We start from the raw sequence: 69,736 nt of genomic DNA on the forward strand, positions 1-69,736 counted from the left end.
CACATGCAGGAGAGAACCGTCATTCATAGATATGCAGTGAGTGGTTTAAGTGGGGTGCGTTTAAGTGGGATTTAACTTAATCACCTACACACGAGCCTAATCAACGGAGGAAGCCATCTTCTACTCTGCATAGGGATCCTCCACAACAGAGGAGGTGTCTAATCAACTGAGATGAACACACACACACACACCATTTTTTCCCCCATAATGTGTGTATTGTGATTTATGCATGCGTGTGTGTGTGTGTGTGTGTGTGTGTGAGTGTGTATATGCGTGTGTTTGTATGTGTGTGTGTGTTGAAGTGACAGAAAAACAAGAAACAGCCTCACAATCATTAGTGAGTAGCCTTCATGATGTGAGTGTGTGTCCATGCAAAACCGTGTGAGCGTGTGTGTGTGTGTAGGCCTAAATATGTGTGTATGAAAGATGTGGGTTGACAAATATGAAAACAAATAAAAAGCCTGGTGTTATTGTTGTTCTCATTAGCTGTAGGATTAGGAAGGACAGGGCCGGACATCTATTTGACGTTAAGTCTTTCTCTAACAAGACGGATGCTCGAGAAATCTTCTTTGAATTTTCCTACCTTGCTCGTACCCCTCCTCCCTTCCCTCCCTCCTTCTTGATCTCTCTCCCTCTCTCCCGTTCTGTCTTTATTTCTGCTCTGTCTCTCTCTCTCCCCTCCTCTCTTTCTTTTTCTCCTGCACACCTCCCTGAGTGACAGCTCAATACCCGGCTCTCCCAGGCTTATCTAGCCTCAGCAGATGGTTGACTTGGATCACTGTTCATACGCCACGATCTGGGCCGGTGATAAAGACTGTTACAGAGGGAATATACGCTATCTCTCCATTGCTCGCTCTTTCTTCCTTTTTACTTCCCGTCCTCTCATCTTTCATTGATCTCCCCTGTCGTTTTCTCCCCCTCCATTCGTGTCTTTTCAACTCTTTTCAGTCTCGTCATCTCTACCTGGACCTCGCCGCTCGTCTCCTTGTCACGTCCTCCACCTTTCTCAGCAGTGCTCTTTGTCCCATACCACCCACTCCCCCCCTCAAACCTCCCGTCCGTTTCTCCTCATCTCCCTCCATCCCTCTATCCTCTGTGCATTGAATCTGGTGCTGCGTGATTGTCTCTGCATCCCTGCTGGGCTGGCGCCTGTCTAAAGGGCCCCAGGACCCTCGCGCACTGAGGGAGCTCCAGCCATGCCAGAGATGCCCCTCTCTCCTCTCCTCTCCTCTCCTCTCCTCTCCTCTCCTCTCCTCTCCTCTCCTCTCCCATCCCCTCCTCTCCTCTCATCTAATCTACCTCTCCTCTCACCATTTATCTGATCTCTCTTCATCTCCACAGGATAGAAGAAAAGGTCAAATCGGGTCTTTTCGGCTCCTTTTCTGCTTTTCTGGAATCAAAGCTTCACATTAGACAGTTACACATGTTGCCTGCATTTAATATTTTACATACAGCTATAAAAGACGTCACTTACATATGTATAAAAACTGTAATTAACAATAAGTAAACAGACAAACTTCAAAGTGCCGCAGCCCAAAGCTTTCCTCAACTCACATCTACTGTTTTCATGCGTTTCATTTACACGATCACTGCATTTAAACAACTGATGTACCCTTGACAGACTTGAAATGCCCATTTTATGTTCGCTTCACTTGTGCAGAGTGGTCATTTGATGTCGTCCGCCAAACAACAATGCCAAGAGAGAGGGTATAGCTGCCCCTCGTAGATGAAGAAAGGGGGGAACTGGGTGCTGCGGGAGCGATATGAATGAGAACATACAACACAGCACCTTGTGAGGCAGCAGGGAAAAACACTGCACACACACACACCATACATTAGATTAGCTCTGTTTAATGTGTGCTATTGTTTTATGGGAGGGGATGGTGAATATAACTTGTGGAAAAATATGACCAAAAAAAACATATATAATCTGATTCTACAAACGTAATTCTGTCTGTTTGTGGAATGTATATCTTGCAAACTTTTCATCTTATCAACTTCACACTTGGCATGTGTATTGTTGATGTTCCAGGGAAGTGCAGTGTTGAGTTTGGTGTGATTTGGAAATGCGATATGTTCAATATTAATAGAAATTGAATACACAGGCGACCAGCTCTCTGTTGCAGTCTGTGGGGACTGTGCAGTGTACCTTCAGTCTGCGAGCCGAGTTGAACATGATTTTTTCTACGTCTTTGGACAAACTACAGCAGTGATCGGCAACTAGGTCAAATCACGGGTCAAAATCGCATTTTTAAAAAATGTCATGATATCAGACTGACACAGAGATTCACTGGTACTGCTCTGCGTCATGCAACCACATTCATAGAATAACTTTCTTTTCAGCAATTTCTCTACAAAGTAAAAACACATGTCCATTGTGTTGCTGCATATCGAGCTGAATTTTAGCTTTTATTTTGAAATGTTGTGATCTTGTGTCTAAAGATTGTGTATACACACACCTCTGAAATAGCCTGCATGCAATGTATGAAAAGCATGACAACAGATAAGTAAAATAATCAAACTTCTCAATGAGCCCCACACGTGAATAGTATTAAAGCCAATTCAGATTTTATGAAAAATATTGACTTTAAAATCTTCACTGTAGATAAACCAGGTAGGATGAACACATATTATTCTAACTTCAATCAACGTCACAACTACCAGCACACAAACAATAATAAGTGAAGTATATTGTAGAACTGGAGGACTCACTAATGACAAGAAATAGTTCTGAAGTAGCTCTGGAGCATAAACACAGGACAAGAGAACAGTTCATTCCAAACCGGCCGGTTTAGAAACGGACTCTACACAAGTAAGAACAATGATGCCAGCACGGGTGTATAAGGAGCCGCCATGTGGTGGAAACCTCCTCCGTTCTCTCTCTCTCTCTCTCTCTCTCTCTCTCTCTCTCTCTCTCTCTCTCTCTCTCTCTCTCCAGTCTCCAGACAATTTGCAGCCGTCTTAATCTGAACGGTGGAATCTGGCAACCACTCTGGAGCACCTGCATCCGTCCAGCCTGACCCGCTTTTGTTCTGGTCCGACCCCCTAACTTTAGCCCCTAATTAACCCAACAGAAACTAATTAAATGCAGCTCTAGTGGACCAGACGCCAGACTAAAAAGAAGGAGAAGAGGAGGGACACAGAGAAGTGAGCAGAGTGATGGGGAGCAATCTAATGTGACAGGCAGGAAGAAGGGGGTACAAAAAAAAAAGATGGCGATCCAAAGCTTGGCCTGCAGCCCCTGAGACAGAGATTCACACGAGGAGGGTTTTTGGATCTCAGTGTCCGACTACATCCATACTACGTTTATGTTTAACACCGCATCAGCTCTGCTACGGATAGGCATGCCGTCCACACTACTCATAATGGAGAAGTTTGGATACACTGCTTGACCGTTTTAAGTTTTGAAAATCCGGGGCCACATTTAAGTCTGGATTGGCAGAAACTAAGAAACTACCATGTAGACATTAGCCTTGACTACAAGTGTAGAACGCGGCATGAAGAAGCACTTACAAATAAAATTCTGGATTTTATAATGATACAATTGCATGCATATGTCTAAGACGATCTTTAATTAGAGCAATTCCTGTTTACACTGGCCAGGGGTATGTGAGTGGTCACGTGATCTGCGTTTTCAGGCTTGTTGGTGTAGACATGAATCAAAACTGATGCTGACCCAAAACTCTTGTGGACGTCGATTGTTTTTGTTAAAAAATGCCATTTTTAAATCAAAATATGAATGTAGCCTCAGCCTGGGTTGTCCCGAGCATTGCTGTCACTCTCCATACTGACCTTATGCTTCTCTGCCATTCTCTTTATCAAGGTATTTCTGGGGTTGTTCCTCAGAAACGAGTATGGCTGCCAACTGCTGTAATCACAAGCACACCAGGTCACATGACGCAACTGACACCCTGGAGATATTTGGAAAAGGGTACATAGAGACAGGATGGAAAGAGCCACGGAGAGAGACGAGAGGCAGTGTCGAATGAAAGGAAAAGGAGGAGGGGAGAAATAAAAGGATGATGAGATGGCGGGCGGGTGGGGGGGGTATAGAGAAAAGGTACAGGACGGGATTGTGCGAAAGAAGATATGTGAATATGGGTTCAACCCAGCCAAGTGTCTCTGGCAAGACACTGCTGCTCCTCGTCCCAGGCAGGCACGGCTCGCTAAGTGATAGAGGAAAGTAATTAAGAGAAGGCTGCTCAAGTAGATAGGCCTGTAAAGGAGATTTGAAGAGGGGGAACTGATTGTGCATGTCTGATTCCCGCTCTTCAGAGAGTTCTCAGCCCCAAGGCTTAGCTTTCAAAGAGCTGTCTTTCTCCTCCGTCTATCTCTGCGTCTCCCGCGCTGTGACACGGGCTATATTTACAAACAACATATACATATATACGTCTATAGGAAACTGGCATGTGATCATTGTAGCTGAAGGTAGGATAGAAAAGAGAAAACAGGAGGTATCAACATTTCACTTACTTATACTATCTATCTATCTATCCATCTATCTATCTGACCTTGTATACCATGTGAACCATGAGTTCCCCAAACAGTGTTCCATCTCTGAGTGCATGGAGCTCCCTGAGGACGTGATAGATCAACACTGCCACCTAGGATGAACTACACCACCCTGCAGATAAACGAAATGAAGTGTAACTTTAGATTTAGACATCACGTCCCACTAATAAGTTTATTGTCTTGATTTTTGCAAACATCAATTGTTCACCGGCATTATCGCTGATGATATGATCAGTTCTCAGAGGGCACAGGTTTCCCATGTCTCTTTGTTTCCTCTATGTTGATGAAAAATCCACACTTCTTTTTGAAGCATCAGCAGAGGAAACCCATCTGTAGTTGGAAACAGTACATGAAGAATAATGTGACTCTGGAAAGTAGTGCTAAGTCTGTGGTGTGGATATTATTTAATGTAAACCTGCACTTACTTTGCAGGATGAAGCAGTGAACTGATAAGAAAAGGAAACTAATCTACTGGCGACATCTACTGGAGAAACTGAAGTAAAGAGGAAAAATGTTATCTTTCCATATAAAAAACTGGCGCCCTCTGTTGGTAAAAAAAACTCACAGGTCTTGAGTTAGAGTAAAGTTCAAAATTTAAAGCAGCACAAACGCTAAATTCATAATCAATATGCAGCTATAAATTGTTTAAAATTATAATTAAAATGATGTCAAGTATGGTGGCATCTAAAGTCATCTTTCGACAGAGCTGTAATTCATCATGTGTCTCTCTTTGCCAGAATTAAATGATTTTAGCGAGATGAAATCGTGAAACATTGTAAAACAACAAACAAACAAACAAACACGTTTATTTCAAATACAAGAACAAGGTGAGCATAAATAAACGAGAGGTCACACGTCATTGTAAAAATGTATTTCCATTTATTTTGTTCATATTCTTGATTTATAAATCCTGTAAACATGTTATAAGGAAAGTACAGATAATAAAAAATAAAAAATAAACGAATAAAGAGGAATGAGTTCATTTAAAAAACCATCATCTGTCATACGTTACACCACTGTCGTAAAACGTCTCGCGCTGCTGTTGCAATGGCGTTTGCTGCGACAGCGCTTTGCGGCAGCAGGGAAACCGAGGAGAAAGCAGCGACTGCCGTCGCCAGCGGAAACGTTGTCTCCTCCAAACCCCTCGGATTTATGCAATATTCGGCGAACTAACTTGTACGTGTTTGGTTTATCCCTTCGCCCTGTGGATGAGATCGTGTTCGACGTTTTCCAAGCGCGAATCCCCACCTTAATGCGGTGGGATGGCCACAGTGCCGACTGGGCCTAGTAACGCACTGCCTGCATCCCCGGCTGAAATTCCTCCTTTCCCCGGGGCTGGGAGCGCGGAGCCGGCGGGGGGAGACGGAGAACCGGCCTGCCACGGGGAGGGCTGTTTACCCGCTGGTACAGGGAAGACGTCAGGGCCGGTAAGCGAAGGGAAAGGGTCGGTGAAGGCGAAGCAGAAAAACATGCTAGCGCGAGCTAGCCCGGCGCCGCTGCACCTTAAAATGCAAGCCCGAGAGCAGCAGCAGCTAAACGGCTTGGCGAGCCCCTCCGAGGACGCTAACAGCCACCAACACCCAGGAAACCGACCTGACAATCCGAGACCGTCCATGGACAACTGTGACAGCAGCAGCAGCAGCGGCAGCAGTGAGGAGGCTCCGGCCGCTAGAAACAATAGTGAGCATTGCCAACACGAAGGCCACAGCCCCTTCTCCAAAAACGGCAGTCTCTCTCCCCTGGTTAACAATAGCGTGAACGGGATACCGGGTTTCTCAAGAGCCGACGAGTCCCACAGTCACCTCGGGGACGAAGGGAAAGAGGAGTTCGACCACACGGAGCCGCCGAGACCGCCGAGCGACGAGCCGCCGGACGCTGCGGGGCCCGGCGGGGACGAGGACACCGCTGACCCGGAGCAGCAGCAGCCGCCGGCCGCAGAGCTGGCCCGGCTCGACCTGAACAGGTCTCCAGGCCGAGTGGAGGAGGATAGTCACGGCATCCGATACGTCCGCTACGAGTCTGAGCTGCAGATGCCGTGGATCATGAGATTGATCACGAAGGACTTGTCTGAGCCTTATTCTATTTACACGTACAGGTACTTCATCCACAACTGGCCGCAGCTCTGCTTTCTGGTGAGTGACGCTGGAATCTGAAGATCATGTCTCTGTTCACTGTCTCTCTTCGTTCACCGAGTCACAAACCAGGGCGATCCCCTCCTGTTCCACGACCTGAAGCGACATGGCTCTCCTGGAGCTGGGTGTGACCACATGCTAGTAGCTTCCCATCACCTGTCACCTCTCAGTGTGTATAAAACAAACACCTCCTATTCAAACACACGTGTAAATGTCCCACTGACAGCACATTGCTTTGTGTAGCCGTACTATGTGTTGACAAGGTACTAACACCACATTTCTGCCACAGATCCTTCATAGACTTGTGGTTTTCAGTCTGACTGAATATTATCAGTGTTCATCACTGATGTTAGGGTCTTCTGTCCAGTCATCTTTGAACAGGAAAATAAGCACAGACAGTGTTTTATAATCCTTATGTTTCACTTTTGTTAGTTTTGCTGTAGGAGGCATTTCCTCTTGTACCTGCAGGGTCCACTCACTAAGGGCTTTCTACTTTTTACAAACACTGTCGACACTTTCCTTGTTTATCCTCTGAGCCTCAAGGTCGTAAACTTCCCAGTTCCAGTTTGTCTAGTACACAGCATGTGACACAAGAGGAAGTGCTATGAAATAAAGGTCAGAGTTCAGCTCAGAGAGCCGGCAGAACAGGCAAGTTGACGAGAACTGTAGAGGAATCGTCGTTAGGCTTTCAGCAACCTCAACTGTAGACATTCTGGAGACTAGTGTTGTCATGATACCAATCATCAACTGATAACAGTGTCTCAATTCCAATGTCGGAACGATTCCTCAGTAGAAACCTAAAAGAACCGGGAGAACGTAATGGAAGACAAGACATGGAAAAGAGAGAACCTCATATTAAAGTCTACTTTGACTAAATAGAAAACTAGAAAGTCTATTAACTAGAGCACAGACCTCTGTCAAGGAGTCACCTGTGTCCAGTCTACTTTAAATGTGCAGGCTAATAATCCTGGTTTGAGCTCTATCAACATAAAGTTCCAGTCTTTCAGTCAATTTCATTTATGTTCAGTATTTTAACTTTTGTGTTGTATTTTTTTATGTTATATTATTTCATTTCTCATACATATTGTTTTAGCAATAAATTACCACATAAAAAATCATACATTTTAGTTTTAAAAGTATGGTTTGCAGTAATCTAATCTATCCCCTATACTTGAGTTTATGTGATTTCTCTGACAGCACTTTCTAAAAAGAATAATTGACAAAACTAGTTAACAGTACCAGCACTATGAGGAAATGGATCAATTACAAACTCCTGACCACCGGATCTTTAGCAGCTCAAGATGAAATTAAATCACTTATATGACTCACAGTATATTTCAGGACATGAGTATGATGTCATTCTGTTACCTCACATTCCCTGACCTGTCTCTGTGTCTGTAGACGAGATGTTTTTGCCAAGTTGGTTCCTTTGTTCTGCGTAGGTTTTCTTTTACAGGACGGACCTTCGTAGTGTCCACGGCACTTGCACTGTCAGCTCTCTAATCAAAATAATTCCACATTTCACTTCTTGCTTCCGTTTTTGGTATTAGCATCCATGCCTCTCCTCTTAACGATAGCATAAAGCTAAGAATGGTTGGCACGCCCACTATGTCTGCAGTGAGAGGAAGCACAGAGCTAAACACCCCCGTCACACATTGAAGCAATTCATAGGAAATACAGCTGTTATTAAAACAAGGCATTCTTAAAGTAATGGAATAGAGCTTTGTACCATGTTTAACCAGGATATTGCAATACTGTTCTGTGTCGGTATACTGAGTAACACCACAGAAGACCTGAGTGCCGTGTGTGTGCATGTGTTTGTCTCGCAGGCCATGGTGGAACAGGAGTGTGTCGGAGCCATCGTATGTAAGCTTGACATGCACAAGAAGATGTTCCGCCGTGGCTACATCGCCATGCCTGGCTGTGGATTCAAAAACACAGAAGGAAAAGCATTGGTGAGTCGGTGTGCTCATAATACAGAGTACGACTGTGTCATATGATATACAGTACAAAGGATGGGTGGCATAATATCAAACATCTATTGTTTGTTTCATTATGTTGCAAATCACAATCTTTCTGGTTATTTTTTCCCATTTGATGATGCTTTGTGTTCGTCCACACGGCACATGTGCAGCCAGAAAGTTTTGGATAAAGGCAACAACAAGCACAACATGAAAGTAAATTGAAAAGCACCACAGGGTAACTTGAACAGGAGCGGGACCCTCTTTTGGGGCACATACTCAAAATAAGGGCTGTATTTGTAAATTCTGTGACAGACCGCTGTCCACTATAGACTAAAACACTACTAGCCTCTTTTTTACCATCTACGCAAGAATCGAGACAAACAGTAGAGGCAGTCTGCAGTTTAGAGCAACAAAAGTTAAGTTGAGTGTTCAACACAAACCTCAGACTCAGATGTTGCATGAGGCTTTTGCCTGCAGCACAACATACGGCAAATAATCACAAAGATGGAAGCGGATAACAGCTGCTGTTTCAACTTAAATCTGCACTGACATGGCCCCAAATTAACATAGTCGTGAAATGAGGGTTTCATGAGTTGGTGCTAAGACTTGACCAAAGATGCCCAATGTCATGTAGAAAACACTTGAAGTTGAGTTGCAAAGAATATATCAAGAGAGACGGGCCAAAGCAGAAGAAGAATTTTAATGTGTCATGTCGATATGAGGTTGTACAAGGATATGACAATTTGGTCATGTCACGCTTTTCTAATGCAGAACAAGTTGTGCGAAAGAATCGTTCATTTTTTAGTTGACAACCAAATCTCTTTATACAAATGTGCCATTTAAATAATATATACACCGTGGGAGGATGTCTAACACTTTACTTTAAACTTAAGTGCCATTTCTTTGCCCTTGATCTTAGACGATCAGACGTCAGGTTTGAAAAAGTGCTATTCATGCTTAAGTCTGTGTTTTGTTGAATTGAATGCTGTCAATGACTCAGATTCCTCTGTTTCAGGCACTAATCTGGTGAAGAAGGCCATCTATGCCATGGTGGAGGGTGACTGTGACGAGGTAATCTACATAGACTTATTCTGACTGAAGGAAAGCTCATATAATTCACATGCCATACATTTTCAATACATATTTGAATGGGAAATGGTCTGCATTTATATAGCTCTTGTCTGATGGACCACTCAAGTCACATTCACCCATTCCCACACACACACTCATACAGTGCTATTAAATGCAGCACTCCCATACACTGCTGGCACAGCCGTCAGGGGCAATTTGGGGTTCATTATCTTGCCCAAGGACACTTTGGAATGCAGACTGGAGCTGGGGAATCGAACCACATCTGCATCTGTGCGGACAACCTCCTGCTGCGTTGTTCATGTGTGAAAGGCAAACTGCGGGTAAACCCTGTAGCCAATTCTCTGGCTTTTACCCGCAGCTCATCTGGGAAAATGGTTCTACAAACCAAATATTTCTCAAATACTGAAAATCCATAAAATAACACATTGGGAAATTATTAGAATATAACCATACTTTTGGCATTTGGTGCTTTAAGGTGAAGGTAACTTTATTTGTACCCCGTAGGTAGATTTGTTTTGCAGCAATAAAAAGAGAAGGCATCCATCTTTGTTGTTATTTTAGGTTTGTGTTGGCCCAACTCCAGTGATACAAAATATATTTTCCTCACAGTCCACCTCCAACTCGAATCATTGAGCCCCAGGTCATGGTTTATAGCATCGTTAGTTCTCCATAGTACTTCAGGTTTTCTACTGAGTTTGATTTTCCAACTGCTTTGCATGCAAATGTCTTTTAACTGATAATCAAGCTTTCCTGAGTACAGCAACAAAGAAAGCCTGTTAAACTTTATCTTCTGGTTACTGCATTCCTAAGTAATAACATTTCTTAGACTGGAGTTCACTGTTAACCTATCTCAAGCATTTTATCATGTTCTTTTATTTTACACATAGTCACAGGCGCTGTGTTTAGATTTAATTGTGGCATTTGTTAGTCCTCATTAATTTTGACTTGAGGATTTACTTGAACACTGGTATATGAATGCAATATTGCTTAGCCTAGCATAAACAACAGCTGTCATTGTACTGAGATGAAATTGGTGTATATTGATCATATGACATATTTACAGCAATATTGACATTTTACAGACTAAAACATGTTAACCAGGGTTCTGTGGAGACTTAAACAGTCTAAAAACAAAAAGCCTTAAATATAATAAAATATCATCTTCATGGTCTTCAATACGTTTAAGTAGGTCTTAATTATGTTAATGTTAAATAAATGCGTCAATACAGACGAGACCAAAATGGAACTTATGACTGGTCTACAAACACCCTGGTCAGAATTTTTCTCAGTACACACAGCTTGGCTTTGTGAAAAGACTGTGGATACCTACTGTCTCTGCCTGTAGTTTACCTCCCCATTTCCTTTTTATTCTAAACCATAGGGATGTCATTCTGACTCTGATATTCCTTCATATCTGTCTGACTTGTCATAGGTCTTAAATTTCATTAATTAGTCTGAAAAAGTCTTAAATTTAACTTGTTGAAACCTGCAAAAACCTTGTAAACTCGTGTTAAGGTGCGAAACCAACCTCTTCTGTGTGTCCCCAGGTTGTATTGGAGACTGAGATCACCAACAAATCAGCCCTGAAGCTGTACGAGAACTTGGGTTTTGTCAGAGACAAGCGGCTGTTCAGATACTACCTGAATGGAGTGGATGCGCTGCGGCTCAAACTGTGGCTTCGCTAAAGGAAAGATGAGGGGACGGGGATGGAGGGACGGGACAGCAGGTGCTGTTCACCTCCTACATGATCAGCTTGACAGCCTCAGCTCTTCCCTGGTCATTTCACTCTTTATATACACAGACACACACAGTTCATACGCACACATACACACATACACCTGTGCACAACCCTGAGGAGTATGCACATAGGTATGCATAGACGTGCAGACACATCCTCTTTTTGTCCTTGACTTCTGAACAACTGTTGTTTAGGCAGAAACAGACTGAAATCCCACCTGATGTTTTCATGAAGGGGCCCCTGATACTTTCTATGACGAGGAAGGGGCAAGTGAGGGCGGTCTCTGGGATGACCTTGAGTAGGGGGACTTCATGACCTTTTGACCTTCAAGCTCGAATGCCGCAGCGCTCAGAACAGGGAGGGGGTTGTGAGGCAGCTCAGGTGAGGATGTGTGTCCGACGCAAAGGGGGACGCAGCGCCGCACCAACCACTTCTGCAGAACACAGGACAAGACTTAAAGGAAACATCACCACGTGAAACAAGGACGCAGGGCGCTACAACAGACTGGGAAGAAAATAATTGTTGAGTTTATTTTTGTGTTTCTTTTTTAACCTTGTAAGTTTGACGGGGGATGGAAAAAGCTATAGTATGACTGCGTGTTTGTATTTTGTCATGTTTTTGGGGGGGGTGGGGCAGGGGGATTGGGAGCAGGTTATTGGCTTTTTGTGTGTATGTGTTTGTGTGTTTGTGTGCATGTGTACGTGGCGTGGTTGGTTTTTCGCTGTGAGCAAAAGAACACGTTTGTGTGACTGTGTGAGCGCATGTTTGGTTGGAGATGTGCATACCATTGTGTGTTCTTGTTTCCCATCCTGTCTCCATCACCCGCCTCCAGGACTGAACGCCTGTAAAGATATGCATGCATTTATTTTAACGTGAGCGCGGGACTAAGTGTGGAGAGTGTGTGTTGATTAAACCCTGTCTGAGGCCCACCCCCCCCCCTCCGACCCCTTCCTCTGTTTGGTGTAAGCATGTCGGTGCAGAGCAGTTGATCGAAAAACAATCACTCCGTTAGCACCTCAAACTTTGCCCAGCCGGTGGATCAGCCGCCTCTTTCGCTTCATCGTCCTTCCAAAGTCTCTCCTCTTCATACCGTGACGGAGTGTGTGGGTGACGAGCCTATTTTTTAATCCTCCTATTTTTGCAGATCAGAACTTGTTTTCCCTAAATGCACTGCCAGCTGCTGCAAAATTCCCAAAAAGGAGAAAAGTTTGTCTTTTCAAAGACGTTTCTTGCCAACAATGGTGCAGTCAAACTTTCCTAGCCGTCTCAGTTTACTCCTTTATAATAATCGTCTGTTTCTCCTCATTGCAAGTGCCACTCGATCCATCAGAACTCTCAGCCACGACTGCGGTCGTCAGCCCGCTAAGAGGCGACACGCACAGCGGCGTCGGCCCCCGCTTCTCGTCTGCCCTCAGCACCAGACGGGAGGCAAAGTGTTACATTATGCTGGATTGCTGTTTGAGTATGCTGTGTGTGCGTGTGTGTTATCTCTTGATTTAAAGAAAAAAGGAAACTAGACAAGTATTCTTAGCAGATTATATTTTATTCTTTTGTTCGCTTTCAGTTTATTTAGATATACTTCTATACACCTGTATAACCTCACGCTGCTGTAAGCGGCTGAGACCACAGTGCACTTCCCAGGTGCCCTAACTCGATGCACAACCAACCTCGCTAACATTTTGAAGATCTCCCGCCCGGAACCTGTCGTAGATGCACCCGGACGTTTCAATCAACACCAATTATGACAAAGAAACGTTGCTTCTGCCGCTTCTCGTTATTTCTTATTTTATCTTTCCTTCAAATTAAAATGAACAAAGGTCAGATGCACTTCTTTGGAAATTGCTGCAGTGTGTGTTTGTGTGTCTGTATGAATGTGTCCTGTTATTTTAACAACGGTGTGGATCTGTTCTGATAGACTTTTATTTCTCAACTTTCAGAGGCACAGGAAAATCAGAGCCTTTATGGTGCTGTGTTTTGTTCCACCCTAATGAGGACACTTGTTAGTAACAGGAAGGAACAAAAGCACTTGTTTTCTTCCTTTCCAGGATTTGAGTTTTCATTCAAGGAAAGCAGGAGACAGCGTGGTTCATAGTTAAGGGGAGAATAAACCTAAAATCATCTTTGTTTTGCTTTGCCTTGTTTTTTTCTTTTTCAAATTTAAATTGTAAAACAACTTGCATCACAGGTTGGTATTGCAATTTCAATTTACAATCAGCATTTCAAAATTATGCAATTGGACATCTGTGTGCTTTTATCCCTGCCTGCTTTATTCAGAGTAGAAAGCACTCAAAGACACTGCCATGTAACACAACAGAAACAAATCAGGAATACTATCAGCTACAAATATTGAACAAACAAATCTCCAGCTTTAGATGCTTTAATGATTTAAAGACAGATTAGCTTGTCTTTATTAATGACACTACAAGACCATGTTCGTGTTTCGGGTTTATTTCCCCCTTTCAGATGAGAGATTTAATCCCAGGAGCCCAGGACTGGAAGGGAGAGTAGATGGTTACAGAGTTGCCACCCACGTAACAGCCTGTGTATCCAAGTTTGTGTGTGTGTGCATTTGGAACAATGGATCAGATGACCTATTTTCTTTTCTTTTTTTCCAGATTTGTATATGAGTGTTGTTCTATTCATCGTATTGAGAGCATGGTTTTTTTTTTTTTTGTGAATCACCTGTTTGGGAAAAGGGGACAATTTGGTTCGATTTATCAGATTTTCAGAGTTTTATTTTTAATTTCTGTGCTACTTAGCCCATCCAGAGACGTAACCAGAACGATGAGCGTACGAGAATGACACTTATCACCTTTGCTGCTCATCTTACTCCCATTTTAGTGATCTCCCTGTTTAAACTCCTCCTGATTTAATTCTGGAGGTTTAAATATTATCGTCCCTGTCAACAGTTGTGTCCCCATTCTTCTCTGTTCTTTTACTGTTCGGGCCTTGTCTTCTATTACTCTGACTACTCATGGAGGAACAGGCTGGATGACACGTGCATCCATCTTGTTCTTTCAAAACCAGCTGTCAGCATGAAGAGGTGTTTTAGATATTGAAGGAAAGGGTCTTTTTTTTATCCTGTGAAACTCTGGCAGTTCCATTAGGTATATGGGCATTACAGCCTGCTACAATGAGCCAAAGGGCTCTGTCTCAGTCAACGCAGGGCTTCGTCACCAAGTTTTACCCAACTCTCTCTGACAATGACTCGTCTGCATTTGGAATCAGTTTTGACTTGACATGCCAGTTAGGTGTTCACAAATGTCAGAGGTTCTTTCTCCCCCCCCTCCCCCCTATTCCAGACTGCATCTGGTATCTGCTGTTCTATCCAGGTTGCTTATTCAAACAATGCCAACCCCACCTCTGTCCTCACCCAAGGCAACATCTGCCGTTTCTACATTTATTAGATAAAATTCCCCCAGAAACCAGGTTGTTAGTCAGATAATAACATTTGTATTGGAAGTAGTCCTGCACCACAGAACGCTACGGTCCCCACAACCAACCAACCGACCACAGGGGCTTCCTGCAGTGTTTTCAGGGCGGCCAGCACCGCCTACACCGCCACCCACCACCAAGTGTGCAAAAGGGGAGAGCAAAAGGTTTTTTTGCATGTCAGATTTCTGTTTCCCCCTGTTCCTCTTCCCTGTCCCCTCTCTTGATTTTGACCTGGAAATGTCCAATAGCTTTTATTTAATGTGGAAAAAGAACACAGAAATAAATTATTTGATTTTTTTAAATGCTGTAAACTGGGTTATCTCGTCTGCACTTTTTTTCCCCCCAGTTCAGATCCTGTGAGGTTACAAGATGTATCATAAGACGGATTCTGAATCAGACATCTAAAACATTGGTTTTATTTGATCACATGTTTCATATCTACATAGACAAAAATGTGTCACTGTTTTACATCACACTTAACCTAAAACAGTATTATTGCATATACACAGGCAGTTAAACATTAAGCATAGCACATGGCTCATGAAGTTACAGAAAATATACTTTCTTTGAACAAAAGACAAGAAGTGGTGTTGATGCCATTGGTGTTGAAATACAGAATGTTTTGGATTATTTCTAAAGTCAACTATTCCTCAGATTTTCTCCAGAAAGTAAGAACTCAAAGCTTGCTCTGAAAAGATCCCATCTCAGCAACGTGACAGTAAATCAAATTGTCAGTTATCTGCTCTTGTCTTGATCAAATAAAAAAATAAAAAACACTTAACTAGTTTAACAAAAAAATGTCAACTTCGGCCTCAGTGTCTCCAATATTTGTGCTTTTCCAGACAACAGAAATGGATGTTGTGCACATAGAAGAAATAAGATAACGCACACACAAGAATGAGTTATCAGTTTCATTATTCATAAAAATCTGTTCTTTGCTACATACTTTTCGGATGATGGTATTTTGTGTGCGTGCCTCTCAATGTAACTTTTTTGAACCAATGACAATGAACATTCTCATTTCCACAAAATTCACATTAATACAATGCGCTAATGCAAATGAATTGTATGTGAAGATTTCTAAAATCCTAATCTAAGAAAGAGTTCTTCATTTTCAGATACACACTTATTTGTTTTCTTGCAAAAAAGTTAAATTAAAAGACTGATACCACTGTCGTATGGAAATATGATGCTAATGGTGGCAGCCAGGAGACTCTTGGCATTGCTAAGTTTAGCTTATCTTATCATAAAATCTCTAAACTGGGAAAACAGCTAGCCTGGCTCTATCCTGTTGAGAACAGTTGACCTGGGTCGTTTTATTTGCAAAAAATAAAACAAATAAAATAATTCTGCACCAACACTGTTTTTGATCATGTTTGATTAGCATTGAGCAGTTGAGGTAACCACAGAAAACCTCAGAAAGTCACTGCTCCCAGCTACGAGATAGTAAGCACATAATCTCAATAAAGTGCCTAATTTTCATTTTTACACTTTATTTTTTGTTCACGTTAAATGAATAAGACATACGTGTGTTGGTGAGCTGTGGAGGTGCCCATTTGGACAGAGCCTGGCTAGCTAGCTTTATGCTAAATTAGCTAGCCGTGTCCGTCCTCTAATCCAACTATTTTCTTTTCCCAAAAATGCTAACGTGTATCTAAAAATGAACCTTTATTTACACCAACATGACAAATATTTACAATGTGTAATGTCACCCTTCTACAGCCCTTTTATTACTTGACAGAAAACCTGCTGGTTCTCCACTCCACGAAACCTCGGTCAAACCAGCAACACTTTAATCCCACCGATACCCTGCGAATACATTTTGTTTTCACATCAGTATTATTATTTCTTTTTTTTTAAGTCAAAGTGCACCACACCAGCCCTGCCAAGCCATTAGAGTCAACGTCACCTGACAACTTTCAAAAAAGTGCTCACATTGGTACTTTTAGGACGGGTGGGGGGTTTACAAAGCCGACCATTGTGCAGCCCGTGCAAATTGTGCCCTGTACTCAGTCACACTCTGTGGATCAGATGAGTCATAGCCGAACGGCCCGGGGTGATTAGAGATGCAGTAGTCATAGCGATGGTGATGTTCGCCGAGCCTCCGTTACAGGAGTGTCGGGCAGTGGTCGCCGACAAAAAGGAGCCCCCCCCCCAAATAAAGTCCGATCAGAATTCATCTTCGGAGCTGTCGGCCAGCAGCATGGCCTGGTCCTGACGACTAGTGCCGGGCTCTCTGGGTTGCTGGGGAGGAAAAATAAACGTAATGCTTAATCGAAAGCATCTTAGGAACACAATAATTCACAAAGGAGCTGTTTGTTGTAATTCTGACCAAAAAAACTGGCAGGTGGAACATAAAAACGTATTTGTGTTTAATACAAGTAGGGTATTGACCTCTGGCTGCCTGACCTTCCTCCTCTGGTGTTTGAAGCTGTTCCTCCTCTTGCGGTGAATCATCCTGATGCTGTAGAGGGCGCCGACGATTAGCAGGGCCCCTGTGATGCCGATGCCCACAGGGGCCAACATCCCGGACACATAACCCGCCTGCCAACAAAGACGATACAGGTCAAGCACAGGTCAAAAATGGAGCAGAGATGTAAACATAGGCTATCTAATCCAGATAAATCAATTAAATTCCCTTTATACATATTGGTGATCAATTTGCTGGAGGAAGAAAAACGACTTATGATGCCTTCATTGGTTAAGATTGACAGAATTCTATATTTTTGTAATTGTTGACAAATCCCATGGAAATTATGAGTTACTATGCCTCTCAATACCTAACAACCTCCCAAACCTGCTAATGTCCTCAGACTGTTTGTAACCACCAAGAAGTGCATCTCCAAATATGGCACATGTAAATTTTTCAAATTTGAAAAAGATTGGGATTTCTTAAAACAGCCGGCCACTATTTTTACCCAAACAAGACTAAATGGTTCTTTTGATATGGACCATTTTCAGCCACAGAGTAACACACATTTTGTTCCTCATGCAGTGAGTATAGCAGCGGGATGGTTTATGTGGGATTGATTCAAAAATAAAGACGGAATATGTCACTTATTTCAACAGTGCGGCTTAATACAACAGAAGAATATTGTATATCAGTTAAATGTTGCTTTTGGACTTATCGTCTGATAAATTGACAGGAAGTGAAATATAGAATATTGCCACCTTTATTCTAAATGTCTTAATGAGGGAAACTCACATTTTTAATCGGCAAGTCCTTTTTAAGGACAGGAGGGGGCAGTCTTACCTTTTCTCTGATCAGCTCTACCCAGCTTCGCACTGGGAGAAAAGAAAAGCCACAGATTTAGCAGGACAACATAAGCAAATAATATTTTCTCCTCATTTGCAGGTGAAATTTCTGGTAATGTGTAGTCTGGTAGTTTAGTAACAAGCAACTCTATAAGATAAGGTTTACAAATCATGTTGTCATACTCAGCCCCTGGTTGCGTTGAACCCAGACAGGAGGCGGAGGGATGAGACTGTAGGGAGGCTGCGTTGAGAATGTTTTTGGCTTATCTGTCAGGTCCTCATCGCTCTCCTCCTCCACCGATTCCTCAGAGTTCTCGTCCTCCTCGTCCTCATCTGTCTCCTCTGTGGGGGAACAAATTCATCTACTCAGCAGCCAAGAACAAAGGGTCACATTTGGGGGCTGGAAATAAAAATACATTTAAAAAAATGGGAATTTTTGTATTAAATGGTTTCTCACCCTCAGACTCCATCTCCTCTAACCCTGATCTAGATTTGTGCACAGGCTGATGGGCTGCCATGGTAACCGTTGTCATAGCGTGCGGGAAGGATGAAAGGGAGGGGCCAGTGGTGGGCAAATACCCTTCAAGGTTTGGCGTCCTCACAGAAACTGCATGTCCCACATCACACAGAGAGACGACAATAATACTGGATGCTTGTAGACATTTCTAGACATTTCACAATGTGTAAAGGGTTGAATCTAAGTGCAGGGTGCGATTCTTAGACTTTTGACAAATGTAGAAATTGATTTGTTATATTTCAGCGATTCAGACATGCCTTCACAAATGCATCTACAAGTGTGCATCTACATCCTAGACAGTGTATCTTTAATTTATACAAACAATGCTTAAGATATTTTTTGGGATGAAAGCATGTGTCTGTAAAAATAAATGTCAATGGAATAAATTAAAATTATGAACTGTACATAAAGATGGAAGACGTGACAGCTCCGCAAACGTGAAGCCAAAGCATTGCAATCGTGGATGGCTAAAGAAAAAAGTCATAAATCCCGCCTCCTCCATGTTACCGGATGGAGTATGTGCAAAACTAAAAAGTCAAAGCACACCTCACATGCATTTTTCTCAAAGATGGTTGCTGTCATTTTAGTAGCTCTTATCACATTGACTTATGTCTAAAATTAAATTTTTCGGGCCAGCATTCTTATCCAGGATATTTTGGCTTCATTTCTGGATAATGGGGTGAAGTGGAGATGTGTCCTCCATCTTAATATAAAGTCTATGGATAGAATTGGTAACATCCCACCTCTTTGAATACTGGATTTTAAATGTGTATTTTAGTATACAGTACTTTATTAGGCTCTGACTCCTACTTCATTTTGCTTTGGAGTAATGTTCGAGTATACTGGATCTATATGAAAAAGACATTTATTTCTTCATTCTTATCAACAATATCCCCTCTCTCACCTCTCTCAGATCCATCCTCCGGCTCACTTGCAGCTCGCTGCTGTGAAACAGACGGAACCGAGGAGCCGATTGGTTCCTGGAGCTCGGCGCCGGATGTCTGCCACGCTGACGTCCAGTCTGGCATCAGCAGGGGTGGGGCATGCGAGGGGCCGTCCATGTCTGCCTCCACTGTGACCAGCTGGTCCAGGTCCACCTCTGACAAAGGCATTCCTCTGGTCGCCATGGCAGTGGGAGGCTGAGCGCTGCCAGGCACTGGTGTGGCCACTGCTGCTGCCGCTGCCCCCTCTGGTGTAACATCTTCAAACGGCTCAAAGATGAGAGGGAGAGCCTCTGATGACATGGTGCCCTCCGTGGCTTCATCCTGAGTCAGTGGCACCTCAGTGTCCGCTGCAATTAGAGGCAGAATGAAGGTCATGATATACAGCAGGACAATTTAATTTTGAAAGGGCAGGATTGTTCAGACCTTCTGGTAAACATCAGTGAAATCCTGCCGCCGGTTCACATGTAACTCAGCGAGCAAACTAGGGCATATGAATAATGACAGGTTGTGGGTCTTGCAGTTTGTGTACACCGTGCTGTGCCGACAGCTTGAATGAAAAATGTATCGCAGAGCAGCTACTATATTCAGCCCCATTAGTAATTATGACAGAATGCAGCTTTTTGAAACAGCTACCTCTTTAGACATGCTGTTTCCTCATTAAAGGCACTTGTACCCTCTGAGAGCTGAGTTCACAGTGCAGCTACGACACAATGAATGGTGGATTTGAAAATGGTTCTCTTTCGATAAGAGGCTACACCACACGGGGGGCTGTCACAGGAGAAGTGGTACGGCATATCTTTCAGGCATTTCCTCCAAACCCGAGACATTTCTTAAGTCGGCTGAAAATTGCTTTTAAAGACTGAAATCCTTTTACATAATGCTGTTTGGGAATTTAGTTTTTTTTTTTGCGCAGCTTCTTTTTGGAAGGAAGATTCATCAAACGCACAATCCCCATACGGACGGCAGGAACACATATTGGCTCAGACAGACTCCTTTAATCCATTTCCCTCTCCTGCCTCACTGAATAAAAACACTCCTGCTCCTTTACAATAGGCTGCTGGGAGAATGAAGGGTGGGAAGGAAAGAGAGAAGGTTTGAATGGGTGATATGTATATATACATATGCATATATATAGATAGAGAGAGGTTGAATCCTCTGAGGACTTGCATAACACTGCCACCAACGTTTGATGCCACTTGTGTGTGTGTGTCCTTTTCTTTCCGTTTTTCAGACTGAAGTCAGGAATAGAAAGTAATTAGACTGCCACAGGTCCCAGCTGGGGTTCAAAGTGGAGCGTGGAAAAGCGGGCGCCTTCCTCGCCAGTCATCAAAAGCAATCTCCGCCACTAGACATGTCGTTTTCATTTCCACTGCACTTTTTTTAATGAAGCCTCCTGAAACCCTGCAAAACCCCACAGGCCCGGAAAAAAACGGCTTGTTGTGGAGGGAATTCTTACAGGGTGACACTGCCTGCAGAGCATTCATCTTAGCGACACAACTTTAAAGGCCCTCTGTGGCAACTCATGTGGAATTAATGACCAATAAGGGATTAGAGAAAGTTGTACCCCAATGCATAGGTCCATGTCCTACTTTTATCAAATATGCATTTCTAACTTGAAAGGTCCAGTGTGTAAGATTTAGGTGAAAGGGATCTTTTGGCAGAAATAAAATATAAAATAATCCTAGTGATGTTTTCACCAGTGTGGTTCATCTAAATTGTACAAATTATTGTTTGTTTTTTTACCCTAAATTTGGCCCTTTATATTTATATACTTTATATTTACATCTGGAGAGGGTCCTCTCTGCGGAGGCCGCCATGTTTTTTACAGTAGTCCAAACTGGACAAACTAAACACCTTTTGAGTTTTTATAACTGAAGGCTACCACAGGTTCTCTTTCATGATTGGAAGGAGAGGGTGAGTTGAGGGATGTTCAGCTGCAACATCCAAATTCACCACTGAATTCTACACAATGAACCTTTAATGACTTACCTCCGCCAGGTCTCGCTGCCTCGGTCCACAGGCTTTCCGGTCCGTCCTCTCTGGGCATCAGGTTTGGTCCAATCTCAGGTAACAAGGGGTCTGGGAGTGAGGATGTCGTGGCTCCATCATGGCCCCAATCCGTCAAAGCTGTGGAGACAAGGACCGAAGGAGGGATGGGACTGTGGGAGGTCAGCTTCTGGACCCGTGTTGAAGGGTATGGAGGTTCTGTAAAGGAGGGCGAGCTCGTCTCTGGGTCTTTTTCCTGGCGAGAGTCATCTCCATCAGGGAGTCCTGTTCTGTCCACCCCACCTTGGCTATTTTGTTGGCTGTATGAAGACTCCAGCTGAGGTGGCGCTGTAGAGGAAGCCAGAAATCCACCTGGACTTAATCTTGAAGAACTCATGTCTTCTAAAAGCTGCTGTTTCCCACTTGTAGAAGGTGATGTCTTCTCATCAATGACAGACATGTTGTCCTCAGTGCTCTCTGACTCCCCTGGCAGAACTGACGCTGCCTGTCTCTCACCGTCCTCCATTTCAGATGAGCTCACATCCTTTTTTACCTTGCTCTTTTGGCTCCATGCCTCTCCACCAGCCTTCCTCGGCCCAGATCTTCCATCGAGGCTGTCCCCGTTTTCTGTCTGCGTCACCGGCGCTATCCCCTCAGGTCGTCCATTCGGGTCAGCCCCTCCTCCTGCACCTACATTCAGTACCAGGCCAGTCACATACTCTCTGTCCAAGGGTTTAGCCTTTACACCCACACCCAGCACGGGTGTTGACCTGACAGTTCTTACTGACTTACACTCCCCATCACAGTGGCTGTCCTGCGTGGGAGTGAAGCTGGGGAGGTGGACGGGCGTTCCACAGACACAAAGGCAGATCCCAGCCAGGAGGAGGCGACGGAGCATCCCAGACATCAGCATCTCTGTCTCGTCTCAGCACCTGCAGAGAGTGGACCCAAAAATATAGACAAATGCTAACAAGTGGAACTGAGGTGTGATCAGTACCCTGCCTGCAACTTCTACGCTTTGTCAGACACGTGGACAGAGAGCGAGGGAGACAAAGAAGAGGTGGAGGTGCCCGGAGAGGACGATAGGTGACATGGCACATTACAGATGTGTGCAGCTGCAGATTAAAGGACTGGCATGAGAACTTCATATAGAGAGCAGGATTGGCATTGCTTTGATGCTGCGGCTGAATCTTTTTGAATAATTTGGATGGAATTCCTTTTAATCTCAGACTCGTGTGTTCATTTTGCATAAAGAGAAAATACATGCACACACACACACACACCCCCACACACACAGAGAGAGAGGTAGAGTGACAAAAGAGTGTGAATCTGACACAGCAATCCTCTGCACATTATCACCCATGAATAGCACGAGGCTGCCTATCCTCCGCGATGCTGCACAGATGGAGCCCTGATGTTACATGTGTTTACATTGCACACATCTGCATCTCCCTCACAACCGACCAATATGCATTCATGATGTATATACATGACTATAAATAGCACAATAAATCAGATTAGGGGGAAATCTGATTCTCTGGGGCGCATTTGTTTCTCCACGTGATCTTAACACCGATAATCACCTGATAATCGATCGCTGCTGTGTGAGGATGAGGAGGAACGACGCGCCTGGTGTTGACAGGGTGACACCCTGAGTCAGACAAGCGTCTGAGCAGTCATGTTGCAGCCGTGATGATGCTCAGTCCAACAATGTCATACACTTTACTCCATGCGCAAACCCCCGAAACCACCATGCAACCACCACACCTCGTACACCCAATCAATCCCATGCAATCTAATGCCCAATTACATAATCGCTAACAGCATATGGATTGTAAACACATTCATATTGCGGTGTTGATCCGATCTGACCGCATGCACCTGAGCCAATCACGGCCGTATGGCACCCACCTAAATCCCACCATGCCCAGGCACTGAGAGCGAGATTTACCTGGTAACAATGGAAGTCGCATATGGCTAAAAATAAAAAATAAATGCCTTTACCTTCCAGAGTTGGTGTCGGATCGCTGAGCCTGCAGGGCGCACATGAGCCTCACATGCACCGAGAGAGGAGAGGAGAGGAGAGCAGGCTGGAGGAGGATGAGGAGGATGAGGCTGGTTGTTGTGCAGCTCAGCGTCACTGACTGGAAGTCTCAGGCTTCTTCCCCAGCGCTGCCTTTAAATGCCTCAAATCTGCAGGATTTACTCCAACCGATGACTTCACCTTCTGGTGTATCAGCAATGCCCTTCACCGCATCGCTTTCTAATCAGCAGTTAATTTTCATCTGCTTTAGTCTTTTCTTCATTGTTGTTGTTGTTGTCTTTCCCCAAAGGTCACTTCAGGCTCCTCATACTGAATAAGAGCAGGGAGACCATGCAGTTTATATATATGTGTATATATAAATCACCAAGAAAATATCTTTGACTGAGACTTAAGCTGATATTATATTTAAAACTTGTTTTTAAATGAACAAATCACCTAATGTGATTTTCCCACTACAATTGTAATATTCACATTAGACTTATTACATTAATACAAAATAAAATCTTTGCTTATCTGCATGAATTGTTGAATTTTTTTGTATGTAAAATTGAAAAGTGGTCAATTGTCTACATAATACACAAGGTGCATAATTGTTCACTATTGGTTAAATTAACAAGCAAGTGTTGTTTTTGAAGTTTGAATGTTTATAATAGAATTTTGATTCCTGCACGTGCAAGTTAAGTGTATCTCAGATCTTTCTGTCAATAGAGAATCCAAACTGCACAAAAAGAGAATTAATGGAGTGAACTTTAATAAAAGAGAGTCAACAGAGATATATTCAAGTTCCTGATGTGGTCTGCAGGGTGTAAAAGAGTTCTGTGTTAGAAAACATGTTCTTACCATTATTAATTTAGCTCTATAGAGATTTTACAGTCCTTTTTTTTTGTTAATAGGTTATATTGTGGTACAAACAAACAGTTTTGTGAATTTGTTCTCAATTGATTTCTTTGCTCTGTAAAGTTATTATTTTATTTCAAAGTAGCCTGGTATTCAAGCAAGTGCATGCAGGAATAATCAATCAGTAACAATCACAACTAATAATATTTATTTGTTTTAAGTTTTAAATGTACGACTACATGATCTGAAGTGTATGCCAATCCCAGACTGTCTCCCAAACAAATTGTTGAATTGAATGATGAGGTCATGGTCTGATGTAATGTGATCGTACAGACAATGATATGATGATGAAACTGAACTCTCGACAGGTTTAATACATTCAACAAGGACCTTCCACAGACAGCATGGCTAAACAGCAGTATAGTTTGATTTGAGTTGACTGAAAAAGTTGCAGTGACCCCATGTGGCAGGACAATGAGGTTACACCAGGTTAGACCATCAGCATTCATGGCTTTACCACTGTGTCAGATGGAAGATCATTCTTCCAAATGTGTCCCCAATATTTATGACAGACAACAATTAAAACATCCTAAAAAAAAACTCCTTTATCAGACTTACTGTAAGAACAAATTTCTCATTATTTGGAAGTGTCACAGAATAGTTTTTTTTAACTATAAAAATGTACCTGATAAAATTAATGGGTTACCCAGTTGTTGTCATTTTATTTTAATACCATTGCATCAACTGTCAGATAGATTGTATACTTTTTGGGGTGGTAAGATAATTTTCAAATTATTTCTATAAAATCAGTTTTATATTTTTGCTGTTGGGATTTGTTTTTTGATCAGGCGCTCATACATGACGTCATTGCGTTTCTGAAGACCCAACCCAACCCAACAGGAAGACAACAGATTTTTGTTGGGATGCAGATTTGCGGCTGTCGGTGTTGATTTGCAACTCACGTTCTTTTCGCCCAGAGGCGAACATAATAATAAAATGCCATTATTTGATGGGTTGGGCAGCGGAGGAGAGAAGACTGCGATCGTCATTGATTTAGGAGCAGCGTACACAAAGTGAGTGTCAGTCGTTAGCACGCCTTGTTAGCGCTTTGCACAAATTGCTAACCCAGCTCTGTGTTTCATTTCTCAACCACCCGTAATTTCTAATACACAAGCTAAAGCTAAATAACACATGATGCTAAATGGTTCATACTTGTAGTAAATGCTTCAGCGGTGTTAGCTAGTGAGCCACATAGCCAGTGCTAACTGGGACATTCAGCTAGTGTTAGCTGCTGTCAAGTTAGAGCTGAGAGCAAAATACAAACAACTGTACTCAACGTTAGGAGCATCACGAGCAGCTGCAGTTTCTGAACATCCTGCATGTTCGCATTCGACCAATTTTTCTGTCAATAAATTATTTTAAAGCTGATCTTTTTCAGGTCACAGGTATTGAGATGTTTTTTATATTGTTGCTAAAATCGAATGCATAACATGTAACTGGACCAGTGGAACGTCAACTCTTGGGTTTAGCTTTGAGGCCACATTCCTGCTATTAGTCGGCTGAGAGATGAACATCTCCCCCTCACCATGACTTCTGGTGAAGTGACCGACAGTAGATGGAGCTAATGTTAGCACATGTTAATCTGATCATTGCCTGAGACTATAAGTCACTTTACTCGTCATCGTACCTCACAGATCTCCCCTCATTTGGGGGATTGACATTGAGCACATGACATTTACCATAACTGCTATAATGAAAATCTCATTTCCTTTCTCCCCACAGTTAGTATAGTTTCAGTGCCATGTTTAAATGCTGTTTTAATACAAGTTTAGTCAAAGTGGGTTACAAGTTAGTAAGGTTGAGAAAGTGGCCCCGAGGCAAATCACATGAAGATCAAGAGGAAAGTTCTCTATAAAGAGTCTTTGTCTGCAGTGGCTTTCCCACAACATTTGACACAGAGCTGCTCTCTTCTTTTATTCATAATAGAGACGACTGTACTGACAGAATTTTTTCTTCTTCTCATAAAACGATTAAGCGGCACTTTAGCCTTTATTACTAAAAAAAAAAGTCATGCAATGTTGGTGTGCATCATGTTTATAATTGTTTGGTTAGCGAGCAGTTCAGTAGCAATTTTTATATTGTAGTATGTGTTGGAGCGTTAATCTAACTAGTATATGTTAGTGAACGTTCACAAATGTTATCCTCTGCATATCAGCAGCTCAGCTAACAGCTGTATTTCTTTCCAGATGTGGCTTCGCAGGGGAAACGGGGCCCAGGTTCATAATTCCGAGCGAGATCCGGAAACCAGGACAGCAGCAGGTGAGACACAGCTGTGCGTTACTGAGTGTGATCATTTGGAAGGAAACGGCAAAATATGTTAATATGTTGTGTGGTTTTCTCTCTCTCTCAGGCTGTCAAGGTGGTTCAGTACAACATCAACACAGAAGAGCTTTATATCATACTCAAAGAGTTTATCCACATACTGTACTTCAGGTGAGACTCCTGCATTAGTTACTCATTATAATCAAGTTACTAAGATATGTGTACGGCAACGAAACAAATAAAACATGCTCTGTAGTCATACTGTGTCCTAATACAGTGATGAATTTGTACATTATTGTAGTTTTTGGCCCTAAAAAGGTCGAACATGTGAGACATGCCTCATACAGAACATGCAACTTTCCTTAAAATCAGTGTTTGCACTCTTGTCCGTCTCAACCAGACACCTGCTGGTGAACCCTCGCGACAGAAGAGTGGTCATCATCGAGTCCATCCTCTGCCCTTCTCACTTCAGAGAGACTCTCACCAAGGTTTTCTTCAAACAGTTTGAGGTACAGCAATCAAACACATCAGTCTTTTATGAAATATACAGATCTTGTTTGGACGAGGTGTTAATATGCCATATATTCTGTTTTATTTTTGTGCCAAACTTATTTTCATCCAGGGTATTTTCTTTTAATAACTTTCAATAAACTCTTATTGTAAACTGAAAAATAACTCCATTACCCACAGTATTTTTTTAATGTTAAGATATTGAGAATCCACGTGTGTGCAGTTTATAAAACAGTTTTTAAATTATGAGCATTAAATTTCATTAGGTGATAAAAATATAATTTAGATGTTACATCATATTCAAATGCACATAAATCTAAGTCTCATATAGTTATTTATTTTATTTGTCTATACAGAGTTTAAAAGTTGAAAAGGACAGAAACAGAAGAATCACGCAAATGTTTTTACAAAACTCTTTCAACTTGAAGGTTCAGTGTGTTTGAATTAAAGGCATCTAGTGGTGAAGTTGTATATTGCAACCATCTGAATACCCCTCACCTTGCCCTTAAAAGTGTGTAGTAAATATTAACAGTTCTCTATAGAGTCAGTGCTGGTTTGTCTTTTCTGGGCTACTGTAGAGAAGGGGTACAACATGGCAGACTCTGTAAAAGAGGACCTGCCACCACTCAGAGGGAATGAAAACAATGAGTCCTAGTTTCGGGTGATTATACACTAATGAAAATTATTATTCTCAATTCCTGTCGATAGATCCTCCTAAATCCTACACGCTTAGCTTTTGTTATCCTTATCCTGTTCCTAATGATAAGAGGAAACTGCAGTATGTAGTGAATATGGTTGTACTCTGTGTTTCAGGTGCCCTCTGTGCTGTTTGCCCCAAGTCACCTTATGGCCATCATGACTTTGGGCATCAACTCTGGCCTGGTGATGGACTGTGGCCACACAGAGACACTGGTGCTGCCTGTATCCTTGTAATCTGTGACTTACTGACTTAAAGAAATACCCCAAACAGAAATAGCCACAACAGTTACCAGGCGGTACATGATACAAATTATATCAGATTAATATTATCATCATGTCTGATAAGTTCTGATGAATCTCGAGAGATCTTTTTACATCTCTCTCAGCTGTTTGTGTAACTTACTATTGGTAGATTGCAGCTGTATTCTTATATTTAACTTTTTTATATATACTATTTCTGAATTTGTAGACTCAAAACAACATGTAATATGTTGTTTTGTATTATTTACTTTGGGGTTGACGTCTTACCTTAACTGTAAAATCAGGTGTATGAGTGCACTCCCATTCTGCCAGCCTGGGAGGCTCTGCCTTTGGGAGGGAAAGCCATTCACAAGTAAGTAGCTGGAAGTGATTGAAGAGGAGAGAGTGACTTTGCATGTTGCTCTTTTACTTTTTACACACTTATAGAAACAATCACTCTCGTGTGTGTGATGATTGAAAATGTTATGTAGCGTTTTGTGCTTCTTTCCTGTCATAACCACAACTGTCTGTATTGTAGAGAATTAGACGGCCTTCTCGTGGAACAGTGCACGGTAGACACAGACACCGCCACTGGGCAGAGTGTACCAGCCATCATCGGTAATTAGAGAAAAACACCACACACCATCTGTCTCTGTCTTTTTAACGGACAAACATGTAGCTCTGATGTGGACAGCTCATTTGTTTGACTACTTAGAATGAAAACACAATATCATGACTTTGACCCATTATGCATCATTGACTATTCATAAGAGGAACTTGTTTCTGTGTGACATTTGAGTAAATCCCTTTCTCCATTTGTGAATTATATATACACTTGCAGCCTCTTTTAGAGTTTTCCGTCCACATTTTGTCTTGATACTGAATCATAGTGTTGAGCTGTGAGATCCACAGCTGCAGCACAGTGAGAGAAGCTACTCATACATGCATCAATAATTAAGACCGACAGCAGGTTGACTCACTGGACTGGACTCTGTTCAAAGAACTGCGTTTTTGAAATAAATTCAGTTGGACTGAGATCTCTGTTATTAACCTAAATCTGGAAATATGTTGCACAAAATCAAACCGTAAGGAATTTGAAGTTGTCCAAATGACAATAAAAACAAAATAACCCCAGAAAAACTTATTTTGCAACAGTGTTGGTTCCCCCCCCACCCAGGAGAATCATAGTTTTTATGACCTGGATTTGTTTTACACAAAGCAATCCGACTCGATTCTAGTTATTTGCTGCAGTGTGAGCTCATTCTTTCTTTAAACGCTGATTCAGCCTCATGATATAAATCTAACTCTGAAGTGAAATGGGGGGAAAATGGGAAATGGCTGATTTGAAAACAAGTTGACAGAAGAAACTTGTCTCTTTTCTTTTCCCCAGGGACCATCCCGGAGGAGACTGTGGAGGATATCAAAGGTTGGTTTGACTGAGATGTTTTTGTCTTTATGAGCGGCACCTCTCATTTTACTCCTCTGAGGGATCACAATGTTTTTTTTTTATTTCCAACAATGTCCGCATTTTTTAAAAGACAACCAAAATGTGTGACTGTTCTGCTCTGTCTTCACCATTCACCCGCTGGATTATTATAAGGAAGGTCAACAAATAAACTGACCACATGGATCACTCATGTTCGTTCTCTTTAATCAAAGCAGACAGGCTACTCTGTTTTCAGGAAACTGGGGGAGGCTCCAGCCCTTTATGGTTTCACAAGAATAGTTTCATGTTTAGTCTCATTTAGTGTCTGTCTGCAAGAAGATTCCCTGCACATAACTGTGGCTAAATTGTTTTAAAACTATTCGCTGTTTATTGAATGACCAGTGGATTGGGACAAGGAGCACATTTTTGGTTCATTTCTTTCATTTACGTGTGTGTTTCATTGTGTGAATGAAATACATAATTTGCGGGGATTGTGCAACATCCCACATTATGTAATTTAAGCTTTGATTTAGGACTTGTGTCTAGTTTGTATCTTTACAACCTTTTAATATATTGTCAGTCATTAACATGGCCTCTAGTCATTTGGTATTAAATCATAATTAAGTTGTTATCGTTACTCACTGATTCTGTTTTGTTTCCTGTAGTGAGAACATGTTTTGTCAGTGACATGCAGAGAGGACTCAATATCCAAGAAGCCAAATTTAACCTGGATGGAACAGCAGAGGTGAATGACATGTTTTTAACAGGATCCCTCAGTGAGCTGGTGTTTATTTGTATTCAGGAACTCATTGGTGTAATTTTCTGAAAAACTTTTTTATGTGTTTGTAGCGTCCAGCTCCTCCTCCAGATGTTGATTATCCACTGGATGGGGAGAAAATCCTGCACATTAAAGGGTCAATCAGGTAGTTTGTCATAACATGTGCTTTAAATCTCCTACATCTTATTCCTATATTTTAGTGTGGGCTATGTTTGAATTTGTTTTAATTTCTCATTAGGTTTATGTCCCTTCAGTAAAATGAGTGTATGTGATATTTTTTTTGTCTTTGCTGAACATCTCCTTCAGAGGTTCTCATGAACTCTTCTCTTCTTTTTCTTAGGGACTCTGTGATGGAGATCTTGTTTGAACAGGACAACGAGGAGAAGAGTGTGGCCTCGTTGATACTTGACGCTCTGGTCAAGGTAGAGAAAATGATTCATTCTGTATGTTATTGATATGCGTGACAGCAGGATGTTATATTTGTCCTTGTCCTTTCAACTACTTCAACTTTTAGAACAATTTGCTAGTGCACTGAGGACGTGTCCAAATTCATGTCCACTAGTTTAACAGAGAACAGGAGAAAACATTGCTCTGCCAGGCACAAGATTCAGAACTGTTGTACTTAGTCTCTAAATTAATCAAGGGGTTTGTTTCTGGCATCATTTGCAATACACCAATCATAGTGCCATGTCGCTTTCCCCTTAGTATCTGCAGCTTTAAAATAACAGTGAAATGCTGCACCATTGACTTCAGACCAGGGTTTTGTTGGTCAAAGATCAATGCACCTGACCACTACTCACTGTAAGACCAGCAGGACCATGGACACACAGATGGGCGCCACCATGTGGGAAAATAACAACTGCACTGGTCTGCAACTATGTTTTTCTCTCTCCCTCTATCAGAGCTGTACCCTGAAAGTCGAAGATCTTTATCATCCATGGGAGACCCCTCAGTTTACAGGAGTATTCTTATTGAACAGCAAAATCTGACAAAATTTTAGTCTAATACAGCCTTCCTCTTCATAATATGCACCCGTGGAGTTGAGCCCGCAGTTTGACTTAGTGCAGTTGCTATGGCGACACTCGGCTGTGGCCATTCCCTGAATCTGGGAGCTTTTTTTCTTTCTTCTTTCTCCGTGTGGGGATGAAGTCAGCCCAGGACAGCAGCCTAATTAATCTCTAACCGTACAGCAGCAGCAGCCATCTCACAGTCTGAAACAGCAGTATGTGCACGACTCTGCTCAGGATGTACAGAAACACGGCTCAGCAGCTCCCCCGAGGCTTCAGGCGAGCTCTACCCACAGAGGGCAGCACTGCAGTAACGCTATCCACGGCGACTCTCATCCATCACATTAGGTTTTAGTCTGCACCTGTCCTGATAACCACAAAGTGTAGTTCTCCCGCCCCATCTTTTCTCCGACACCACTGATATGGCAGAGTGAAGTGGTTTGTGGTTGTCTTAACGGTTTTCTTCACTGATATGTAATAATGGTGTCAAATGAATGAATACAATAAATATTCCATCTTTTCTTTTCACCTACACACACGGGATCTAGACGGAAAAGACACATTCTTCATTGCAATTCCCACCTTAAAATAAAAAGTGATTCCTGCAAGTGATTTTATTTGGTAAATGTGGGTGTGTTTTTTTCTTTAGTGCCCCATTGACACCCGTAAAGTGCTCTCTGAGAACCTGGTGGTGATCGGAGGCACGGCCATGCTGCCTGGCTTCCTGCACCGTCTGCTGGCAGAAATACGCCTCCTGGTGGAGAAACCCAAGTACAGCAACGTGCTGGCCAGCAAGAGCTTCCGAATACACGCTCCGCCTGCTAAGCCCAACTGCACCGCCTGGCTCGGAGGTCAGATATGAGATTTTATTGTTACCGCTGCTAGATTATTTCTTGGATCTTGATATAAAAAATCTGGCATGTTTAGGGGACTGATATTTGTCGTTGTGTGTGATTTCATTTTCCTTGGCTATATAAGGGGACTGTTGGTCCTTGGCGGAGTTATGCACTCTCTTGTGTAACCTTCAATTTTTTTTATTGATTTTATTCATCACTACCTAGTGTGGGAAGACTTTCAGTCAGAGAAAATCTTGAACAATAATCATTGTGAATAAATATTTCTTCTGCTTCAACACACTTTAAAAATCCATAATGTCAGAAGTTTTTGCTTGTGACTTCTCTTGAATCATTTATAAATCTGTCTCTTATCGCTCTCTGCTCAACAGGTGCGATCTTCGGGGCCCTTCAGGACGTCCTGGGGAGCAGGTCGGTGTCACGGGACTACTACAACCAAACAGGTCGCATCCCAGACTGGTGCTGCCTGAGCTCCCCTCCACCCGAGTCTCTGTTTGAAGCAGGAAAGACCCCTCCTCCACTAATGAAGAGAGCCTTCTCCACAGAGAAGTAGAACATTCTGCAAAATAACTGTAATAATGTACTCTTCTGTCTAATAGATCTTTAAATGTAACATCTCAACAAATATCTTGTGAGTTTGTTAAATACACAAACGGCTCTACATGTTTGTAATGTCCAGTAGTCACACCTACGTTTTTGTGTGCAGTGATTGTGGACTGTTTGATGGTCAGATGAGGAGGTTTTTGACAGACAGAACCCAATGGGGTTTAGGCGATTACATGAAGTATTACAGTTTTAAAGTTTCAAACTGTCCTTGTGCTGCATGCAGCCAAGTCTTCTGTTGAAGTCTCATTGAGCAAGGCAGTGAAGATGTATGTATTTACTCTTAATCACACTCAAGTTTGTTCTGGTTTCTGTTGAATCATATTCAACAGAAATGTTTTAAAACCCTACAACCAGGTCAGGTTTTAGTTTTCCATCTGTTTGAAGTTGTCACTAAACCCTAGAGAAACATTCCAGTGTCATGTCATCAAATGGGAAGATCTCACTCTGAAGATAATACCCCTTGACTCGAAAAAAAAAAAAGGAAACAAAAAAAAAAACTGTTTGATTTATTTATTTGCACTTGCCAATGTAAAGTAATTTAATCCCGTTAAAGGCCCTGCACACACATAGACAGTTACTCACGGTTATCAGCAACTTGTTACAGTAAGTTTAAAGTGTAAATTGTCCTGCTCCAGCATCAGAGCAAGCAAGAGGCTCTGTCCAGAGAAACAGGTCTAATCCAGCTAAATAATCAGAAGCACTTGTGTGTGTGTTGATCATTGTTGTGTACAAACTGTAAAACACCTTTCAAACAATGACATGTTGCCCTGTAACCCTCAAATTCAACGAATAAATATTCAGAATTTAATCAGACATGCATTTCACTGATTTTTATCCAGAAATATTTCTTAAAGAAACAGCCAGAACAGCATCAGCGGTTTGTGTTGAGAGGCTCCCAGCATCGTTTTGAATGTAAATACAGTAACAACAAATGAGTGCACATACAGTGTCTCACTCTCCAGACGGTGTAGTCAGATGTTCTGGTGTAAACTTGCGTTATGACCACTTTCAGTCAAAATAGCTATTCCCTCTTCACAGCTACAGGGTAGGTTAACAGTGACCAAACAAAATAAAACATTTGCTTTCATCACAATGAAGACTGTTGTTCTTTTTTCAGCCCACTCCTCGTGTACTCTGTGTGTGTATGTGCGGCTGTGTGCGTCCATCCCAGAATGGAGTTGCATCTGTTTGGCCCTTTGGGTCACATTCGTCTCTTAGCCCGGCTACCGTGGGCTTGGGAACCAGTAGCAGTACCCACAATGCATCTGCAGCACAATGCTGGCAAAAAACACTCTGGGGAAATGGAAAATAGCCATAAACATTGAATGGAGGAGAAACAAAGACCTAATAGTAAAAGGGTTGTGTATGTGCTTGTCTTATCTGTCCAGTCAGATGGTCATCATATTTTTAAACATTCATATTTTGTGATGAACTGTGCTCAGTTGATGGTTCAAGGACAAAGGTTAATGTGGTAGAAAAAATAACCTTGTTTCCCTTTCTTTTTTTTTCCATCTATGGAGTCTCTTTCAACTCCAGAGTTTAGAATAGAAAATTCACTTTCTGCGTCATGAACGCTAAGATTAACTTCACACAGTGCGGACCTCCTTAACTTTGGATACAGGGACATTTGGTTTGAGTTATCACAGACTTATTCAGACTGTTCCTTTATCATATAATTAAAGGCAGCCATGGCCTCGCCTCTATCTTAGGATGTAGAGCTGCACAGCCCCACCTGCTGCCTCTGCTCCTGCTGAGGGAGACCCCCCGTCCTCCCTCGATGGGGACTGGGACTGGAGCGACGGTGTGGTTCCCAGACCAAGAGAGCTGCAGCTGTCCGTCTGACCTCCGGCTGTCAGACTGGGACTCGGAGCGGGAAAGGGGACTCCCCTGGAATTGGGTGAGTCCCCATCTGTGAGGAGCGTTCGCCAACTGGAAAGAAAAAGCTTGCACATTCAAATCTGTCAGAGATCATATTTATACACGAGACTGTATAAATCAAATGTATCTTGCATTAGATCAAATGGAGACTGGTAGATCTAAGTTTGCAAGGTTCACAGTTACGTTCCCCCCATCTCTCTGTTTGTATTTGTTGTGTTTTGTACTGTACTTGTAACATCAGGAATATCGCAGGATGCTGATCATCAACCTGAATAGAGCGAGAGGCTAATCTGTTGAGAGGGAAGGCATCACCCATCTTGGTTTTCTCCTCCGTAGCGGTGGATCACCAGAACCCAATTATCCCGTAAATAACACTGGCTGTGAAAATACATTTGAGCCCTCCTAATAAATGGAAGGGCACCCATGGTTTGTGTGGCATCAGAAGAGGACAACTGTAGCGTGGATGCACCTGTAGGTCATTCTAGAAAGTGAACATAATCAAGAAGCAGCCCTCACACCAGATACACAGTCAGCAGTGAGTTGGGATTGTGCACAAACACGACAAAACTCCGCGGAGACTTTCCTCTTCTTCTAACAGCCTCGGTACTGATAACCTCAGGTCTTGCTGCTGCCTCTGTGCTAAATCTAAACACACGGAGCTCCGAGGACCAGAGTTGTGCATAAACACCGGAGAAAAGCCAAACTGCTTCAACTAGCAACCCCATCCAGAGAGAAACCAGAGCAGCTGTGGGATGGCAGCTAGTGCAGAGATCCAGGGAGGTCGGGCAGCACCAGTCAGTGTTTCTGTATCATCATCAGGACTAAAGATCACAAACACTTAACAGACCTTACCAGCGTGTTTGCACGTTTTTGTTCCATAACAGCACAACATGTTTTCTCCTGACTTTTTGCAGGCTGTAAAGTTTAAGATTCTGTATATATATCGATAGTACAGAATGTCATATTATATGGTTGTTGGTCGACTATTGATGATTATTTCTGTATATCAGTATGTCTGACTATTCAGAAATAATTTTGTGTGTGACAGACAAACAGAATAAGGCAACTTCATGTTCATTCTGAATAAAATTGTATTTACTGACTCAAAACTATTCAATCCACCACAGCAGGCATCAAATCATCTTTTTCTTCCAAGGGTCATTTGTTTTTATTCATGTCTCTGATATATGGAAGTCTACAGTACTTTGTGTGAATGGGTTAGGCTTGCTCAGGTCATTTGAGTGCACACTGTGTGTGTTGCCTCATGACAACACTCCAGCAGACAAAAGACAGACTTGATGTAAATTTAATCAAAAGCCAAATCAGGTTTAAACTGTTGGCCAGTAGATTTGGTTATTGTGAAAATGAACAGATACCAACAGACTCCTGGTAAACTGATTATGATTATGACGCAATATGTCATCACATAGTTTACACATGAAACCACAGTAAGGCTAAACTTCATTAAAACACCCAGAGTGAAGAATTGAATACATTACAAAGTTACAACGTTCCAGTCACGTGTTTGCCTTTAAGTTTCCATCACCACCAGGTATATAATGTGTAATAAAGTACAGGCTCTTATGATGGTTATTGATTACTATCGATCTATATCGGTAGATGATTATCTGTGTATGTCCAAACCGTAAACCCACGTGGACAGAAATATGTGTGTGCGTGACAGATTATGGGAGTTTTCATCATAACTTCTATTGAATTCATATTCCCATTGTTTCATATTGATTAACTTGTATGTGTGTGCGCGCTGTTTCATCCCAGCTCGGCTCTTGCGCACAGCGGAGCGGCGCGCATATCCTATGTCTCTCTCTCTCTCTCTCTCTCTCTCTCTCTCTCTCTCTCTCTCTCTCCTCTTTTTCCCACTCTTTCACTTCTTTCTGACTGACCGGACCAGACAGGAGGTCACTTCTCCATCCAGCCAGGATGATGCAGTTTATTTCCCCCGGAGTCTCGCATCTTGTTCTGGTTCTCCTGGTTCAGCTGACGGTACATGCACAGGTAATTCAACAAACACCAGCACATAGCCTGCCCCTTACTTGTAATGTTTACATAGAGTGTTTCTTTATTGTGTTTGAGGAAACACATTTTCCATTTAATGTTTAAATATTTACACATATTTTAAAATTGTATTTATTTGATAATATGTTATATGTTTGTCTGCTTTTAAAATTAATAGATGTCTCTTCTTTTCTACAAATGTGACTCCTATTAGTTTGTTCACGTGAAGCACAGAACTTAAGAGGAGTCCCGTTAGGGCTCCTGTCTCTGTCTCTGATTGGCTGCGCTCCACCCTATACATTCTATCTAAATTCAGTGGTTTGACAATCTGCATGTTTACAGTGATGCATGTGACTGATCCAGATACAGAAATGTACAAGTGAACTGTATGTTCAGCCTTCTAACCTCAAACATCATGTTGGTCACTTAAACTATTGTAAAGCAACAAAGCATGTGAGGCAGTAACTGTATAAGTAAATAACAGAGACCTAGGGTGCAGACTTCATGTTGACCAGCTCGGCATCTACTCTATAGCAGACCTCAGTGAGTTTTGAATTTCACAAAGTGATCATTTCAGATGATTGATTTCCTCCCTCACACGAGACAGCGGTGGTGGTTTGGAGACTGTGTGGCTCCAGGTCTTGTTTCCTTAGATGTGAGGAGGGTGTAAAGGTCCACATCTGGTTCTCTGGTTCGTGCACAGGTGCTTCCTCTGACTGTATAACGGGATCCGACCCTGGGCGAGACAGACGCAGTCAGGCCATATCACTCAGCGGGAAGCCGACTGCTCAGCGACCATGCATTGTGGTGTGTGGAGACACACACTGTAAAGGTGGTTCTAATATGTATGAGTGTGGAAGAACGTTAGATGTTTCTCATGCATGGTGCAGTCCAGAAGGCCTCTTATAGATCCACACGTTTTTTTATGGAGATTTGAGTCACAGCAACAGATCATGGATTGAAATCTGCACTTGTTCTTTACAGAGAAGCACAAAGACTGGGAATATATAAGCATGACAGCTCAAATATCACCACGCACTGAACTCGGATCCTGGTCTGAGTCCAGCTTGTCGTGCCCCTGCAGCCACTCTTTAATGAAAGTTATACATTTCACAAAAAACTAAAATCCAAGATGATCAGATAAACATATGTGATATAATGCATCCAACATTTGGAAGAGAATGACAAAGGAAACTTAAGGTAGGAAAAATATCTATCTCATGTCTTTCATTCCCTTTGGAAGCTTCCTGTAAGTTACAACGTCGGAGGAACAAAAGAAAAATGAGAGAAGAGACATCGGTTTTCCACATTCATTTTTATCAAACCAATAATCAGTCATAGACACAGAAATGTTATTGTTATGAAGCTGATCATATCCAACTTCACATCACATCTGCTCCTGTTGTCGGATGATGCATCACGTTGAAGGACTCTGGGCTTGTGTTGTATTTGGCAGAACTACAGTAGAGCTGCATGGAAATAAACATGACTATCCCACATTTAATCCTGTGGTCCAACCTATGACTGAAGCATTGTATCAGAAAACTAAGTCTTGGATTTCCATGTAAGTTACAACATCGGAGGAACAAAAGAAGAATAATAGAAGAGACAACAATTGTCAGTATTTGTTCACTTGAGCAAACCAACAATCAGTTTGAACACAATGTTATGGAGCTTGTAATGTCCAACATGAAAGGATTTCCACATCACACCATTGTTGATGTGTCTGCCAGTTTTATGCTCATGAAGTATAGTGGAACTCACAAAAATCCCAGAATAAATACATTTTGTCCAACCTAGGAATTAGAAAGTTTCCACCACAGTTTCTAGACTGAGAGGAAGACAGGAGAGAGTTGAGGAGTCAAAAAGAGATAGAAGAAAAAAAAAGAGAGAGAGAGAGAGAGAGAGAGAGAGAGAGAGAGAGAGAGAGAGAGAGAGCCAAGATCAACATCAATTTCTGCTCAATTTGTTGTTTAAAAAACCGGGAACGTTGCGAGTTTGGAGGCTGGGTTGTGAGAATCTAACAAAGTTCATTCTGTGTTACGACTAACTTCAGAGCTGCCTTTGTGTTAAACTGTGTTTATTGTGTGTAGAACTCCCACGAGAGGAGGCAGCAGCTATTGTTTGCTGTTATTCTTTGCATTCTTTGAAGGTTTTTATTTTCTTCTTGTAATACTGACCCTTCCAGTGTTGAGAAAGCAACGTGCTTTTTGTGGTCGGCTGTCTCATTTTACTGCATTTTTCTTTTTTTGTACTGATCTGCAAACAGCAGCTCAGAAGTAACACCCCTCACACCATGCTGCACCACTGCTTTCACTGGATCATATGTGTGTGCAGTATCTTTTCTCTACCACAAGATGGCACTCTGCAACTGTTGTTGTAACCACTCACTGTGTCAGTTTCCTGCAGGTTCTTTATCACTACAGCCTCATCTGGCGTTGATTGTATTGCTTTGACTAAATTAATATATATTTTTTAATTCTTCTTTTTCTACGTATTTTTGCAGATTTAAAATCAATTAATTATAATTTTTCAATGTAATTTTGCAGATTTTAATAATTTTTGTCTTATTTTTCCATGTATTTTTGCAAATTTAAAATCAAATTTTCTTATTTTTGCAGATGTAAATTTAAATTGAATGTATTTTTCTATGTATTTTGCCAATTTGAGAGAATTTTTTTTTGCAGATTTAAATCTATTTTTATATATTTATCTATATATTTTTTGCAGATTTAAGATAATTTTGGATTCATTTTCTATGTATCTTTTGCAGATTTCAAATCGTTTTATTTTTCTATGTATTTTTGCAGATTCCACCTCCGCCAGACAATAAGGCCCCCAGAGGTAAATGTTCTGAACAGACTTTCCCTTCCTGTTGCAAATGATGGAAAGGCTTAATACTCATCTGGCACTCTAGGGATGATGTTCGAGGAGGTGATGGCGAAGAGCATGTGTCACCCTATGGAGCAGCTGGTGGATGTGGAGCAGGAGTTCCCTGGAGTCGTTGGCTACATCTACATGCCTGCTTGTGTGTCACTATGGCGATGCTCTGGTTGCTGTCGGGACGAATACCTGGAGTGTCATCCCACCCTCGAACGCAACATCACTGTGCAGGTGGAGAAAGATCTCGAAACACATAAAGGGAGATCTTCCTGTTTACATAAAATATGTGGTCCTTAGTTCAGTTTTTCCTTTCCTATGGTTCTCAGATGATAAGAATTGCTCCGATGATATCCAGCGACCACGTGGAGCTGACATTTGTGGAGCATCAGAAATGTGACTGCAGGTAAATTAGCAATCGGAGGAGAGTGGGGATGGTTGCAACACTTTTTGCATTTCTCTCAGTTACTGAACAACCAAACCTTTCTATATTCAACTTACATCTGCCAACTGACCCCAACCCTTTGAACAGCTGCAACACACATCTGGGTTATTAAACACATTAGAAATACAGTGTTTAACTTTTGTTATTGGTCTCAATAAGCACCGTAAACTAAAGAAATATATTTTTGGTTATGGCTACAATGATAGTATTGTATTATTTGTTTATTCATTAATACTGAGTTTATGTGTAGCATAGGCCTACCTAGTATGAGTGACATCACTCTAACTTGTTTGTCCCCTGTTGTAACGGTCCCCAGTCTCCCAATTATTTAAAAAAACATCACATGCAAATTGAGATCTATATGACTCAGTTGTTTCTGTTTTTTCTCCTTGTTTTTAGAGCCCGTCAGAAACTTCTAAACTATACAAGGTCAGTAGATGAACATTTTATTTGTCAGACGTGAACACATGATTATCCTCATTGCAATCGGCTCTTCCACCACAGCAGCAGCCAGGAGTCCTTCAGGAGTAAACCTCGGCGGAGGAAACTCAAGAAGACAGAGACCGGCTGTGGCAAGTAAGAGATGGATTGCTCCCCTGTGGCGCTCACACACAGTTTCATAATGTTTGGACATTTATGGTAACGTTTATCATTGCCCCCCCCCCCCCCTCACTCTGTCAGGCGACCAAGGACAGATGAGATTAAAAAATATAACAATATGTTGTCTGCTGTGCTGCTCTTCTCTCTGGCATGCCTGTAATCCACCGACCACTTAAGATGAGCTTGTGCTTCTGTCTGAGGCCACAGAGTGTGTGTAGCACAGTAATCCAAGGCTGCTGAGGGTTCACACCAAGGACTGAATGTGTACAAATTCAGTCTTAGAAAAAATATATCCACATAATCAGAAAAAAACGACTAAAACGAGGAAGACATTTTAAGATAAGTGATTAAAATAAATCCCATCAATTTGCTTATGTGTGTTTATGTGAAATTCTTGACTGTATCAGGCAGACAAGCCAAGTACAGTCTTGCAAACACTGTGTATATAATCAAATTTACATTAAATCTATTTACTGGAGTGACTTCAACAACAGCAGTGCTCTGCTCTGGCCTCAAAATTCAATCTGACCAAACTACAACTGCAGCTACATCCACAGCAAAAACTTTCTTTACTTTTTTCTCTCAAACTGTTTTGTCTTCATTCTGCAGACAGAACCAAGAGTTATATGTGCAGTGAGTTTGGTATTTGGAAAAGGTCAAAAGCAGCATGTGTCAGAGGTAATCTCTCTGTAATAATCTCTTTCCTTTCTTTCTCCCTCTCAAATTGTTGTGTAACCAATATTGAATTATTGTACAGTGAAGATAAGCTTGAAAAAGACGTGACGCCCAAAATAAATACTGATAAGGCCACACATGAAGCTCAGTTTACTTGTCAGTGAGTAAGTAAGTACTACTTAGTCTGTGAAAACAGTTTTTGAACGTCTCTTGTGGTTTTAAGGGGAAGCTGTGTAAATACTCTGAAAATAACCCTGTTGATATGTCTACAACAGAAAACTCTGTGTTACAAACTTGAGGTGTGGGAGTTGAAGGGTTTTGATTTAACTGTGCGGTTAAATCTTAGACTGTGTATAAAGATAAAGGACATGTCTCCACTTCCTTACACAAACGAAACCAGAAAATCCTGGATACGAAAGCTGCCGAGGTACGCACATTTGAACAAACATCGCTGTGATAAGAACAACGTAAAATAACAGAAACCATCTTTGAGAAAATTGTATTTGACTTGTACTTGTCAATGTCCCATCTGCTAACATGGAGGAGGGTTTATGACCCATACTGCAGCCAGCCATTAGGTGGAAACTGGGACGCCTTGGCTTCACCTTTAGGGGGCAGTCATGTCGATCATCTTTATATATAGTCTCTGAGGTAAACATCATAAACAATGCTATCCATTTGCATTATGGGATTTGTGGGTCATGAAACCTCATTCACTGCAGTCTGTTGAATCAATTCTTATCATTCTGCATTGAAGCTGTGTCATCCGAAATCCAAAGGTTGACTTTTCTCAAGTCGATCTTACATCATCACTCATATTCCCATACGGATGTTGAAACGGTTTTTGGTCAGTGTCATCATCCCTCCTGTCCACAATGGCCGCAAAAAGACCCTTCTTCACTTCCCCTGTGTGGAAACACAAAGCTGACATTTTTAAGATTAACACGTTTTTGGAAAAACTCAATTTTACGGTGAGAAAAACTGTTTTTATCTGGACAAAGGGGGTGAAACCGACAGAATAAGAGATGTTTGCAAATATAATCGCCTTAGTGTGGACAGACGCTGATGCAATTCCAGTCTAAGTGATGAGGGACATGTGGGACAAAAAAATTCATTTGAATGCCTCAGTTAGAAAAATCTATGTAATAATTATAATAATAATAATAATAATAACTTTGTTTGAATAGCAATTTTCAATACAAGTAACAAAGTGCTCTACAACAATAAAATAATAATAATAGAATAAAATATAGAATTCACAAAAGATCAGAGTAAAGAAATAATAATAATAAAGATACAAATAATAAAAGTCACGGCCATCATGCGATAAAAGCATTTTTTTGACAGTATAATAATATGACTGGTTAGCCCTATTATTAAGAAATCTCTCCTTTGTGTTGTGATCCCTTCACCACAACTCAGCACAGAAACATTGTCTCTGGATACACAATGCATTTTTGCACAGACGAGGAATTTTGTTTCCCATAACTTTGTAACCACACCATGAAAATACCTATTTACAGGCACTGTGTAATTAAATAGTCTTTCAATGTGCGCATGTAAGTATTGTTTTGAGACAGATTTGAAAAATAAGGTCCTATTCTTTAACCATTCGTTAAGGAACCCTATTATCAACTCAGGCATTGAAGCACATAATCTTTTCCTCCTTGGGGAACGAGCAACAATGGGTTATTTGAAGGAGATGTGATCTATCTGGAGACAACTAGGTCAACTGCTTGGAGTGGTGACGATCAGGTTTCACCGTGTCCTGTTGCGGAGTCATTCTGGGTAAAGGTTGCTTTAGGTTAAAGTCTGTTAAAAGTGTGTTATCATTGAAGAGCCTGTGTGGCCGTGTTGTTCTGGAAGCCGTCTGGTTAAACAGCCGCACCGTGCCTCGCCTCGACTCCTGCTCCTAACACATAGTTTGTGCTACACGCTTATTATCTCATTACCCCTCCACCGTGTGTTTAGCAGTCAACGGACCACACGGTTTTTAATTTCTAGACAATATTCAATGAGAGGAGTACTCAACAAAAACTAAAGTGGAGTTTAACTTCCTACATGTAACCTGAGGCACATACAGGCTCTTTAGAAGTTGTTGTGATGGCGGTCTTGTGGTGTTGGTGTCTACATTTCCCCGTTGATAGGAAAGAGCCAGACAGTAAACACAGAACTGTGGACGGTGCGGCGATGCACCATTGCACTGTGACCATTTAACTACAACAGAGTTCCTCTTGTGATGACTTGAGATTGAATATTTAAGCTTGTATTTGGGGTTTTCAGGAGGACATTTTGCTTTTTCACTGAGAAATACCACTTCACACACATGCTCTATCCTCGAGTGACCCCTGACCCCCACGGGCCCCTGAGCCTGTGCCCTGTTGACCTTTTCTGTAATGCATTCGTAGGTGTCAAAAAGATCACTTGGTACTGCTGAGACTTCTTTTTTTAGCACATGGGTCTCTTCAATGCCACATGCATGTTGGAACTGTGTGTAATATTACCTGTAGAGAACTACTGAATCCAGAATGGGGGGAAATGACTGAGGTGTATTTTTATCTTTGCTACAAGCCATGAAACAAGTATCTCTCAATTTTTTTTAAAAACAAGCCATTCAGATTGCCTCTTAATGTCTAACTAAGAACACATAATGAAAATGTTATCATTAATAATCAGTTTCCAGTTTGTTCTCAGTGTCAGGTTTGTGCTTTTGTCATGTTCTTGTTTCTCGTTGAATGGCCACAACCCTCAAGGGCAGCAATGATCAAGCTACATGAAACTGTAGCGAATTAAGAAATGTTGTTCTAAAATTTTAATTATTCAAATGCTCTCCTGTTGAATGTCCCTGCTTGTTTATTGTTGACTTTCCAGGTGCCAGTTTCCTCAGAACAACTGATTCACACCTCTGTCAAAAGTTTCATTGGGAGGACGGACTTTAACATGGCGATCTGAAGCACATCTGTGAATTGAATCTTAACACCTGTCTTTACGTCATGACTTTGTTTTCTACTTTTTGCTTAATAACAGTATATCTACACTCATTTGGCTCTGACTGCTGATTTTACATGGACCGAAATCAATGTCAATATTTGATTTTTAAAATGTGGCTGCTTTTGTTTGAGCTTTTAAAAACAGCAATAGGGTGACAGACAGATAATCTGTGCAGAGATAATGGGTGGAATGCTTCAAGCTTATCAATCACTTGGCGGAAGGATGACGGTCTTCATCCACCTTGAGTTTTCACTGATTAACTGTCACATCAATGTGTCAGACCCTCCTCGTGCCTTCTGCAATGACTCATGTAGTTATATTCGACGTAAAACCTATTCTTTTCTGGCGCGAAGCTACAGTCACAAGTCATATTATGAGACCATGTATATGTAGCGTCCTATTTTTGTAGAAGTGTGTTCTGATCAATGAATCCACTCTTGTCTCAACAGGGATCGTGATAAACTGAGAAAATAAAACACACTTCAAACACATAAGGAGTTTCTGTGTTATCTACATTTGCATTTTCGGACCATTAAGGTCCGTAACATGTGAGGCCACATTGAGTGTGAGGTCGCTCTTTCTGGCAGGGCTGTGTAGTAAGCACATTGTCAACAGAGCACAAGGAGTAACTGTTATCCATTGATTGGTATTGCACCCACAGCCTTGTGAGGTGATAGACATGAGGTGAGACTTAAGAGAAAACCCTGAAAATATGGTATTTTGAAATGATCAGGCTTCAAGGGATAATTCACCTAAAAATGAAAATACACTCATTGTCTACTCACCACTAGGCCAATGGAGGGGTGGGTGAAGTGTTTAATTTCACAAAACACTTTTTTCAGGGGTAAACAGCATTGCAGCCAAATCAATACAATTGGAGTAACTGGTGACCACTTCTTGAAATGTAAAAAAACAACGGAAAAAGCATATAATGCCGCCATACTACTCATGTGCTACGTTTTAAGAAGTGGTCGCCAGTTTTCAATTGTGTTGGATCCTTTTCACCTCACAACTTTATTATTGTTAAAGGTTCAGTGTGTGGAATTTAGTGACATCTAGTGGTGAAGTTGCATGTTGCAGCTGAATACCCCTCAACTCCCCTTCCCAAAATGAAAGAGAACCTGTCGTAGCCCTCATTTGTCATAAAAACTCAAAGGTTCCCAGTTTGAACTACTGTAAAAAAAAAAAACATGGCAGCCTCCGTACAGAGGACCCTCTCCCGATGTAAATACAAAGTATTTACATTACATTTAGCTGACGCTTTTATCCAAAGCGACTTCCAATAAGTTCATTCAACCATGAGGGTACAAACCCAGGACAACACGAATCAAGAAAGTACAATTTCTTCAAGAAACATTTGAAATTTAAACATAAAGGGCCCATTCTAGGGCAAAGAAAACAACAATTCGTACAATTTAGATGAAACACGCTTGGGGAAAACACCAGGATTATTTCATATTCAAATCCTTTCACCTAAATCTTACACACACTGGACCTTTATAACCATGAAACCTCAGCAGTCACGGTGTCTCTCTGGGCTTGTATTCACGTCCCACCTCCTCCTGACCGCAGTCTGCGTACCTGCACGTGAGCACGTTGTGACCTGACTGTTATTATTTACTGCCTCCTCAGCTCAGGGTGGCCGTGGGGCCGAGCGGGCTGTTATGTAACCCGGAACATCGCGCTCGAACCCTGTCGTCACAGGGTTCCCCGGCGGTGTGTGTCGGCGGTGTGTGTCGGTGGTGTGTGTGTTGTACAGCAAAGCAAACACACGCGCTGCTCCGTGAACACGATGTCCTCACGCTGCCGCACGTTCAGGCGGCGGTCACGTTTTTCAGCGGCTCCGCCCGCCGGCCAATCACAGGCCGCGGAATCCAGCGGGCGGAGCGGACCGACTGCGTGACGACTGCGCTACTCCAGACTAAGCCACGCCCCTGACTTCCAAATACGGCGGGCGGCTGCGAGGAACACGCTGCCCCGGAACAGCGCTTCTACCGCCGCGCAGGAGCTGGAGGTGAAGCTTGTTGAACGTGTTGACGCCATCGGAGGACGATCAAACCGCAGCCGTCAGCGACCGAAGCCGCCGTGCGCCCGCATTTGACCGCGCAGACAGGGGAGGGGCGGCGGCGTGTCTCGTGTATAGTACCGTGGAACACAGAGTTCCAGCTCCAAAAGAACACGCGTCGACGGGACGCAGGCAGCACCTCGACCCCGGCTACAAGCTAACACCCCCTCGGTTGTTGAGCACGGCGTCGTTGGAACAGCGCTCACTTCAATGTAGGTGTTTCCTGTCATGTTTATGATGTGTCTCCTGCTGGTTCGGTTCCCTCTGTGTGACGCTACTTTGCATTCAAACGCTGCTAACCAAAGTGCTAATGCTAACTATACGTCCATATTGTTTGCATTATTTTTTGAGTTAGAATTAGCTATGTCACAATGTAGCATCTCCAAAATATTCCCCGAAATGTAGCAGAGCAAAAAGTACATGGTCCATTTTGCTAACTTCCTAACACAATGCAAAGCTTCAACATCCGGGTTTGCTACAGCTTTTGTTGTCAGTGTCAAAATACCACGATCGTACAAAAGTAGTGCAGCGTAAAATAAATGCTGTTTGTTTGTTTGAAAAATGATGCTGTATATTCAGCTGGTTGATATTAGCAGGATGAGCTTGTCCACTAAGTTCAACCGGAACTGTGTTGTAAAGTCAGAAATGAAGCCCACAGTCACACCAGGAGGTGGCGTGTGTCTTCTGTAGTTCCATAAAGTTAGAGACGTGTTCACAGATTCGAACTTCCCGGTTCAATAAGTCATAAGTGAAACGTTTTTTAAAAACACAAACAACGCATCTTTCCCATCGTAGTAAGGTAGACAACGGGCTTCAAGACGATTTTCATCAAGACGAGCCGAGCTGGGGACACAACATTGGTCTCTGTGTACAGCTGTGAGGCGAGTCCGTAGGCACCGTCTACAAAGTGCAACACCAAAAAGGCCCAAAACTCTTATACTGTGTAGTCTCACCAAAACCACATCAAGGGTCTCCTGCTGGTTATGCTACAGCCGGCTAGGTATAAGTGTGGATTGCATTTAACTGAGCTTGACAGGACATAGAAAGAGGGACCATATGACACCTGTGTTGCACTCCCTCCACTGGCTTCCTGTTTGTTACAGGATCAATTTGAAATGTATTTTTAAATCTCTTAATGGACTGGAACGACATTACGTAGTCGAACTCCTACATGTTCACACTCTACCTAGAGAGCTGTGGTCAGCCACCCAGCTGCTCCTGGATTTGCCTAAAACTAGGCTCGTAACCAAAGTAGATCGAGCCTTTGCAGTAGCCGCCCCCAAATTTGTGGAACAGCTTACCACTCCATATTAGATCTGCGCCCCCCCCCCCCCCTTGTTAAGGACACCTCTCTTCTCTTTGGCCTTCTTTTCGAGTTGAGAATGTTGTTCTCCCAGCAGAGTTTATTTTATTGTCATTAGTATTTGATATATTGCGTATGGCTGTTTTCTTGTTGTACCTTTTACTTTGTAAAGCACTTTGGTCAACCAAGTTGTTTTAAATGTGCAACATAAATAAAGTTGACATTGATACATTAGAATATACATGTGCTTCCCAGACCTAACTTAACTAAGTCAACACCTTTCAGTGTTTATGTATCAGTACAAAGCCCCATATTTTGTAACCGAGATGAAACAGCTGTCTCATTAATCTTCTTTTATTCCCAAATTTAGCCTTTGATCGGCTGGTGTGGTTTTTGTGAGAGCTTTTCGAGCCAAGGACGTCGTCGGAACAACTACAACAAAGGAGATGAGCACCAAGAGGAAGGCAGAAAGTCACTCGAGGGCAGCGAGCAGACCGCGCATCATGAAGTCCGGAGGCTCCCGTGCTGATTCGGAGAGGGACTCTGGATTCTCAGGTGTGAACTTTCTCTTGCCACATTGTTATGTGCTTTCATTTTAAGGTGTCACTCAAATTAACCCCAGTTAATTTACTTCCTTGTCTATAGATGCAAGCTCAGAGCATATGAGCACTATGGACACCACAGACTCTGAGGATTCGCCCCGCCCTGTTGTGCAGCAGGGACCACAGGCGTCTGGCTCTCGGGTGGCTGTGGTAGGAGGCTCCTACTCCAACCTCTCTCGCATGATCATCATGAACAATGTCCTCCTGAAACCGGTACAAAACAAAACATCAATCTTAAAAGATAAACACAGAGTTTAATGTTATGTGTGGATGAGTTAGCTTTGTTTCTGCCCAGAGTTTCAACCCTCAATCTTTTACCATCTGGCTGTTTACAGCAGGGAAGTTTTGGTTAGGGTGCCTTTGTTTAACTTGAATGTGTGGCTACACAATCCACCCACAGCTGCCAGGAATGTGTTACTAAAAAAGACAAGATTCAAGACAACTAGCTGAACAACACAGATATAAAAGTACATAGGGCTCAATTAGATTCAGTTTTTATGACAATAATGAAATCAGAAAGGCATACTGACACTGGTTTGCAAAAGTGAATTCAGTGCCCACACAGAGAGATGAAAGCAAAACTTTATTTGGTGATTATGTAATGCGGTTTAGTGTTAATTTGTCGTATATGTTGGATTTGATTGTGGTTCTGGAGCTGTTACTTAGATTATCAACAGGAAATGGTTGGAATTCTTGCTACTGGATAGAGTAAAAGTTTATAATTGCTGGTTTCGGAATTGTGAATGTGTTTTGAAAGCTTTACATTTTGACTGTGTTGCCTTTACAGCCTGAAAACAACCCTCCTGCTCTAAAGCCTTGGGGCTTTAGTCCCGCTGTGGAGGTGGTTCAGCCCGTGGTCCAGCAACCTCAGGTAGTGTTCCTCCAGCCTGTGGTCTCTCATCAAGCTTCCCCTGCCTCTAAAGAGACCACCTCCAGACACAAACGCCCTAAGAAGTATCTTCCAATCCTGAAATCCTACCCCAAGATTGCACCACATCCCGGAGACAAATCCTCTTCCTCAGGGAGAGGAACTGCGTCCTTGTCTTCACCTTCCTCCTCCTCCTCCTCTTCTTCTTATTCCTCTTCCTCCTCAACGGATTCAAAGAGAGGTAACAGTCTGACCTCCAACCACCGTGAACACTGTCAAAGAGAAAAACATCCAAGAAGTGTGTGTGGTAGTGTTAGTAGCTCTGACTCGATCATTACCAGTCTTCCTGGTGTCCGTAGCACCGTGTCTTCCCGTCTCCAGAACCGACTTTCTTTCCCTACATCAGAATCCAGCGCCAACAGTAGTCCTGCCAGGGAGAGGCCTTCCTCAGCCATCAGCCAATCAGAGTTTACCACCTCCCTTTCGATCACTCAGACCACAGATTCCAAAAAACAGACACTCCCTTTTCCACGGGTGGACGCCCAGGAGACCATTATGCTGGAAGAAAGTGACCTAAGTGACAATGATGCTGATACAAAGAGGAAGCGCTTCTGCAACACCTACAACATTCTAAACAAATCTGGCCTGCTCGACATTACTCTTCGTACCAAGGAGCTCCTCAGGCAGAGCCGACACACCCAGAACGACCTAGACCGGCTGAAGGAACACACAGACCTCTTCTTTCAGGCCCTGCGGAGCGGTGACACTAGCATCTGTATTAAGCTGCAGGCCAGCCTTCAGGAGGAGGACAGAGAGCCAGAGGGGGAGAGAGCTGCTCAGACCAGCTTAAAGGCAGATTAAACCTGGGTTAGTGCAAGACAGTGAACCTTTAGTCTGGGATGGGGAAGGGAAGGCCAGGGTTGGGGGGCGTCACAGCGTTGCAGAGACAGATGGACCGAAAGTAATGTGCTCCACAATATATACCCACCCCAGATTCTCTCACACAGACAGTGTGCTGTGGCCTACATTTTGGCTGCTGCCTGCCCAAGGGCTCTGACACACCAAGCTGACCTCACACAATTGATGCAGATGAAGACTCTTTGTGGCCACACAGCTTCTGATAAAAGTCCCACTCAAACTCATTGCAAGAATATCTATACGAATGATACTGTGTAGCTTTTAAAAGTTGCCTGCAAATTTAGCTTTGCTGTACCTGATGGGGTCAGTCTAATGTGTTACACTTGTAGAAAGAGAAAAGATGTAAAAAGTGAGTGATGGTCAGCCGCTCGCATGAAGCTTGATCACCAACTGTCGACTGGATGTGTCAGGGATCAAAGGAAAGAACCACAGCACACTGACCCTGATTACAACTCTTCCACTGAAACTGCTGCACAGAACTATTTGTCTCATTGGCAATCAAGACCCAAAACGAGAGGATTGGATCTAACGTATGAAGGGAAGAACAAAAAGAAAACCTTTTCTATGTATCAAAAGCACAACAGAGGCTCAGAATCTGAAAGTTTGATTGATTAAAACACCGAGGCATAAAGTGCACAAGTCAAAAACAAATTCAGATTTTTGCATCATTCATGCTTTCTTTTATGCTATGTTACACATAATACAAAAGATAACTTTGTGCAGCAGTTACCAATTATGCACAATCTCTGATTACGACAGGCCTAAGGGATGAATGTGTTCAGGCCTTCTGCCAGTCAGCATCTTCTAACATGTGCCTAACGGGTCTTTCAGTTCCTGTTGTGTTTTAAAAACTTGATGTGAAAGATTTATTAAGGCCAGTCGACAGTTTCAAATTCAGCATTCCCATCATGTTTGCTGTGATACGAGGCCAACTGTCTGCCAGTAAAGCTCCTAACGGCCTTTTTAAATTCTTCCCTGGTGACATCCTGTTATCTTCCTGTAGCGCAACCATTGACTTATGTAATATTTGTTTTATATATGTATATACGCATGGTTGTAATTTAATGTGAAATGTATGAAATAATTGTGAGTCCACTTAGACAATCATCAAGTGTCTTGATGAAGAGCAGTTGTCTTGCATAACCTTCAGGCCTCTTGCATCCATGGTTTTGATCTTCTATTCAACAAAAAGTCCATCAGTTAGACTATCTAAATCTGGAACAGTTTTGTGTTTATTGTTGCATATTTGTACGTTTCTAAATTATGGCCTTAATATCCAAATCCTGAGTCTGTCAGACCTTTGAATTTGCACTAAAATGATGGAAGAGAAGCTCTCCTGGGCAGAATTAAATGGCAGCTATGGGAAATAATTATTTGCAGACAAGATTGCAAACTTCTTATTTTTCAAGTGCATTGTGAGTCATCATAAGCACATTACCAGTAAATACATACTGCTCCTACAGTAAAGTCGTACATTAGATTATACTATGAGATTTTACCATTACTAGCAGTTTTCTCAATATTAAACATTGTTTATCAAATGTCTGTTTATTAAACTATGATATATTTGTGAGGATAATGTGCTTGTTGTGCTTATGTTGACTTGAAATGACTCACAAGGGAATCGTTCTATCCAACTTCTGCCATTTTAAACCATGTCCATCTGAACATCATTACAGTTGTGAGGGTCGTGTATTCTGTGACAAACCAAATCTCAGAAACATGGCCTCTTGTTAATTTAATGTGTTTTTTGTCTGTTTTGTTTTTGTAGGAACTAAAGCGCACATGAAATTACAGCCTTTATTTTTGTTAACCGAATGACACAAGAGTTAATGTTTTATTCAGTCGTTCTTGCTGATTAAATCGTTGACCAGAGGCAGATAATGTGTTGTTCTTTTTCCACAGCCAACACTAAATTAATCAGTATGTTTTGGTTTTCAGATGCTCCCAGACCAGATTTAGTTTTCGTGTTTTCCAGGGTCACCGTCCTGCTGGAAACTCGCTCCGTGTTTAACACCCAGGCGTCTCTCTGATAGTTTGAGGTTTCACTGAAGGCTTTTGAGGTCATCTTACATACTCCACCCATTATTCTCCTCAGTGCACCAGCTCCACTGTCGACAACACAGCCCCAGATGCATTGTGTTTTTTCTTTTTAGCTTGAACGACACCGTATCTTCTCACATCACTGCAGCCAGATAATTAACCACTCTAAGGTTTTTCTGGGATCATTTAATCTGTAGGAAACTTAAGTAGAGCTTTTAGTTGGAGTTTCATCCAGAGTTTTTTTATTATCCTTTTTCATAGTTGTTCCTCAGTTCACGGTGCTGTAAAACAATCTTTCTTATCGGTTATATCCATGTTTTTTCTTTTTGGGAATCTAGGATTACATCTGACTGAACCAACTAAAATATAACAGTTTTTATTTTCTCCTGACCTTGTAGCCACTGCTCCAAATATTCTGTGCTGGAGTAAGGTACAGAGTAGTCTGGGTTATTAGGATCTTTAAGCTCCGAACATGAATTAATGTTATTCAATTCTCTTTTCTGAAATGAACAACTCTGAGTGAAGAGCTGCTGAGTGGCTGACTGGCTGTTTGCGCAGACATAGATTCCTGTAGCTTGGTAATAAAAAACAAGATGTTGAGGCCGGTCATAGGGGCGTTGTTGACGTTTCTACTCTACTAATTAAAAATAATGAATTTACTGTACAGTTTCAATCAAGGGTACATTCATTAGACCTACAGGACATTCATGAAGGCACCCCAATATGTTTTTCTTTTATGTTTATGTGCATGTTTAAGCACCAGAAAAACAGGTTTGAGAAATAATAGACTGCTGGCACTATTTGCGTTCTTTTGCCTTGGCTAAAAACAAATGTTTGAGCTTTTCTTGAGAACTTAACAGTGCAAATATTGTCTTTATTTCTTGGACCAACAACACAAAACACATTTACCTAAACTTCTAAATTTAATTTTACCTCATGCAGATCAATTCCTCCTCCATCAGATGCGTTATTCTTAGGGCTGATATTGTACCTTGTTAAACGCTTCGCTGTAGCCTTTAAATCTTGGAAACGGTGTGTCGGCCTTCTGCTAAAATTAAATCTTGCAGTTATGACCCTGGTTCGCTGCCAATGGAAAAAATGAGGGTACTAAATCATTCAAAAGGTCGGTGGGATTTTGGCTGAAAATAGGGTAACAATGCTGATCACGCTCGTCTTTTTGAAGCACTTCTCTCGTCTGCTGCTGCCATCAGCGTTCATCACAACGTATTTATTTATTAGAAGTAGATGTAATCATTTCTCTGTGATCTGTAAAGTTACTTTGTTTACATGGATCAACACTTGAGTGGTTTCTCTTTCTTGGATCACGCCCGTGTGATTGACTTTTTATTACCTTAAATGTATCAAACCATAACTGTCTCTGATGACGCCATTATACACTCTACATGCTGTGTCATGGACTGTTATCGCTGTTGTTGATAATCAAGTTATTTTCTGTCTCGATTTCCAGAACAAGTTAATAGAAGAGCAGTAAAGACTAGTTTTGCTTGTGTAGTTTGAGACTTGTAATCTTGTAACGCTTGATTTTGGGGGTTTTGTCCATCATTATATTGGCCACTTTGTTTCTTCGGTGCTTTTCAGTCTGCCTTCTTTTCATTTTATAGATGCTGAAAATGTTTGTGAAAAAGATTCTGACTGTTTTATCAAACCGTTTCAGTAGAGCAGCAGCAGCAGCCGTGGAAAATCTTAGCTCGACTTATTTCTATGTTGTTCACCAAAGGAACTGTGTTAGGAAACCATGATGGATTCTTCTAATGGAATTAAACATTGCAGACTGAATGTAGTGCGGCTTGCTGGGAAACTTTTTTTTGTCTATTCTAAAAGTGTAAATGCGGAACGTTGTTAAAGTCCTCACGGGATTTGGAAAACATCTGTTTCATGTCTCTTTTTTTACCTTTTTTTTCATGTCTTTTACTTAAAACCTCTGAAGACACAAGACTTGTAATAATGACACTTCTGCAATAACGGTCAAAGACGAATAGACTAACATTGAGGAAGGATTTGTTGTGATGTGCTCAAGGGCACTTTTTATTGGTACATTTTAATTTACAGACTCATTGCTTGTGTAATAAATGTCTTTCCAAAGAAAAACTTAATTGTCTGTATTAATGGTACATTTCCCGATTGTCCCACTTCAGTTCAGATACTTTTAGTTTACGTGGGAAGAAGAGCATGACGTTTTTTTATTGGATACAGATGAGAAAGAGGAAGACTGACACATTTATTTTGGGGGTTTTCCACACACTTCTCTCATCACAGGGACAAAGTGAGAAAGAACAGCATAAATGGATGACGTGAACACTGAACAATGTTTGGACTTTTCAGACGAGTTATATTTCAGGGTGAATAAAGAATGCATCCTTTACTCTGCAGTGAAATGTTATGTCAAAGTTTAATTATTATTTACATTTTGTAAGTACCCCCAAACTGTAAAACATATGGTGCAATCTTGATAACTAATTATTATTGATAATAAATGTATTATATACTATAGATGGACCTTTTGCCTCGCATACATGTTTTAATATATACCAATGTATATCAGAACTAATTAAGGACTATCTTTTCCTATCTTATCTTAAAATGAACTATTGGCTCTGTGCACTGTATCTGACTTTAAAACAGCATATTGTTTGATAAATGATTGACAGTTAATCCACAGATGGAGGCCTCTGAAGAACTATTCTCCAGTGGTTTGTCTCAGGTTCTCTACTGTTCTGCTGTTGGTTGAAAACTACTCACTTTAAACATGAGTCTGTCTAACTCTTTAAAGCTGCTGTATCACATCTGATTCACTTTACTCAGAATATTACAGGAAGCCATCAAAGAAAACATGTGGTGCAGATTATATTTTCTCAAAAACAGTCAATAGAGACTGTGCTCTTCACTTTATGAAGAGCCTCTGGATTTGGGCCCCTTGACCCCATGCCCCATTTGCTCCTTCACTCTCCACTTCTGTGTGCTTATCAGTGTTCTAAAAGTGTTACTGTATGATATGGAGCTATAATGGGCCCCTGGCCACAGATGTGTGAGAGGAACTCAACCCCTCCTACATAAGGAGGCAAGATCCCCAGATTTAACGAGTCACAAATGACACAAACATTTGTGAGCATTTTGTGTGGCCATTTCACATCTTCTTTTGTGGTTGTTTTATATAGTTGTTACATTGACTCAGAAATGTTGGGGGGAAAATGGTTAAAAAGTGGCTCTGGTGCAGTTTCCTCCTGGACCTGTGGTCGATATAGGTAATAATCCATCCATGCAGTTAACCAGCCTGCTCTTTAACTTCTAAATTACTAAACATTTCAAAATATTTTAAGCTGTTGTATTTTTAATTTTACCATTGGGAAATGCCTCAATCTGCCCCGCACAGCTGATGCATGGGGAAACGGCAATAAGGTTGTTGAATCTTGAATTTGGAATATAAAATTAAGAGATATTAATAAACATGAATATTTTTGAAATAACATTTTAAATCAATTATTGAATTGAATGTGTAAATAATTCATCCAAAAAACCAAAACCTTCTGAGTTGTCGTGTGAATTTCTCTTTATCGTTAAGTGTAGTTTACAGCTTTGACCACTGGGTGGCGCCGATGCTTCGACCTCCTTTTGCGCAAAACGCGGAAGTGTTGTAAAATTGTTCCACCGGTGTCTCCGTAGAACCAAGCTACCACTCTATTTTGGGACAATTAGCTAGCTTCTCCGACACAGTAGCTCAGTCACGCCTCTTTTATAAGGTAAATAAATATGCTTAATGTCACTGGAGGTGTAATGGAGTTATAATAACGTATGTTGCACAGTCGTCGGTCAGGTTTTGCCCTCGGACAGCTAACATCTGTCCTGTTAGCCCCGGTAGCTAGTTGTGGCAACTGCTAACTGTGCTAGCTAAGTTGACAAGTGCAGTCTGACATTTTACCCAGAGACCGACGCGGAGCTGTGGAGCTTTGGCAACAAGTAGCTACACGGTCTGACCAGCTAGTTAGTGGTGGTTAACCCGCAGTGACTAGCAGTGTACCTGTGAGTGTGACGTTTCCTCCTGGTGTTTCTATCACAGCTCGTGTGATGGTGTTGACTCGGAGATGACCTGCAGCCTGAGCGTCTGAGCGACAGAAACATCTTCCACCCAGCAGGTCAAATCGTGAGGTAAGTTGCGTTTTAATTCAATTTCAATCTGAGCATATTCGGTGGCATTTAACGTGTGTGGGTTTGTCCTCTGGTGTCCCAGGTCGCACACAGGGTGACCAATGCTTTCTGATGAGCTGGACTCCAAACCAGAGGTAAGCTCTTTTCGCCAGGAGGACTCTGTTGCGACAGGTAACGTTGAACGTGCAGCTGCTGATCCTGAGTGTGTCTCCTCTCAGCTGCTGGTGCAGTTTGTCCAGAACGCGTCCATCCCCCTGGTGCAGGGTCTGGAGGACTCCGAGTCCAAACACTGTCTGCCTCTGCTGACCTCGGCTGAGGGCTCACTGTGCAGCCCGCTGGAGCTCACAGGTCAGCAGCTGATCACTGTCACATGCTCCCCAGATCTGTCAAAATCCCAGCGGAGGAATACTTAACTTAGTCAATTTAACTCCCTTTACTGTGCCACAATACAACGCATGGTGGGTATTTACTTAACCTGCGGTATTTGTAGCTTGTTAGTGCTCACTTTGCTGTAAGAGAACCAGAGTAAACATTTGATGCCTGCAGTATCAGGACAGCCAAACAAGGGTGTGGATTTGAGTGAGTCATAGTATGTCGAGCGGCACTTTGTAGTCAAAGACTGTCACCTCTGCTGCTTTTCTCTGTAACTGCAGGGGAAAGCATGAGCTCAATAAAGCAAATACAAAAAACAGAAATGTATTCAAATAAAACAAAGACAAAGAAGCAAAAGGCTGATCCGTCAGTCAGCGGAATTGAAATGTCAATATCGAGCAAAGGCTACGTGTCATGTACTGTAGGAACAAAGTTTTTTCAAGCTCTAAACAATGAAGTTACACAGAGTGTTAAAAAATATAGGCATAATACCAAAGTAGTTCATTTTTAAAGAAAGATGACAATCAAGAGCCATTTCTTTAGTTTCTGTTTACTTAAAGGTAACAGGCCAAATAGTAATAGAAGTTATAAATCTATGGACACAGTTACCGTCCCTGGTTTTAAGGAAGTGCACTTGCTCATCATTTTGAAGTTCTGTGAATCTCCACCATTGCATTGGTTTTTAATCCTACATTATTAAAATAAGCTTTCATTAGCTTCATCTCACTCTGCTTTGCTTAAGATGCTTCAGCATCCGTAACTTTTCAATTTGAACCTGTGGTTTGATAGATGCTCCTTGCGAGACAAATGTTCATTCATTTGTCTCTGTGTTGGATTTCCTGTTCTTGGTTTTTACAAATAAATTAGATAAATTTACTCTGTTATATTGAAGTGGAGTTTTCCAAAAGCAAACAGTCATGTTTATACTTGTAAACTGCATTTTGTTCATCCGAACAGAAAAAGTGTTCTTTATTCTTTTTCATTTTGCAGTCTGTTTTGTTCTTTGTGCTCCAGTCTTCTCTGGTCAGATACTAACATGAGCTTCTTTCCTCAGATGGAGGCTTGAGCCATGAGCCACAGAGTTCTCCCTCCCTGTCCGAGTACGGAGGTGTGTCAGAGCGAAGCTCCTTAGTGGTCCAGACGCACCCTCACCCACGGGCCTCACCCAGCCCCCCGCCCATCCTCCATGACTTACAACAGTCAGAGAGCACTTCCTACGTCCTGCTCAACCTTGCAAAAGGTAATAAATATAATGTATATACCCATGTACACCCCAAAGTCTCACAGTTAAGCCTACAGAGCAACAAAGTGCAGTATTCGCTGAATAATTATAACATTTTATTGCTTACATTTTCACTGCAGCACTTAACAAAGTGGAACGATCTTGCTGTATGATTAATTGTATTCAAATCGTCATCATAGCTTTAAGGACAGAGGATGTTGCCCCTTGTGCAAACAGAGAGTTATGCATATGGATAACTCAAACTAAATTTGATTTGAATTAACACATCTCACTTCTAATTGACAACGACATTCTGCTGCATATTTATTGTGGACCTCACCTGCATCAAAACAAGTGCTCCTACTTTATCCCAAATAATCTAGAGCATCCCATAATGCTGTATTATCTTTGATTTATCCCTCAATCAGCAACAACACAGTGTTGCCCCATGTGATGCAGACTAGCAGACAACTGGCAAGTGAGAGGCAGCTGCAAATGAGTGAGAGAAAAGCGGAGATAAGTTTGTGTTAAGGACAAATAAATTAGAAAACGGGGCAAAATTAGAAAACCCTGCTGATAACAGGAAAGAATCATGATCTCTCGTGCTTATCTGTGTTATGAAAAGATAAAGAAAGGAACCTTTCCTCTTGTCTTCCTCTTGTCAGCCTAATTATAGTGGAATTGAGGTAATGGGCAGTTTTTCTTTTATCACATTTTCTAGGTCATATGCACAACAAAAATAGCTGCAGTCTAAAGAGAAACCTGACATTATCCCAATTTGATGAGTCAGTTTGTGATGAATAATACAAGTAAAAGAGAGAATATTTTACTATAAAACAAATCCGATCTTCTGTCTGTACTTTGTGTCTCGCTTTGCTCCTGATTCTATACAGAGCACTAAAAAGAAATGCAGTGACACATTTTCATGAAAAAAGCCCAGTGAAATATTTTGGCTGGAAGAAATGATCCTTGGCAGACACATTCTCTTGGTTTATGAGGCCTTGGCACGAGAGAGAAAAAAATAAATTTGGTCTCTTCTCTCTTGACATAGACCTGATGTGTTGTGTCTGTGACTCAGTGCAAGATATGAGGATAGAAAATACTTTTTAGCCGACAGAATCATTTTCTATTGTTACATTGAATTCAAATTCTGAATGGAGGGGTCTTGTTTCTTTGTGGATATTTGTGGGTCTGCTGGCCACCATCCTATCAGCCTTTCAGAAAAGAGCCATAACATTGAATCAAGAATGGCTGAGCATCAACGCAGGACAGTAATGAATTCAGAAATGTGACCTCGAGCGGCTCACATCATCAGTGATCTTGCAGAATATTGCATTGGCCTTGAACGTCTTGTTTCACGGTGGTCCTCCCTCTGCCTTGTCTTCCCTCTGAGGCATCACAGCCTCCTCCGAGTCCCTGATCTTCGCCGCGGATGGCACCGGGGACGATGATGATGAAGGGGTCTCATCAGGGGACTACGGGATAGATGGCAGCGCTCCATGGTATCTGCGGGTACAAGAGCTGGCACACGACAGCCTGATTGCCGCCACGCGGGCGCAGCTTGCGAGAGATGCCAAGGCCAGCCAGGACGCCAGAGCTGCAGGTGTCAGCAACGGTAAAGTCACTTTGTCTTATCAATACAGGCAGAAAAGTTTACATGAGTCTATCACACTGTAAATTAATCCAAGTGGGTTCTTAATAAGATGATATAATGATACGTTTATGGATGTGTGCAGTGATCGTGGCTTCAGATGAAAATGAAAGGGGGAGAAAAACAATGAGAATGAATCCTGTATATGTGAGGCAGTGCATTTTCTGTGCTAAGAAAACTTCCTACGGCAGGGATGAGAGATAGAGAAGAGAAATAAGGTCAGCGACGAGATGAAAAAGTAGTGTAATCAGAACTGACTGGAACTGTGTTCAACGCTTCTCATCTTAAGTCTCTAAATCAAAATGAATTTGTAGCTTTGTCAAGATAGATTTACGAGTCTGGCTGCAAAATATCCAAAGGAGTTGTAAATGCCACATCATCTTGAAACATCGATCACGCCTCAGTCCATATTGGTGCGCCGCGTCTCTGATGATATAATGCGCCTTTAGTGATGTGGCTAATGCAGACCTGAGGCTACGCGGCTGCAGTTGTCAGGAAGACAGACTCAGGTTAGATGAGAGCAGAGATGAGCAGCAGCAGAGCGGGGACCAGAGACGAGGGCAGGAGGACGTTCAGGTATTCGGACAACAGGAAAAACATTATATGAATGATAACAGAATAACAGGTGTTCTGAATAGTTTGACATTTTGAAAACATGCTAATTCACTTTCTTGCCAAGAGTGAAATGAGAACACCCATATCACTCCTGTTTTTCATGCTAAATATGAAGCTATAGCTTGCAGCCAGTCAGCTTAGTTTAGCAAAAAGACAACTAACATCATCCTTGACACTGACTAATTCACATGCTATATCTTGGACTGGACTATTTCTGGCTGTTATATATATTCAGGAAGGCTATTGGATAAAATCTGTGATACATGATTTGGCACAAATTCTTGTGTGGGCCTATAGTTCTCCCATCTAAGCTAAAAATATTTGATCGACTGGTGTTTTTAGGTCACTCGAAGCTGCTGTGTCACAGAATCTCTCATGTGCTCCTCAGAACGTCCCATTAGCCGAAGTTGTGAAGTCGCTGCTTGTGTGTTCAAGGGCTTTGAAGTCGTACTGTGGAAAAATCATTAATGCTGAAAATAAGATGTGTTGGATTTTTTGTATGAGAGCATTTAAACAACACCATGACGCCTCTTTCCAATATTTTCATATTAACGACGAGCAAAGAAAAAGGATCAGGTCTGATAAACAGATAAGTTATTTAAAACGTACGCATGTTAATCATGAAAATGTCTGCATTGTCTAAAAATGGTGTTAGCTGCCTCAGAGAGTTGGACATGTAGTTTGCAAGTGACAAAATAAGAAGCTTCTATTCAGAGCTTATTGTTAAATTATTAAGTTAATTGGTTTATAAGTGAATACATCAGTAACTCAGCAACTCCTGAACCAAAAGTTGTTCCGACTTGAGATGCCATTCGCTTTAATTTTCCCAGCTGAGAACAAATCTTTCTTTCTATTCTTTTATAATTGCGACACGACACAAATGCACAATCTAAAACAAATTTTCGGGGCATCAAAATCACATCTATGAGAATTTGTCTCTGTGTAATCACTGTGTTCTCATGTTTGGTGTCAAAAACAACTAAAAATAAAAATGTCTGCAGTGTTTGAAATTTCTATTCAGGTCACAGAATCTGATGGATGACAGAATACTGTGAAACGTCGGCTTCTGGCTGTAGCCTCACACTTAACGGACAAAAAGATGTTGATCTCCACCTTTACAGTTATGCAGATGATTAATGAGCTTCTGCTGTGCAACCTGCATAGGATGTTGAACACAGTACAAAGTCACGTTTATGATTCCTTCCAAATTCTGCTTTGTTTGTGTAGGATTTTTTATGTCTCTTATCAAAACAAAGTTTCAATCGGCTGTTGATGGCTCCCCACACCTTCACTTTATCCCACTGTGAGGCCTCTGATCTGATCTCAGACTGAGATGTCTTTGCTGCAGCGCACAGTCACGTACAGATCTGTTGACCCACACCGGGAGCCAGCACCACATCACAGCCCATTTTAACGTCCCGCCACAGGAAGCCTGATGCATACATAATTCAGCCATGACTTTCAAAGCTCTCTGACTCTTGGCTACATCTCTGATCTTTGAACCCCTTCTGAGTCGAATTGCAGCTGGAGGTCCTGGTTAAAAAAGTGAGATGTTAGCGAAATCTCTCCCCCTTATGTGGTCCCAGTTTATTTCCTTTGATCTCAACCTGGTTTCTGTTTTCCAAGATCAGTTTTCCAACATTATTTTTGTTGTCAATGCATTGTATTATAATATTATAATATTTTTAACCTGTATTTAAAAATGTGTTTTTTAAATCGAGATAGAAAGGCTTTTAATGAGAAGAGCAACTCTTGCCGGTGCAGGACAATGAAGGACATGATCAGACTGAAGTCAGGAACAGTGTGTAGACAACATAGAGAGGAGTATTACAGTTATGGTGCATATTTAGAGCTCAGAGGTACAAAAAACATTGGCATGTTCTGCAGATGTGGAACAAAGTGATGTGTTTCAAATTGTGTTTGTCATATGTAAGTTAACAGAGGGTCAAATACAGTACAAATACACTATAATACCACATCCATTAAAGGATGCAAGTGTGAAACCAAAGGGACAAGTGTAAACTGTATGAGAATATGTGTATATATAGTTTTGCACATTTTCTAGAGGTGGTTAAGAGAAACAGTGCAAACAGGCAAGTGTGGAAGCCTGATGTGGTCTGATGAGTCAGCCTTCCACACATTTTTGACAAGTGAGCATGTGCGGTGTACACCAAGCGAACGGTACACGTGCCTGAATACTTCAGGGGATCTGTAATTCCCAGTGGGAGGTTTTGCTGGTATGGTTTGTGTCCACTTGTAGTGTCCACTTGTGACAAGTCACTGCAAATCGATAGAAAGCTGTTCTGATTGATCACCGTTATCCTTTACATGATTTGTATCCTGAGAGGATTCTTGTCTCTTCCAGGATGACAACGCCCCCCCATCCACAGGGCGCAAAGGCTCACTGAACGGTTAGATGGGTGTGAACATGGTGTGATTCGCTCTGCCCCATTCAGACCCGTCAAACACCTGTGAGAGATTTTGAGACCAATGTGATAAACAGTGCCCTCCAACGAAAATTTCAAAAGACCAAACGAGTAAATATCTTTTAGGGAGAAAGGTGTTCATCCCCCTGGAAGAGGTGAGAGGTGAGACGTGTTGATTCAGTGTCAAGACATGTTGAGGCTCATCCAGCATCTCATTGTGGCCAAACATATGACTTAGATTAGTTTTTACCTTTTGATTTGTCCCCCATCTATACATAGTAATGCAATATTCAGAAGTGGGTGCTTCAGACCAATCTTGTGTAATCAAGGTTGCAATCAAAAGCCAGACAGATTTATAGGTTGGTAATAAAAATATTGGCATTGGCCTCTAAACATCCACATCAGTCTGGCTCTAATTTCAAGGTGAGCTGGGCGATAATACAAGACATGTGTTCTCTTTCTACCTCCATTTGATTTCACCACATTTCTCCTTGACCTCATTATATTTCCATTAAAGTGAAGTTAGAGGAGTTAGCAGAGGGGAAAAAAGGACACTTTTTTTTTTTTAGAGCCCTGAACGTCTTTGACATGAGCTCTCAGCTTATTCTGAGCTGCTGGACCAGTTAACAGAAGGCTTAAAACGCTTTGTATATTGTTGAATAAGAAAGTGTCTGCAGCAGAGTGAAACTCCTATGAGTCACTGTAATGGCTTCCCTCCCACTAACTTGCATTAGATTAAGCATGTTTCCCTCAGCAGTGGGGTGTCCGTTATAGGAGCATTACCGCTGCCATGCTCCGAGCACAATTGGACCTGTTACAGACATTCAAAGAGAGTCAAAGCGGTAAAAAAGGAAAGTGATTGCATTCAGCTTCAGGGTTGTTTTCTTTTGGCCGCGCTCGTTCAGCAGGTCTCAGTCAGAACCCGGTGATTGGCTTTTGTACAGCCGGGGCTCCAGAGGCCGGCCACCTGGCTCTTCTAGATTGTTTTTCTGCACGGCCCCGCTCACTCTCCTCTCCCGGTTGCCTAGGTGACCACACACATGGTCTAACAGCAGACGGGGACAAGCGGGAGCTCCCGCCTCGGACCGGCCGCCCCCTCTCTAAGCAAATCCTCCGCTGCTCGTTCGAGGGTTGCTGCAGGACGTTCACCTGGCCGGCTCATCTCAAATATCACCTCAAAACACACAGGTAACACAGTCTCTCTCTCACACACACACACACACACACTCACACACAGCAGTGGGAGATAATGGAGTCGGGCAGCCATCCCAACCAGATGCTGCAGCCAAAGCACCGATATTCAATTAATTCCCTGTGCAAGTGCTGGCTATTGTGGATCCACTTTCCAAATTGAATAATGATAATAATTTCAGCTCGCTGGTTAATAGTTTTCAACTTATCATACAAATGATGACACACTGCTGCCACGTGCAATCCAGTCTGAGCTGCTGACTGCAGGCGTCTTTAACCAAACAAGGTCCAACAATACGACAAATGCATGTACAACAACGAAGAAGACAATGAAGTGAGTCATTTTCCTCTAATTAACATCTGTCTGAACGTGGAACGCAAATCTCGCGAACTGATCATCTTATCGGCTTCACACTTCAAAAATTTTTTTACATTACAGATCATTTAGCTGAAGCTTTTATCCAAAGCCACTTACAATAAGTGTAAATTTAAAAGTAATTTAGTAAATATATATGATCACAGCTCAGGTAGTCTTTCCTACTGGTTGTGTGTGTTGGAGGCAGAAACACAGCTGAGATGTAGAGAGTAGTGTTTTCATGTCCTGCAGGAGTGCTGTTAGCATCAGTGTAGGAAATCTATTTGCGGTTGCCCTGTCTGACTCTCGGGTGGGCCGCTGCAAATGAAAAAACGTGTGCACAGGAAACACTGAGTTTGTTTGTTTGGTTTATCCGGGCTCCCAGGAACGACCGCATGTTCAGGTGCGGCGCCGAGGGCTGCGGGAAGAGCTTCTACGTACTGCAGAGGCTGCAGGTTCACATGAGGACGCACAACGGCGAGAAGCCCTTCATCTGCAAGGAGAAGAACTGTGGCAAGAAGTTCACCACGGCTGGAAACTTGAAGAACCACAGACGCATACATACAGGTGTGGGGGGGTGAAGTGGGTGGGACTATGCTCCTGGTATAAAAGCCCGAACACGGTGAAGGCAATAACTCAGGCCATATGACTCTGCTCATTTAATGCTTCCTTGGTGCAGTCAAGGCTGGAGATATGACGAGTCAGCAGCACTGGCGCCTCCATTTCACTGCTGGAAAGTAACAGTACTCCGTCATATTTTATTTAGGGTGACATTAAGATTTTTGATGGCCCATTCCACTGTCGTCTTCTTCTGTCTGGGGACCAGTTAGCGAGCAGACCAGCTACACTGTACTGTGTTTATATTTTGCCCATAAGTTCTGGAAGAAAAGCTATTTATGAGCTATAATATCCACTTATATTACATGTTTTACTTTCTTGTGCGAAAGAATAGTTCAGCTGTCACTAAAAGTTCTATAAACACTGTTTCTTTGACCTTTCAACACATTCACATCTTATACATCCGTGTTATTCTGCCATAAAGTTTACTACCCTAGGTATTTGTGTCGTAGAGCTAAACTCTGTGTGTGTGTGTGTGTGTGTGTGTGTGTGTGTGTGTGTGTGTGTGTGTGTGTGTGTGTGTGTGTGTGTGTGTGTGTGTGTGTGTGTGTGTGTGTGTGTGTGTGTGTGTGTGTGTGTGTGTGGCTGTTTCCAGGAGAGAAGCCTTTTCTTTGTGAAGCAGATGGTTGTGGGCGATCCTTTGCAGAGTACTCCAGTCTACGAAAACACATGCTCGTACATTCAGGTGAGTGAGACCCAGTTTTTAGGAACCAGTGTTACAGATGTAGATTATCATCATGTGCCTTGAGGAGACGCGTCCGTCAGTCAGTTCAGAAGGGATCACATTATAGTACATATCTGTGTGTGTGTCCCAGGTGAGAAGCCTCATCACTGTGGGATCTGTGGTAAGACGTTCTCTCAGTCCGGCAGCAGAAACGTCCACATGAGGAAGAGACACGGAGAGGAGGGGCTCAGCAGCGAGAGCAGAGAAACAGGTCAACTACAACAACTACATGCCTAAACCCAACCTTTAAAATATCCCCAAGATAAACCTAATTCTAGCCTGAACCCTTAAACCAAGTCTTGACCCTTATGCTACATCCATACGACTTTGAAAATGCACCAACTCTGCTACAGAGGCACCTGGCGTCCACACTTCTCCAGAGTTTTAGAGACGGTAAAACAGAAATCTGGAAATGCTGCTGGTTCCGTTTTATTGTAAAGACTCTGGGGCTGCGTTATAGTCTGGATGGGCAGAAACAGAGATGTGTGGAAACAGTGATGTAGACACTCACAACCGCTTGCTGATTAGGTCTTTTTGGTCACGACATAGCCTTCTCTGATTTGTCAAGCTCCTATCATATGACCCCCTTCCGTAAGAAGATAAGCGTTTAACGCAACATGGATAATCAAAAACCTTTGTGTCTTTGCTAACAGCTTGTTGTCCTGTTAAATTCAGAATTTTACAATGATACTTGCATGTGTAGGAGATGAGATATTATCTGAGCAATCTGTTTACACTGGCATGCGCATGCCTTGACATATTAATTAAACAATCATTAAAGGTTTGTCAGAAAGCCAAAATGTCTTCACTTTACCAAAATAGCCTCACTTAATATGGTGTAATAGTCAAACTGGTCCTCACAAAGACGGATATACAAGTAACACACATCTGGTGTGGTGGGTACATGCGAATCCTTGGATTATGTAGCTTTGAGCAGCCCATACATTTAAAATGTGCATAGAGATGGTGTTGGTCTAAGTTACATTCTGGAAGGTTTTTTAAATTATTAATGACTCAGCACTTAAATGAAAAATGTGAATTATACATTTTTCTCAGGGCCGGTAGCTGAATTGTTTCAGACTGCTGATGTCTTTGAAAAAGACCGAGAACCTCCCCCCTGCTGCAGAAACAGTCCTGTTAGGCTTCTTCTGACTGGGTCAAATTTGGCTTTAAAGTATATAATTTACAATTTGAAACATTATGAACACATCTATTAAATCTCTGAGATAAACTAATAGATGCTCGAGTAAATCTTCCACCGCAGATGTAGGACATTTACCCGACTGCACTCACTGCCTGTTCTCAGCTCCAGTTTCAGTGCCGCTTCAGATGAAAAACCGCCTCTGAATGTGCTCTTTGCATCCCTTCATTCGTCTAATTGTACAAAGTCAGCTTAAATAAGTTTCCCATATGGCGTGAAACATCGAGTGAAACAACGAGAGCAGACGGTGCTTTTGCCTTCTTGTCACATTTCTGCAGCAGTGGGGGAAGCACCGCTGCTGAAAGAGGAAACGCTGCCAAAGCTCTAATTATAAACAGCAGATTTATTCGGGTCAGCTTCCCCAAAGACGCTGGTGTTTTGTAAAAGAAGAGCAAAGGAAGATACAGCTTCACAACAGAGGGGTAGTTTCTGAGTTATTTATACATAACAGAGACACAGTTTTATTTTTAAGTAGACTGTTGGAATAACTAAAGCCCTTTAACTTGAGAATCCGCGCACAGGTCAAAAGGTAACATGGAAAGTCGGTAATAATGAGCAGATTTCATGTTTGACTCATGGGACTCTGGTGTCGGCTCCGGTAATCGAGCACATCGTGTGTCACTCTCCCCTTCGTTCTTCTCTTGTGTTGTGGTGTGTGAAGTTTTGTCTGTTTGCCGGTGACAGGAGAGGCGCTGACACAAAGCAGCCTGCTGGAGGCGGACGGCGAGAATACAGACAGTATGGTCACCATGACAACAGCCGTGGAACCCATGAATCTTCATCATGCTATGCTGAGATCCCCAGGTAGGCGTGTGCACGTGTGACAGAGGTAATGTGTACAAAAAATAAGGAAACACAATACATAATTTACAGTCGTCACTACTTTAACAAAGCTCCCAGTGTTAATGTCAGAGGTGCTGAGTTAACTTGTGGTGTTGCTCTCATCCTGTGAAGTGTTTTAATCACTGTTTGTGACACTCACTCAAGGCTTCAGCATTTGTTGTCTTCACTTTTAGACCTTTTCGTTTCCAGCGTTAGAACAATGAACTTCTGTTGTATTAATGTCTTAAATGACGTGACTTAAACTGTGATGTAGAAGAGTTGCAGCCTGTATTTGTGGTGATTCAGTTTTAAACCCTGCTCATTTGTTGTTTTAAACTCTTCCTTATAATCAGAGAAAGACAAACACTTAAACAGCCAAACATTTTACAAATCTGAAGTTGATGAATTAACTTCATGTCTTTGTGTTGGGGTCCCCCCCCCCCCCCAGGCTCTGCAGACTCCGTGGTAGTTCTTTCTCAGCCGCACGAGCTGGTGACCATGACGACGGAAGGCCATACATATGGAGAAGACGTGGTGGCGCTGCTGTAGTTCTGCTGTGACAAATGTCACACACTCAGTGGACTAAACATCAATGTGTAAATAGATGAATCACTGACTTTAACCCCTGTAGATATTTGTAATTAGCAACCAACGATGGTTTTATTTTGAAAAGCGTGAAAAGGGCAGAGTTTGTACAAAACAACCTTTTTTCCTCAAGTTTTTGAAAACAAGTGCTCCCAAAGAAATACGGAGACGGGTTTTAAAAGTTTATGATAATATAATGACCGTGAATTGTGCTGTGCAGATTGCGTAATCACTATAAACAGAAGGCAGAGGTTGGAATGCAGTGATGCTCTCAACTGCACAGTGAGTGCCACTTATTGAAATGTACCAGACACATGTATAACCCATTATCCCTATTAGTAAAAATAAAACACTTGGCATTAAAACTGCTAAAGCACAGTATTTCATAGTGCTGCAGGTAAACACTGGTCTCACACAACACAAGCAGCCAAGTCGCCCCTGATAACTCAAACAAACTGTGTCGTCCAAAGCTGCACTAACAGTGTGTTATTGAAACCGTCTTTCACTCAAACGTCACCTAACTTTCATTACAGCTCAATATATATATTAATACTAGAGAATAAATGCTTTTAAAAAGAAATGAGGCTCATATGAAACGCACAGCAAACGTCTGGGCCTGTTGGATAAGCCAGTGCCCGTTACTTATTGTTGTTGTTGTTATTGAGCCACCAACTAAATCAGCAGTCAGTCAGTGGATCTTCAGGTTGTGGAAGTGGTCCAGCATGGCGCCCAGAGCCCAGCTCGCCTCCACGTTGTTCACTTTCTTGGTCAACTAGGAGGAGACAAGAACCCAACACCAAATCACTCAAATGCCTTTTGTATTTATTGAAATAAAAAAAGTAACAGTAAAAGTAAGACATTTTTGTATTGAATTTCTTTTTTCTCTCCATTCACTTAAAAGCACATTTTGAAAGAGCAAAAACATAGTAACTAGCATCTGCAATTAATGATGTGTGATTGACTATGTATACGTGGACAGAAATACTCCCACCTTATTCTGAATAAGACATTTCTATTATGATGTTGACATGAGTTGCTAATAGAATATTCCTTTGATATGGTACGACTTGTTTACACTCGAGCTCCGGGCATGTGTCGTCAATCAGTTGCTAACTGCTGTGAAAACTAATCGGGTTAAATGTACACGTAACTTCAGCCACTGGGGGAATCTCCATCAAAACAATAACAACATGTCGTGAAGTAGAGTGGGATCATGGGAGATTTTGCAATTGCTGATGAAAACCTATCTGATATGACTGGTACAAATCATGTTCACGGATGAAAGTTTTTTTATCACTTTACGCAACAAATAAAAATAAATAATCGTGATCCATTACAATGACCAATACAATTTGTCATGGGTAAAACAGATGATACAATTAAAAAAGTTACATTTTGGATTATGTAAGTACACAGACTTGTGTACTTACATAATCTTTAATAATGTCGGCGTATTCGCGACCATGTAAATGTGCACACTGTCTCCGTATCTATGCCCGGTTAAAATGGTAAAAACATATTTAACCAATTCAAAATCTACCAAGCTTTTAATGTGATTTCATAAAAATTGCACAGATTTAAACCTGAATGGTTTTAAAATGTCTTGTA

The 69,736-nt window shown here is 41.9% G+C and overlaps 7 protein-coding genes across 18 annotated transcripts in view; 5 read left to right on the forward strand and 2 right to left on the reverse strand.

The window, feature by feature from the left end:
* The first annotated feature begins 5,511 nt into the window (after positions 1-5,511).
* On the forward strand, positions 5,512-16,095 carry naa30 (N-alpha-acetyltransferase 30, NatC catalytic subunit). Its single transcript, XM_034579695.1, is given in 5 exon segments — positions 5,512-6,644; positions 8,474-8,572; positions 8,575-8,599; positions 9,624-9,679; positions 11,248-16,095. Coding segments are annotated over 5 exon segments (1,188 nt in total). The 5' UTR covers positions 5,512-5,774; the 3' UTR covers positions 11,386-16,095.
* LOC117758210 (armadillo-like helical domain-containing protein 4) lies at positions 14,111-23,741 on the reverse strand. 3 transcript variants are annotated; one of them, XM_034579692.1, is made up of 8 exons: positions 23,580-23,741; positions 21,579-22,507; positions 19,550-19,936; positions 18,586-18,735; positions 18,312-18,470; positions 18,127-18,158; positions 17,268-17,417; positions 14,111-17,117 (listed from the first exon to the last, which is right to left on the reverse strand). In XM_034579692.1, the coding sequence occupies exons 2-8, from the start codon at positions 22,486-22,488 to the stop codon at positions 17,043-17,045; spliced, it is 1,863 nt and encodes a 620-aa protein (XP_034435583.1). In that variant the 5' UTR covers positions 22,489-22,507; positions 23,580-23,741; the 3' UTR covers positions 14,111-17,042. The 3 variants fall into 3 exon arrangements, with proteins under 3 accessions (XP_034435583.1, XP_034435585.1, XP_034435584.1); XM_034579694.1 differs by lacking the exon at positions 23,580-23,741 and having other exon boundaries at positions 15,274-17,117; positions 21,579-21,923; positions 22,129-22,290; XM_034579693.1 differs by lacking the exons at positions 14,111-17,117; positions 17,268-17,417; positions 18,127-18,158 and having other exon boundaries at positions 18,165-18,470.
* A 1,584-nt stretch (positions 23,742-25,325) lies between these two features.
* On the forward strand, positions 25,326-33,711 carry actr10 (actin related protein 10). Its single transcript, XM_034580155.1, has 13 exons — positions 25,326-25,529; positions 26,703-26,775; positions 26,867-26,949; positions 27,179-27,287; positions 28,102-28,209; positions 28,533-28,600; positions 28,766-28,845; positions 29,618-29,653; positions 30,319-30,398; positions 30,503-30,576; positions 30,772-30,853; positions 32,088-32,289; positions 32,664-33,711. Exons 1-13 carry the CDS (start codon positions 25,453-25,455, stop codon positions 32,843-32,845), a joined length of 1,254 nt encoding a protein of 417 aa, XP_034436046.1. The 5' UTR covers positions 25,326-25,452; the 3' UTR covers positions 32,846-33,711.
* A 2,895-nt stretch (positions 33,712-36,606) lies between these two features.
* pgfa (placental growth factor a) lies at positions 36,607-44,433 on the forward strand. 6 transcript variants are annotated; one of them, XM_034580339.1, is made up of 7 exons: positions 36,607-36,792; positions 39,603-39,636; positions 39,710-39,906; positions 40,002-40,078; positions 40,517-40,546; positions 40,625-40,693; positions 40,799-41,603. In XM_034580339.1, the coding sequence occupies exons 1-7, from the start codon at positions 36,718-36,720 to the stop codon at positions 40,875-40,877; spliced, it is 561 nt and encodes a 186-aa protein (XP_034436230.1). In that variant the 5' UTR covers positions 36,607-36,717; the 3' UTR covers positions 40,878-41,603. The 6 variants fall into 6 exon arrangements, with proteins under 6 accessions (XP_034436230.1, XP_034436229.1, XP_034436227.1 ...); XM_034580338.1 differs by having other exon boundaries at positions 36,608-36,792; positions 40,622-40,693; positions 40,799-41,602; XM_034580336.1 differs by having other exon boundaries at positions 36,609-36,792; positions 40,517-40,542; positions 40,618-40,693; positions 40,799-41,600.
* A 1,516-nt stretch (positions 44,434-45,949) lies between these two features.
* On the forward strand, positions 45,950-50,795 carry cipcb (CLOCK-interacting pacemaker b). Its single transcript, XM_034579962.1, has 4 exons — positions 45,950-46,660; positions 48,122-48,306; positions 48,397-48,566; positions 49,141-50,795. The coding sequence occupies exons 2-4, from the start codon at positions 48,198-48,200 to the stop codon at positions 50,080-50,082; spliced, it is 1,221 nt and encodes a 406-aa protein (XP_034435853.1). The 5' UTR covers positions 45,950-46,660; positions 48,122-48,197; the 3' UTR covers positions 50,083-50,795.
* Positions 50,796-55,824: 5,029 nt separating this feature from the next.
* Positions 55,825-68,979, forward strand: znf410 (zinc finger protein 410). 5 transcript variants are annotated; one of them, XM_034579945.1, is made up of 12 exons: positions 55,825-55,940; positions 56,258-56,346; positions 56,408-56,480; positions 56,565-56,694; positions 57,773-57,958; positions 59,334-59,555; positions 63,661-63,820; positions 64,564-64,745; positions 65,392-65,481; positions 65,612-65,731; positions 67,406-67,525; positions 67,992-68,979. In XM_034579945.1, exons 3-12 carry the CDS (start codon positions 56,448-56,450, stop codon positions 68,090-68,092), a joined length of 1,344 nt encoding a protein of 447 aa, XP_034435836.1. In that variant the 5' UTR covers positions 55,825-55,940; positions 56,258-56,346; positions 56,408-56,447; the 3' UTR covers positions 68,093-68,979. The 5 variants fall into 5 exon arrangements, with proteins under 5 accessions (XP_034435836.1, XP_034435834.1, XP_034435838.1 ...); XM_034579943.1 differs by having other exon boundaries at positions 56,429-56,480; XM_034579947.1 differs by having other exon boundaries at positions 56,429-56,480; positions 59,343-59,555.
* Positions 68,219-69,736, reverse strand: part of entpd5b (ectonucleoside triphosphate diphosphohydrolase 5b) — an 8,875-nt gene continuing 7,357 nt past the window's right edge. The window contains exon 14 of the mRNA XM_034579949.1: positions 68,219-68,900. Coding sequence (XP_034435840.1) covers positions 68,817-68,900 — 84 coding nt within the window. The 3' untranslated portion in view covers positions 68,219-68,816. The remainder of the gene's footprint in view (positions 68,901-69,736) is intronic.

The sequence above is a fragment of the Hippoglossus hippoglossus genome, chromosome 24, assembly GCF_009819705.1.
Source record: "Hippoglossus hippoglossus isolate fHipHip1 chromosome 24, fHipHip1.pri, whole genome shotgun sequence".
Taxonomy (NCBI): Eukaryota; Metazoa; Chordata; class Actinopteri; order Pleuronectiformes; family Pleuronectidae; genus Hippoglossus; species Hippoglossus hippoglossus.

Excerpts from the sequence above, each read along its gene's own strand:
- LOC117758210 (XM_034579692.1), bottom strand. The coding sequence starts at position 22,488 with ATGCTGATGTCTGGGATGCTCCGTCGCCTCCTCCTGGCTGGGATCTGC. Across the intron at positions 17,418-18,126 it reads TAGAGCTGATCAGAGAAAAG|GCGGGTTATGTGTCCGGGAT; the intron begins GTAAGACTGCCC and ends CTTTGTTGGCAG. Across the intron at positions 17,118-17,267 it reads GGAAGGTCAGGCAGCCAGAG|CAACCCAGAGAGCCCGGCAC; the intron begins GTCAATACCCTA and ends TTTCCTCCCCAG.
- actr10 (XM_034580155.1), top strand. The coding sequence starts at position 25,453 with ATGCCATTATTTGATGGGTTGGGCAGCGGAGGAGAGAAGACTGCGATC. Across the intron at positions 30,577-30,771 it reads CACATTAAAGGGTCAATCAG|GGACTCTGTGATGGAGATCT; the intron begins GTAGTTTGTCAT and ends TCTTTTTCTTAG. Across the intron at positions 32,290-32,663 it reads CTGCACCGCCTGGCTCGGAG|GTGCGATCTTCGGGGCCCTT; the intron begins GTCAGATATGAG and ends TCTGCTCAACAG.
- pgfa (XM_034580338.1), top strand. The coding sequence starts at position 36,718 with ATGATGCAGTTTATTTCCCCCGGAGTCTCGCATCTTGTTCTGGTTCTC. Across the intron at positions 39,637-39,709 it reads AGACAATAAGGCCCCCAGAG|GGATGATGTTCGAGGAGGTG; the intron begins GTAAATGTTCTG and ends CTGGCACTCTAG. Across the intron at positions 40,694-40,798 it reads ACAGAGACCGGCTGTGGCAA|GCGACCAAGGACAGATGAGA; the intron begins GTAAGAGATGGA and ends TCACTCTGTCAG.
- cipcb (XM_034579962.1), top strand. The coding sequence starts at position 48,198 with ATGAGCACCAAGAGGAAGGCAGAAAGTCACTCGAGGGCAGCGAGCAGA. Across the intron at positions 48,307-48,396 it reads GAGGGACTCTGGATTCTCAG|ATGCAAGCTCAGAGCATATG; the intron begins GTGTGAACTTTC and ends CCTTGTCTATAG. Across the intron at positions 48,567-49,140 it reads ACAATGTCCTCCTGAAACCG|CCTGAAAACAACCCTCCTGC; the intron begins GTACAAAACAAA and ends TTGCCTTTACAG.
- znf410 (XM_034579945.1), top strand. The coding sequence starts at position 56,448 with ATGCTTTCTGATGAGCTGGACTCCAAACCAGAG. Across the intron at positions 56,481-56,564 it reads AGCTGGACTCCAAACCAGAG|CTGCTGGTGCAGTTTGTCCA; the intron begins GTAAGCTCTTTT and ends GTCTCCTCTCAG. Across the intron at positions 63,821-64,563 it reads TATCACCTCAAAACACACAG|GAACGACCGCATGTTCAGGT; the intron begins GTAACACAGTCT and ends CCGGGCTCCCAG.